The following is a 72,089-nucleotide window of genomic DNA, read 5'->3' on the forward strand; positions in this document are numbered from 1 at the left end:
TCGGATAACTTTTTTATGTGTCATGTTTTGGCGAGCAAAAAAGAGAGCGAGGATTTCTTCATATGAAGTGCGTCCACCTAAACAATAAAGTGGTATAGCAATGTTTATATTATTATTTAATGATATGTACTTCTGATTCTCCAGAAAATTGTCTAACAATAGTTTACACTAAGGCATGCTAATGCTTTAAAATCTTTTAAGCTATTATTAGTTTTAATAACATTAACACTGGTCTCCCTTTTATTGTGCTCAGAATATTTCAAAAGCAACACTGGTGGTACCTTAAAGTGTTACAGAACATCCTGCCAACTTTACAAGAAATGCATAACATAATCCTGATTATTTTTATATTTCTTTTCACAAATCATAGGTCACCAAGGGAATGCATATCTAAACTTTTACTTTTAATAATGCATCCAGATCACGTTCCCTCATTATCCATGATGTGTAAATACAAATGTAAAAATCATCAACATTATGTTTAAAATATATACTGCCGTGATTTGGACAGCACAGTATGCAGCAAACGTAAAATTTCTTGTAGGCATTGCAGGGTGTTCTATAACACATTCTGTTGGTTCCAGCTTGATTCCAGCTAGACCAATGTATACCAATTTCAAAATGAAAATAAAAAATAACTAAAACTCTGGTGCCATATTTCTTATGCGTGAGTAAATCTAGATGTGATTTTTTTTTTACCCATATACATTAAGCATGTTTTTATTAAACATTTAGACACGTTTATCTAAAAGACTGTTCTTCGACATGCTCCTTCTAGATTTAAAAAAATGATGCATTAGTAGGTTTGAATAGAAATGTACCTGTTGCTTTGGGGTCTGTGCATGAAGTACACAGGTTGTCATGCCACCCAGTACCTTGGACGATCTGTATTAGGTTCAAGGACTCACATTCAGTGTGTTTAAGGCACATCTCATGTTTGGAACTCACAGAAGAAAACCATCCTGGAGGACATTTCTCACAGACTGTGTCTTTGTAGGGCGTGCCTAGATATAGAAAATAAGATGAAGTTAGTTTTCCTTTTAATTTTGTATACATTTAACGTCAAAGTTATTGATGTATATGAGACAATATAGGCTCTACACGTTTTTTGACACAAAAAACACCAATGGACACATTTTACTGCCTGCTGAATACTGAACACTGATGTTTAAATAACGAGGCTGTCTGAACAAACAGCAGTGTTATGCTCAAACTCAAAGCAGAATGTGTTCTTTGAAAACAGGCGTTTGGCAAAATGAAACCGAAAAACTAAATAATTAAGTAATATCCAGCTAATCAGCTGACTGCTTCACAAATATTGGCTTCAAGGGTGCACCATCTATTAGTGAGGTAGTTGACCCTAATAAGAAACCTCTGTTAATGGCTTTGTGGAGGCCAAATTTGTGGGTAAAGTTCATAGATTTACAGAGAAAGTAAATTGTAAAGGTTAATGCTAAATGATGTGATATAAATTAATACATACATTGTTGAGGCTTGAAAAGAATAAGTCAAGTGCATACATTATGACAATGTATTCCACTCACTGTAATATAGACATGCCTTTGAACCACTTAAAATACCCAAATCCAGCGGACAGATACATTAATTTAATCCCTGAAAACTCAGTAATTCTGGTAAATTCCGACTGCTGATTGAAAGAAAGGTAATACTAACAAAAGAAATACATATTACAGAATGTGTCTATATATTTCAGTATGACCAAAAAATGTGAAGTATGTTATTGGGCTTAAATTATAGCTACTATTTAAAATTAAGTCCAGTAAAAAGGCAATTAAATACATGTTCTAATCCCCAACTTCAAGCAGTTGCTGGAATTTTCAGATGCTGTGAAAAACAGTTTCACCATTATTATTATTATTATTATTTTATTATTATTATTATTATTATTATTATTATTATTATTATTATCCAACATTGCACTTGGGAGGTTCTTTCCATTTCCAATGTTATATAAGTAACTACCAAATGGGGGAGCTCTCTCTCTCTCTCTTGTTTTTGGAAATAAGACTGCATGAAATTCTGTTGCACTCTAGACGGCTGAGTTGTGCTGGTCATACTGATACTTTTATTATGCTTGCCTGCTAATACAACTTTTGGGTTCAGCTGATTATGTCTTGCCTTTATTATAAATTCCTGTCCAAGAAGAATTACGCCTGCATACATCATTGTGGTACGTACCTCTTTACAGTAGCCCACATATCCAGCTTTTTGGTTTAATTTCAGTGAGCTTTCAGTGTTTGTAATGTTATTATTTGGGGGGGGGGGGGGGGGGGGGGGGGGGGGGGAGTACAGGATTGCATTTACATGATAGTCTTTAACATGTACAGCCAACCTTGAAGTACAGCCAGGGTAAGAAGTGAAGTAAGAACTGTTGCAGTTAAAGTAGTATTACAAAAAAAAAATCAAATTACCTTCCACTTTGACACCATATGCAGGTGGGCACTCAGTGTGCTTAATGCAGAACTCAAAGTGCCAGTAATAGCCTTTTTTGCACTCACAAACTCGGTTGTGAAAAGGACTGCACTCTGCCTTGACAAACTGATTTTCCTTGCAGAAATTGTTGCAGTACTGGCATTTTTCAATGTAATTCCAGTACTGGGTATAGTGGTTTTCTGAGCAGGGAGCACATATGGTCTGATGGGTGGCTGTACAGTGGTTTTGTAGGTGCTGTCCAGGGGGGCAGCGTTTACAGGTAAGTGTCTGTCCTGTTACTGGATCCTGGTGAAGGTAAGTTTCTGCTTTAATCTCAAAAGGCTGCTCTGCATTGTTGGCCTCAAGTAATAAGGCCAGTGTGATCAGCAACTGTGAAGAAGTACAAACGGTGATAACGCTTTAGTTAAATGAATGCATGATTCCCTTCGCACTGTAATAACTTGTGATTAGTTCTACATTTTCTTTTAAGGCATGATTATGAAAACAAGGTCTGTGTTAAAAAACAAACTTCAAGTAGTACTCTATTACATGAGATCTAAATCTATTTTGTACTGTCAGAAAAATTTCATATTTTTCAAATATGCATTGGGAGTTGTCCCAAAGAATTGCACTTAAATACCTGTACTGAAAAACCTGTAGTTGTGAGAATTGTACTTCCATTTCTACTTCACATCTGTATTTACAAAAAAAAAAAAAAAAAAAGACCAAAAAAAATCATAAAACTATACTGTGTCTTGGCCCAAAAAAATACAGTGGTTTTCTTTAAAATCAGAAAATCGGGATTTTCTATTCACTTGTTTAAGGACCCTCTACAATCAAAAGCCTAATGCATCACAAAATGATACATGCATCTTTAAGTGCATCACAAAACAGTTCAGAACTTCTTAGATACAGTGTGAAAAACAATAAAAAAAACACTTTATAAAGACATGAATCTCAGCCACAGTTTAAAATTCAAAATTAGAACTATCATTATCAATTAAAAGTATACCACCATAACCAACATCTATGTGAACTGTTTGTCTTATAGACAGATTCCGCCACTGTCGTCCTCAAATTGTGAAAATAAATATTATTCTTAATAAAGATTATCCTTACCAATTTTCGTCACAATAAATACATAAATTCTGTCTGGTACAACTGTCCAGCATTGGATAAAAAAAGTGTTCTTTCATCTGGCTAAATATAACAAAGATCTTGCTCCTTATTCTTAATTTCTCTACTCACAAAGCATTTATCCACTACAGTTCTCAATACTTTCACAAAATTTTATCATACTGTATACCAAAGGTACATTCAGAGTATTTGAAAGTGAGTAATGAAAGTGTTTTAGTGAAGTACCTGCTGTCCTCTAGTGATATTCTCTGATTTTTCTGTGCATTCACCTTACAACATACTTCATATAAAGTTACCAATGTTATTAATAAAGTATTTCCATTTTACCTAGATCTACAAGCTATTGCATTGTAAGAAATATTCATTGGAACATTGAGTATTTATCAATGAAATACTGAAAGAGGTTAAACATAATTTATGCAACAATCAAACCATACCATTTATGTAAAATATATAGTTTAATTAATACTGGAAACTGAAAAAAATACTGAGGATACATCTGTTGTCATAAAGATCAGGAAAATGTAACAATAAAAACCAACATTTAACAGTAATGCTGCATTTGAACTCACCTTTGTGTTGAACATAGTTTCCAGTCTCTTCTCTTGAAGTTGTCTGGCACTCTGAAGCTAACCAGCATCAGACTGAATACAGAAGGCAGGGCTCATCGGTGTATAAATACACAAGCAATAGGTTTTTGTCACTAAAGGTCATGACCACATATCACATGTACAATTTTTTTTTTTTTTTTTTTTTTTTAGCAATACAGTTTAGAAAATGTTTTACTTTCATCATCCTAGATAGAAAGAAAGAAAAAGTATACTCATCTTAACCCCAGTGATGGAAATAGACAATTTGTTTGCTTGAATGACACCATTGCTGTGGGAGCAGGGGCGAATGGTGATCAAACTTGATATTAACATTATTTAGCATGTTATTGTGAGCATTAGATTCTGGGTATATAGGGATGTGTCTGTCTGTACATTTGTCCATCGCTCACTTTGAGAACACAATACGTTTTTCCACATTCTGTAAGTCAATCATTGCTTACCTGAAGACAACTAGGTGTTAAATACCACTTATGCAATATTCATTGCCATTTTTATATTCTATATTCTGTACTATTCTTTATAGTCACAGACATCAACTTTTATAATTGAACCGCTCTAATTTAGAATTTTACAAACTGTGCATAGCGGACGAGATACATTAAAAGTTCAAAGCTCTGCATCATTGATATATCCAGATGTTAAAACTATGTGACAGTACAATGGTTTGTTTCTAATGGCCACAACTTGTAATGGAACTTTATTAAGAGAACCATAGAATACATTCATCAGTGGCCATGTTACCATCTCCACTTTTGTTATGTTGCTTATTTGTTTTTTAAACAAGTGCACAGGTGTCTGTGATAAATATACATTTATAGTCACAACTAAATCAGTATGGGCTTGATATATATGAAGGAAGAGAATTCACTGCTAATGGTGGGAAATCTAACATTTTGGGGGGGTTTGGATGACCCCTCTGAGATTGACAAACTCTCCCTCAACCATGAGTTTTTGCTTGTCGAAATGTTTTTTGGATTGATTTTTGACACGGTTTGGAGCTATTACTTTAAAAACTAGGGACAAAATTTCCCATAGTTGTCCAAGTTTGAAAGAAGAACAGGGAAATGTGGTTTTGTGTCGATTCTCAGCAGCTAAAGGAAGTCACTGTTCACTGGACATCTAGAGGGTTAGAGGGAAATACCACCACAACGTAGAGATCACCTAACCATGAAGATCTGTCAGGGGACCTTGGAACAATTATCCATAATTGATGAATGCTGGTAAGGTTCAGAGTATCCCACTGAATTTATTACGTCTATAAATCTTTAAGGGCTCTGCATAATTAGTTAAAGGAAAAAGTTAAAGGAAAAAGTTAGGACTAGGTTCTGCAGCCCAGGGTGAGCTAGATAAAGAAAGCTGTGTGGTACAGTATATGATGTGTGAGGTGTGTGCTTAATATAAGTGTACAGACCCTGAACTCTGAATCCCGAGGCCCCTCCCTTGCTATGTGTTGTAGACCTGCCTATGGATATTGTAGTGGTCAGAGGCTTCTAGGATGGAGCAGGCCAGTGCCATTTTAAATTAAATAAACAAACATGTATACATTTTTGATAAATTGTATAAAAAATGCACCAATTTCCTGACTTGCCAGAATAGCTTTGCAAATACTGTGTTAATAAATGCTTATCGCAAGCTGTGAACAGGCTGGCACAGCACATCGAGAATTATTTTTGTGTAGGGAACGTTTAGCTTACATTCAGTTTTTTTCAGAGATAGAAAAAAGCAAGGATCATATGTAGATTTCTAAAATTACATTTGTTGAAAACCCAGAGAGAAAATATTCATAGTATGATTCTTATTATGTGTGATATTCCAAATATTACCACAGGTTCACATGAGTATCATATAAAAGGACACCTACTGGCAAGACACTTTGAAGTAATTCTATGTCATGGTAAAAAAGGGGCATGTGGAATTGTTTTCAGGAATAATAACACTACTATGGAAGTGTGCTACCTCTATTTTGGTGTGACTAGTGACTTGATTTTTGTTTCTTTTTAGGTAGCTGTCAGGCACTCATCCTTTTACACTATGCCTGGTTGAATTTTCCAAATTGTTTTAGGTTTGGGGCCTGACCTTGTGTGTGTGAGTATCTCAGGCATACAGAATTAGAACTTTCCAATGATGCATCATATGTCCATATGCAAACCGAAACTAAGATATGCAGAAAATTGTACGTGTGTTAAGTGCATGCAAACGGAAACGTAAAGCGCTAGGAATGCCATCAGTAAATCAAATGAAAGAGGAGGCTTGGGGCTTTCCAATGATACCTCACATGCCTGTGACATGTTCCTATAATAAACTACAGCGACCAGAATACAGTGGTGCCTTCACTTGCTAAAAGAAGCCTGTTTCTTTAACCACTGGACCACACAGCCTCCTTATGAGGGTTAAGGGCATGTATTCAATTGTTAGAAACTTGGTTTGGACATTCTTCAGTACAAAGAATTAAGAGAACCTGAATATTGAGAGTAGATTATATAGAGGCATGTGCATCAGTCTGTCTGTGCTTACAGTGGATGTAGGTAATGTTGAGTTGATTTTTCACCTTACTGATGGCTTAATCATTACATAAACTTTAGCATACCATATTTATTGTCCTGGTATAAGGAAGATACACTTTGTGTCTATACGTAATTGAATCTGGCATAACACATATCATTGCATGCAATTTAACTCTAGATTTATACCCTATAGTTTAAAGTTTTACTTCCGCTTACTGTAATATTGCTGAATTATGTGCAATTAAGTTCCTGAAAACAACAGTAAATCAGAAACCTTCCAAATAATTGTGACCTGTGCCACAACCATAGTTACTCCCAGAGGAAGTCTCTGGAAACAATTACTGAATACAGTCATGACATTTACAGTACTTTTCTATGAGGGAGAAAAAAGAAAAACAAGAAATTACAACAAGAAAGTGTCTAACTCACCTTTCAGCCAATTTGGCATTTTAATGCATTTTTGTAATAGGACAGCTGATGCTCAGGCAATTTTATTATATGCCCACACAAAGTAAACAGAGGTTGCTGCCCTGGGGCTCTAAACGGGAAGTCAAAGCTATAGACAGACTCAGACAAATTCTCTAGCTGCAGTATTTTAAGTCATCTGCACTGGTAGTACTTGTCTCTGTACTGTACTTCGCAAATTGTTCCACTAGCCTTCCACCCTGGCCTTCTACATTTATACCTTGAGGAAAATTGAGCATTAAGACTTAAGGATGTTCCTGAAACTTCCACTACACCATTAATTCTCTTTTACCAATCAATTTCATTCATACATACACCCCTCCCACTTTTATAGGGAACGAGTGAATCTAAAGTCAAACATTTTGCTTACATTCAATTTTTTCAGAGATAGAAAAAAGCAAGGATCATACGTAGATTTCTAAAATGACATCTGTTGAAAACCCAGAGTGCCACCATTACAGTCAAATGGTACCAAAAAAATATTCAGCTTGCAATTGCAAAACTGTGTATATACGAAAAACATAAGAACATAAGAACATAAGAAAGTTTACAAACGAGAGGAGGCCATTCGGCCCATCTTGCTCGTTTGGTTGTTAGTAGCTTATTGATCCCAAAATCTCATCAAGCAGCTTCTTGAAGGATCCCAGGGTGTCAGCTTCAACAACATTACTGGGGAGTTGATTCCAGACCCTCACAATTCTCTGTGTAAAAAAGTGTCTCCTATTTTCTGTTCTGAATGCCCCTTTTTCTAAACTCCATTTGTGACCCCTGGTCCTTGTTTCTTTTTTCAGGCTGAAAAAGTCCCTTGCGTCGACACTGTCAATACCTTTTAGAATTTTGAATGCTTGAATTAGGTCGCCACGTAGTCTTCTTTGTTCAAGACTGAACAGATTCAATTCTTTTAGCCTGTCTGCATATGACATGCCTTTTAAGCCCGGAATAATTCTGGTCGCTCTTCTTTGCACTCTTTCTAGAGCAGCAATATCTTTTTTATAGCGAGGTGACCAGAACTGCACACAATATTCAAGATGAGGTCTTACAAGTGCATTGTACAGTTTTAACATTACTTCCCTTGATTTAAATTCAACACTTTTCACAATGTATCCGAGTATCTTGTTAGCCTTTTTTATAGCTTCCCCACATTGCCTAGATGAAGACATTTCTGAGTCAACAAAAACTCCTAGGTCTTTTTCATAGATTCCTTCTCCAATTTCAATATCTCCCATATGATATTTATAATGTACATTTTTATTTCCTGCGTGCAGTACCTTACACTTTTCTCTATTAAATGTCATTTGCCATGTGTCTGCCCAGTTCTGAATCTTGTCTAGATCATTTTGAATGACCTTTGCTGCTGCAACAGTGTTTGCCACTCCTCCTACTTTTGTGTCGTCTGCAAATTTAACAAGTTTGCTTACTATACCAGAATCTAAATCATTAATGTAGATTAGGAATAGCAGAGGACCTAATACTGATCCCTGTGGTACACCGCTGGTTACCACACTCCATTCTGAGGTTTTTCCTCTAATCAGTACTTTCTGTTTTCTACATGTTAACCACTCTCTAATCCATGTACATGTGTTTCCTTGAATCCCAACTGCGTTCAGTTTGAGAATTAATCTTTTGTGCGGGACTTTGTCAAAAGCTTTCTGGAAATCTAAATAAACCATGTCATATGCTTTGCAATTATCCATTATCAATGTTGCATCCTCAAAAAAATCAAGCAAGTTAGTTAGGCACGATCTCCCTTTCCTAAAACCATGTTGACTGTCTCCCAGTACCCTGTTACCATATAGGTAATTTTCCATTTTGGATCTTATTATAGTTTCCATAAGTTTGCATATAATAGAAGTCAGGCTTACTGGTCTGTAGTTACCTGGTTCAGTTTTGTTTCCCTTTTTGTGGATCGGTATTACGTTTGCAATTTTCCAGTCTGTCGGTACCACCCCTGTGTCAAGAGACTGCTGCATGATCTTGGTTAGCGGTTTGTAAATTACTTCTTTCATTTCTTTGAGTACTACTGGGAGGATCTCATCCGGCCCAGGGGATTTGTTTATTTTAAGAGCTCCTAGTCCCTTTAACACTTCTGCCTCAGTTATGCTAAAGTTATTTAAAACTGGATAGGAACTGGATGACATGTGGGGCATGTTGTCAGTATCTTCCTTTGTAAAAACTTGTGAAAAATAATCATTTAATATATTTGCTATTTTTTTTTCTTCCTCTATGATTTTGCCATTTGTATCTCTTAAACATTTAATCTCCTCTTTGAATGTTCTCTTGCTGTTGTAATATTGGAAAAACATTTTGGAATTGGTTTTAGCTCCCTTAGCAATGTTCATTTCTATTTCTCTCTTGGCCTTTCTAACTTCCTTTTTGACTTGCATTTGCAGTTCTGTGTACTCTTTCTGTGTACTTTCTTTTTGGTCCTTTTTTAATGCTCTGTAAAGTGCCTTTTTTCGCTGAATATTTTTTTTAATTGATCTATTAAACCATTTTGGCAATTTAGTTTTACATTTAGATTTGTCTACTTTAGGGATATAATTGTTTTGCGCCTCTAGTACTACATTTTTGAAGAACAACCATCCTTCTTCTGTGGGTGTTTTCTCTATTTTACTCCAATCTACTTCTGTTAGTCTCTGTTTCATACCTTCATAGTTTGCTTTTCTAAAATTGTAAACCTTAGCTTTAGTCTTTACTTTTGAGGATTTAAAAAACACTTCAAATGAGACCATGTTGTGGTCTGAGTTTGCCAGTGGTTCTCTGACCTCTGTTTTAGTTATTCTATCTTCGTTATTTGAAAAGACTAAATCAAGGCATGCCTCCCCTCTAGTCGGTGCCTTGACAAATTGTGTTAGGAAGCAGTCATTTGTCATTTCCACCATTTCTATTTCATCCTTCGCGCTACCCACCGGGTTTTCCCATTTTATTTGGGGGAAGTTGAAATCCCCCATTAGTATGGCTTCTCCTTTGCTACACACATTTCTAATGTCATTGTATAACAGATTATTGTGCTCACCGTCTGAATCTGGCGGTCTATAGCATGCTCCTATTATTATGCCTTTTGAATTTTTGTCTGTTATTCTGACCCATATTGATTCGGTTTTATTTTCTTTGTCCAGGTTTAACACCTGGGCTTCAAGACTGTTTCTTATGTATAGCGCTACCCCTCCTCCTCTTCTGTCCTGCCTGTCTTTCCTATACAGTGTATACCCACAAATATTATATTCGTCCCCATCACTCTCAGATAACCACGTTTCTGTAACACCTATCACATCATAGTTACCTGTTAGTGCAGTAGCTTCAAGTTCTAGAATTTTGTTTCTGATACTTCTAGCATTTAGATAAATACATTTAATGGTTGTCTTACCTGAGTTGTTGTTCTTGTTTTGATGCGGTCTCCCTTCTGTTTTTTTGTTGATTTCTCCCCCCTTCCTTTCTAGTTTAAATGCTTCCGAACCTGCTCGAGGATCTTTTCTCCAAGTAGACTAGTTCCCTTGTTATTTAAATGCAGTCCATCCCGTCTATACAGATAGTCCTCGTTGTAGAAAGTGGTCCAATGATCAAGATAGGTGAAGCCTTCCCGTGTGCACCACGTCTTCAACCATTCGTTTTGATTTATTATTTCCAGCTGTCCATATGGTCCTTTGCAAGGTGCGGGTAGTATACCAGAAAATACCACAGTTTTGGTTTTCTCTTTTAATTTCCTTCCTAGCTCTCTGAATTTGTTTTGCAGGGATTTTGGTCTGTCTCTTCCAATGTTGTTTGTACCGATGTGGACGACTACTACCGGGTCGTCTCCTGTTCGTTCTAGGAGCCTGTCCACGTTCTCAGTGATGTGCTTGACCGAGGCTCCCGGAAGGCAGCACACTGTTGTAGTAAGGGGGTCCAAACTGCGAACTGAACTTGCTGTGTTTCTCAATATGGAGTCCCCAACAATCATGACCTCCCTTCTTTTTACTGTCTTGTCACCACTGTCAATAGGGTCCTGGATGTTGTTCCTTTCATTCTCTTGTTGTTGGTTCTGCTCATCACCATTCTGAAGTGACTCAAATCTGTTGGTTGTTTTGATTTCTGGTGGTGTTTGACGAAGTTTCTTTTTTTGCCTGCTTCTGCCTACCTGAACCCAGCTGTTCTGACCTTCTATCTCCCTGGTGGCTTTCAGTCTGTTAGGGGTGATGCAGACTTCCATGAATTGTGGGTGTGCCAGTTCCTCAAGATCCTGTTGCTGTCTCACTTCCTCCAGCTCCATTTCTAGCATGCTTACTAGTTTATGCAAATCCTGGATCGTGCGGCACTTTACGCACACTTGGTTTAGCTCCGCTGGGTTTTCTCGGATTTCCCACATCAAGCAGGTGTCACAGATTACTGGCTTGAAGACCATGTTGAGGGTTTTTTTTTTTGAAGTTTAGTTTCTTCTGCAGCCGTCAACCTGCTTTCAAACTGCTTCGAAAGTGCTCTGTACTTTTCCACGCTGTACTTCTCCCACTCGCTGTCGCTGGTCTGTGATATTAACAATTTACTAACATAAGAGTCATTTTCACATGTGTCTGCCTCATTTAGGGCTACGCCTGTGACTGCAATTTAATTTAGATGTCAGTTAGAAAAAAATACAACCATTTTATTTCTGTTTATTAAAATATATGAAAATTTCATTGGTGAAAGTATTGATTAATTGTTATCAGATGTCAGCATTGGAATGCAATAATTCCCAAAAAGAAAAAAAAATAAATCTAGTAGACATGACAGACAATTGAAGGTAACCAATGTCTCACCAAATCATTTTTATTTTAAGTAACATGCAATAAATTATGTGATTATCTGGTTTATAGCAGGACAACTTCTTTAATTGTACTTATCATGTTGTTTACTAAAATCTTCAATATGGTAAACCGCCATCAATTAGTTTTTTTTTCTTGGTTAACATTTGCCTACAGTACCCCATACAATGAAAAACTTTCCTGACCAAATTAAAAGAAATACACACAGAGGCTATTGAAAAAAATAAAATTTGCCCTTGGACCAGATCACAAAAATATGTTACATTTGGCTTACCAGTATCAGTAGAATACCAGAGATTAAAACAACATGGCTTTTATTCAACTTCCTCCTTCTAAATGGTGTCCATTCATGTTTTGTTTATATAACACCAAGATAAAAAAAAAAAAAATCCCTACTGCTAAATCTAACTCTGCAATCTTGATTGTACTGTTTTTACTCCAATAGCATAGAAATAATGCAAAATCACATTGTTTGATTGATTCAAATTTTCTAAATTCTAAAAGACATGTTGATTCAAGGGACTTTTTCAACCTGAAAAAAGAAACAAGGTCCAGGGATCACAAGTGGAGATTAGATAAACAGGTTTTCAGAATAGAAAATAGGAGGCACTTTTTTTACACATCTAATTGTGGGAGTCTGTTGTTGAAGCTGCTTGATGAATGTCTGGCATCAATAAGCTACTAACAACCAAACAAGCAAGACGGGCCAAATAGCCTCCTCTTGTTTGCAACCTTCGTGTTCTTATTTCTGAAGACCTGATAATTAAAAATCTATATTTGCAATTCAATGGGCACATACATGTTCTTTAAACAGGGGTAATGGTGTCAGAATAGTATTAGTGTGCTCCTGTAGCAAGACCTGAAAGAGATTTTTTTGTAAGTACCCATCATGCCCTTCATTCGTCAGGGTCTCGGTCAGAAATCAAATTCAGGTGCCAATTTTGTTTGTTTTGTTCTATGCTTTAACAACCATTGATGCAAGTGTGTGGTTCACCCTTTTTAAATCTTACCCCTGTGTCATCTGAAAATACAAGATTCTCTTTGGGTTTGTTACTCAGTTACTGCACAATTTAAAACAAATTTCAGTTTTTTTCAGAGGAATAATATTTGTATCAACTATATTTCACAACCCATTTAAGAATTTGATGTCAAATTCCTTATTTCACTGTAGTTTTTTAGTCCTTGCACAGTAGTTTCCATAACCATTTATTTACAGCAGAATCTGCAAGATTTTATGGGCCACTGAGATGCGAATGATCGACAGCTGCAGGTTGAATGATGTGTTTTGATAATAGCTAAGAAATCGTTCCGATAAATATTTTCTCATTACTTTTCTGTGAGGTCACATATAACTTTCCAGTTGTTTGGTTATATGTAAATATTAATACATTTAAGTGAATAGAAATTGAGATACAAATCACATACAATCTCACAAACACAACCCATTTATTTTTCTTAAAGGGTCACAATACAAAACAACTTGTAAAACATCTGCCGATCAAGAATGATGCTAATATACAATGTATGACTTTGTAAACAGAAATCTAATTAATAAATAACATAACCAACATTGGAGCAGCACGGTGGTAGCGCTGCTGCCTCACAGCTTCTGGGTCCTTGGTTCAATTCTGATCTCAGGGGTCTGTCTGTGTGGAGTTTGCATGTTCTCCAGATAGTCCGGTTCCCTCCCACACTCCAAAGGCATGCTGGCTAGGTGGATTGGCCTCTCTGTATTGCACCTTAGTTGCCCTGCAATGGACTGGCCAGGGTGTAGTTCTGCCTTGCGCCCTATGTCTGCAGGGTTAGGCACTGGCTCACCGCAACCCTCTATAGGATTAAGCAGTTACAGATAGATGGACAATCAACATTTACTGATAACAAACATGGTTAAAAGAATTGTCTGGCATTTCAGGTATTATGACATCATTTTCAATTATTCGTGTCCAAATCTTACAGAACTTACAGAAACTGATTTATGATCCACTATACCCCAAATGCAGCCGTTTTAAATCTTGAGCAATACAAAAATGCAGGTTATTCAAAGATTGTCGCTTAGTACTTTAAAAACATATGAAAATCAAGTTAGTCATTTTTAGTTTTCAAAGAATAAGGGACTACAGCTTTTAATAACTACCAATACAGTATTTAATTAGCCTTATGCATAGCAGATAACCCTATGATTCTAATAAACACCCTACTTTGAGGAAGTATCTAAAATTAAAAACCAGAAGCTAAACAAATAATGCAAATACATGTTTTGTATATCTCTTCCAATATATTTCATAAAACACACAGCTAAATTATAATTTTACACTTTAATGGTCAGGTCTGTACTAATTAATTTATGGCAAATCATAGAAATATACCTTCCATAAAACAAGTAATAATAAGCAAAGTAACATCTGCAAAGTACTCATTGTTTTTGGCAAGAAAGACCTTATGCCTTATCCCATAAGAAACCTGACCCAAAAAAGGGAAAATCTCCATTTAAAAAAAAAAAAAAAAAAAAAAAACATTTGATGCTACACAATAGCATAAGACACTCTACATTTTACTTTGAACGAACACCAGAAGTCTTGAATGTGGGTTTTTGGCGTAGGTTGGCAATTTTTTTTTTTGTGTGTGTGTGTGTAGTTCTATGGTACTTTCTTCAAAACACTCAAAATATACCAGTGTAAAGGACACAGGTGTACATCGAGTGGATTCTGACTTAATAGCTGCCAAAGCCAATAAAATAAAAAAATAAATAAAAAAAAAAAAATGCTTGTAAACAGGGCGATGCAATAATCCTGTAGAAACATAATGGAAGCAACTGCATGTTTCTAAGACATCAGTGATCATAACCTTGTGTTTGGATCTGGTAATAAGATTTTATGATCACTTTCAAAAATAAAAGTTTAGAGTTAAAAAATAACCTTACATGGATTAGAAGCAGGCACAGTAGTGGTCCATTTACACTAAACTCTCCCAGAAGCTAACACATTTGGTATCAAATCTACTTGGTAGGGTTCAATGTAAAAAGGGCTCTTCTATAAAAAGGAATCACACAGGAAAAATCATTACCATGGACGTGGAGGGAGCTGACTAGTGGCTATAAAAAACACTAATAAGAAATAAGTGAAAAGTTAAGAAAAATAAATCTTTGTCTATTCATTAAGGGATTTGGCTTTTAAACACTTACTCCCCTGAATAATTTCCAAAAACGTTTTCTGGTAAATTCTGTGTATTGGAGAACTGTTGAAAATGTTTGCGATTCTCCTAAGGCTTTGCAGAGGCTTTCTTGGCAATTTCTGTAATCCGAGTTTCTTAACGCTTTGAGAAAGTGCATTTGCAGTATCTTGGTCTGCATTCTGTGCCTTCCACAAACTCAGGAGCTGGGGAATATGCTGCTTGGGATCACAGGTTTTCACAATCCATCTGATATGCTCTTCCTTCACCTTGTTCCCTGGCAAACTTTCCTTCACCACATTAACATTGTCCAATGTCAAGTTCTTAAAGCCCGGGCACCTGGAAACAGCTCTTTCACATTGATTCATGTCTATATGGAAGAAAGATATAATAAATATGGTTTAACTAGGGAATTTGCAGGATTTATGACAAGATAGCAAATTGAAATATAATTTGAAGTCTTAAAACAACTCACTAAGCCACCTACAGTACACCAACTTCAGTAGTTTGTTAACAATACCTTGGTGGTTCAGATACATATGACAACTAAAACCTTAATATACAGTATAACATTTACAACACATACAACTTTAGTTTTTCTTAACTACTGCATCAAGACAGAATGTTGATAAAAAGACTAGGTAAACACTATGGCAAGAAAGTATTCTAAGCAATTACAAATGATGAACAGGATGTCAGGTGTACTTTATTTGTAATTATGTATGTACACACACATACCTTTGAAATGCCACTATAGGCCATGTACTGGTCTTCAATTCTCACCACCAAGCCAATCCCTACTGAACAATGGCAGAATACAGCCTGGAAATTTCTATCTGCCACCTGACTAGTAAAGGCCACTAGTTACAAAAATTAATAACTGTGGCAGTTATGCCTTAGCAACTGTTTGCAATGTCACCTTCCTATGCCCTACCATTTGAGATATGGTGCGTTGATGTGATAAGCTTATTTTTTAATCACCCAGTGTGTGATTATTATATATATTTCTGGCAGGTGTGTTCAGCTCAGACACACCTTACATAGTATACCTCCTGGATTTCTGTGCTTTCAAACCTCAGTTAGATAAGATTTTATAAGAGCCAAGTCAAATTTGTTTTTCTTGGACGAGTTTAAATAACTAAAAAATGTGAGCTGGTCTAGGCTGGTTGTTAAACAGGACAAGGTGTTCAGTTTGTGAGACTAAGTGCAATACAACATTTTTTTTAGTAAGGGCCGCAGTGTAAATAAAGCTACTATCTATATAAACATACTTTCTAATCATCCTGTATATATAATATTATGTGAAATGGAGACTCAACACAAAGGCTCACATGGCTTTTTTTCCCTTCAAAAGTCATGACCCAACACACAGGATTAAAAGGAACAGCACTGACGCACACTTAATAAACAAAATGAAATAAACAAAACAAACACCTAGCTCCTATTTGGAGCACTAACTAAACATTCATCAGGAACCTACTCTAATGAAACCAGACAGCTAAGCTGTTTACCAGCTGAAACAAAAACTTATTAAACTCCAAAAAATACTTTTACACGGTACCTGCCACATAACGGTTGAAAACACCATCAACCAGGCCCTCCACACAGCAGCAGCCCTGAGCAGACTGACTGCTTCCCATTTATATCCTGCACCTGGCTATAATTTTTAATAATTGCCAGGTGCAGGTGATAATTAAACAATTAAATTAAACAATTAGCTTGGCAGGGAGGCTTTTTAACCCCATCCCTGCCATAAAACAAACATCCTTACGATTTGCAGGCCCCCTGTCCTGCTACATCTGTTACAATATATATCACAATAAGATTAGCTATACTATTGCATGAGTTTTGTTTGACTATACCGTTTAAAAAAAAAGGCTCTAATATAAAGGTACAAGTTGGTTGATAATACTCACTTTGAATAAGGCTGTAGATTTTGTCCTGGTCTTTGTTTTGGTGCATCCACAGTTTTAACAGACGAATAGTCTGTTGCTTGGGGTTGCATATCTTTTTGACCATTTCTATATTTCTGCCATCCACTTTCTGGCCTGGCAAACTGTCCATTAACATATCCAGCTGATACGCAGGTAAACCTTGAGATGCTATAAACTGGAACATGACCTCCTCACAGAGTGTAATATCTAAATACAAAACAAAGATATCTTCAATGAACAAAAATGATTTTTCCCAAACTTGGCACAACCTTTCTGTATAAGGATTTTCCCTCAGACCACTACCACTATAGGACTAAAAACATGTACTGTGTTTTTGCTACCAACTATACAGGTACTGGAGGTACTTAACATACTGTTGTAAGACCAATGGCATCTGGCATGTTTTTTTGGTGGCCTCAATACACTTCAATCAGTACCACTTTCAATTAGCATACACATGAACCGCCACTCACAACTGACCAATAACATGCTTGCTGTCTGCCAAAGCGCGCATTTCAAATTTCTGTTTGTCATTGGGCTATTTACTGTCATTCGTGAGAGGTTCAACCTTGAACTCTTCTGATTGGACAATGCACACAGCTTTACACTTTACAGTCCAAAAGGACACGCAACGTGACGGAACACTGAGTGAAGTATGGCCTGACAGTGGTAGGGGAAAGGAAAACATAATTTAAAAAATAGCTATTTGTTTTGGTCACCCTAATTTGTCTAAACAGTAGAAAACTGTTGATGAACCATCTGAAGACAATAAGGTAGCAGCTACCACCGGCAGTCCTGCGCCAGTCAAACGGTAATTAAATTAGTCAGGATTTGTGAGAGTAATTAAAATGGTTTGCTTTGCTTCGAACACAGAATGTTAGCTAACAAAAATGAGCAACCATAAGTACGAATTAAAATATATATATACAGTTATTTTTATTTATTATCATAATGTGAAATTGATATCTGATGCCCATGTTAAAAGTTCAAGTTCTTTGGTTTGTATTTCCTTTTTTCATTACTTAAATTTTGCACCATACAAAAATATAACTCAAGCTTGTAGAGGCGAGGACCTTGACCGTAAATTGTTACAGTGAATCCAAATGGATTTTCTATCTTGGATTGGTACAACCTGAGGAGTTAATGGAGAACTTGGATTGTCGTGGTTTCTATTATAACTAACGTGATATGTGTCCTAATATACGCATCTCCATTGACTTGCTGATATTAGTTCAGTTATCTCAATGAGAATATATGTACGAAAGCCCTACAATGTAAAGAGTGTGTGTGGGAATGAAAGGTTGGCAGGCATGGGGTTAAATCTGTCCCTGCCAACTGCTGTTAAAGTGCTGTTGCACTTTATTTAACTGGAACGAAATCAACAAGGCTCAAGGGCCAAAATAAAGAGTTTATACACAAAGCACAACAATCAACTATAGATCAACAATGTACACAAGCCCCTGAACAAAGGACTTACTCTCCTTTTTATACATGTGGCCACTCCCCAATTAGTACTCAGTTACCTAAATGGGGAATGGCCACACCTGTGATTACTGGCAAAGACAGATTTAACCCCATCCTTGCCAACCTTACATTTCCACACACGCTCTTTACATTTTAGGGTTTTGCCCTGCCACAATATGTATGTATTATATTGGTCGTAGTACAATTAGCTTCTCATTAATTGAACAGTGACATCCACCCTCCTTTTGCACATGTTTAACATTATCCTAATTCAGTGGAAGGTTTAAAATTCATGGGTGTTCTTCACCTGTAAGCACTGAGGATGACCTTGAATTGACCGAATCATTTGCACTTTTTCACTTCTACACTGTATGTTAGTACTTTTGGCCTGTGCTTCAGTATAAAATAAATGACTATATATTTGCATAAACTTGGCTTTTTTGCTGTCATATTTAATAGTATTCAGTGTGTGGCTCTAGTATATGTCTAAGATTTATTAACTGTTGGTGATCTACGCACCTACACTATGCTACCTGTTGGCTGTCATTGTCTAAGGTGCAATAAATTGCTATTTGACTTTCCTTTGAAATACATCAACTCTGCAGTGAAATGTAGGACCGTAGTCCTGTGCATGAGATAATTATTAAACTTGACAAAGAAACCTAGCTACAGAGGTAGGTTTAAGGAACAATCACGTTTACATGACGAATCATTTGCATTTGCAAATTTTGCAACATATTTTCATTGCGAGTTTACAGCCTTGGTAAGACAGTATGGCAGTAAAAACTTTAGCGCCCAGGATGAGAGGAAAATTCGACTCCAATCGGCTTTTAAAACTCAATGCAGAAGTTAACTGTGATTGATTGGTACTCAACTGCAAAGCTGATGCAAGGTCAGTTTTTTTTTGTTTTGAAATCAAAATGGATTTATTGAATACCTGCTGATAAATACTTCTTAAAGGTAATTACTTGGGCCATTTGAGTATCGGCACACCCCTATAAATACCTAATTGTACTGCTTTTCATTGTTACAATGCTGTCTAAATACATTTTGTTCTGAACTGGACTGAGTTAAGTTAAGGTAAATTCCAGCCAGTGTTTGGAATACTTTTAAAATAGTTAGTCTAGGGTACTCCCCCCCCCCCCCCCCCCCCCCCCCCCCCCATTTTGAAAACAACATGAACATGATTGGTAATGGTTTACCTGTGTAGCATACAAGCTGATTATGAAAGCATTGAAATGATGAGTCTTTCTCATTCGTGTCACACACCGCGTCACATGTTGCAGTTCCTGGATAAGATGTTCTCAACCCTAGTTCAGCACAGTTTGTGTGTTTAATGCAGGGTTTTGTAGCTGAAAGTTCATTTGAGTAGTAGCCCTCGGGGCACCTCTCACAAACAGTGTCATCTTCTGATGTACCTGAAGCAAATTTCAAACAAAAAAATTACTACTTTTCTATGTTCTTTTTTTCTGAATTTAGTGGTATGAGGGCTTAGCTGATCCCATCAACAATATTTCACATGCAACTTGATCTGGATTTAAACCGAGCTCTCCAAAGGTGAAGAGTGCTACATTCTTACCTCTTATTAGCTTTACTAATATTTACTGGTCTCCCTTTTATGTGCTATGAATATTTTGGTTTTATAATAGACATACGTTTCAAATACAAACTATAATTTCTGGTACCTTTGCTGTAGGTCACATGGTCTGATTGCAGCTAGACCACTGGAGTGAGATTGAACTACAACTTTACATGTCATGGCGAGACTCACAGAAGACTAAAGGTCATTAGCGATGTTTTACCGTACATTTGGTTTGCAGTTTTTGACAAAAGAAACGTTGTTTTTGCACCTTTAACAAACTCGAGGACTTTTTGTGGACTTAGTCTGTGTTCGTTAAACTACAAAAGACAAGACCACACAACGAAGTGGTAAGACGCGTTTTCTGTTAAAGGTTGAAAAACATTTTGCCTTGTCGTTACGCAAAACTGCAAACAAGTTTATGGTAAAACATCGCTACTCCACGTGAGCACCCTTTGGTCTTATGTTTATTCCGTTACTATATTACCGCCAAGACCTTTCTAACTTTATTTGGTTAGTCACACGGAATCCAATGAGAGCACTATTTTTCGTGTAAACTTTTCTAAAAACTTATTTGTTAAACTTAAAATTAAGTCTCAATGAAGGAATCTAATTCCGAACAGGTCAGTAAGTCGTAACCTAAACTTACTTACGAATGAAGTACATCGTCTCAGCTTATACTTTTTGTAATGAAGAGTTCTACATGATGACGTACGATCTCTAGAACAGTCTGAAGATTACCTTTGATCCCTGTAACAAAGTCGTGAATTTTACAATTGTTATTTTATTAATTATAGAATACTTTTCTACTTGAACCTCATATATATTGCATATATATATATATATATATATATACCACTGGAGTGATATTGACCACTGTCAAATGCCAGAATGAACTACAACTTTACATGTCATGGCGAGCGACTAGTTCAGCTGTGACTAGTTTCAACTAGACATTAGCTACTCTTTTATAAACAGGATATATAAACTTTGAGAAGCTGATCAAATAAAATGGTCCCACGCAGTAACAGTTGGCCTGATGAATTCATTTGTGTATGATCATGTGTTTGCAGTGGTTGAATGACAGTACTTAGAGCACACCCTTGTCTTTTACATACTTTTATCCAAAACATTCTATATTTTTAATATAAATACAAATTTTAATACAAAACATGAATGTACAGTATATATAATTTTCCATAACAAGCATTTTACGGATCTGTATAACAGTATATTGATTTGCTATCTAGTCCATTGGAACTGAAATTGAGTACATGATGTTAAATAAAATATCTATATTATGGTCATACATTTTTGGTTTTTTTTTTTAGCTGGCTGTAGCTGTTCTCAAAAGCACTTTGTTCGGTTCTAACTTTATTGCCAAATGTTTTTCTCATTACAGTGTCATCACATGAAGCTGGTAATGTTACCAGACAGATCTTTTGCTGTCTTTTCAGACTAGCTATCATAGCTCATGTCTTGGGAAACGATGGCTGGGAAACGGTTTGTGATACGAACCAGTTACTGAACCGGACCCGCTTTTCCAAAACTAAACTCAGTTTAAATGAAAGTCTTAGAATTTTTAATTTACTTATAGAATCTTCAAAAGTGTCCTTTTAGAGTTCTTTGTATCATATTTTATAAAAGAATAAGTTATTATTTTTTAAGAATTAAGATTCTAAATTCTAAATATATATATATATATATATATATATATATATATATATATATATATATATATATATATATATATATATAATAGATAGATTTAACAGCAAGTAGGATGTTGTAGGAGACAAACATTTTTTTGTTGAGATGCTTTGTTAGTAGATGTGTGAAAGACTACATTTGGGTGCATGGTAAACAGCAGCTTTTCTAATGTTTTCAGGGGATTTACTCCTCAAAAATCCATCTAAAAACATATTTTCTTTCTTTGTGTAAACATTTGATTCACAGATTTGTAAGGATGATTAAATACACACCTGGCTTCTTTACACCATATCCAGAGCGACAGGAACTGTGTTTTATACAGAATTCAATTTCAAGATGATAGCCCTCAATGCATTTGCACAACCGGTTGTGTGTGCTGTTGCACTCATGTTGAAAGTTCTGCTTCTCCTTGCACACCACAGTGCAGTACTGGCACTCTTCATCCCAATGCCAGTTCTCTGAATAGTGATGCGCTGGACAGGGCGAGCACACTGTCTTTCTATTTGCATTGCAGTGATGTTGAACAAAAGTACCAGGAGGGCATTTGTCACAGGTAAAAGAGTGAGATGTTACCGGATCCCAGTGCTGATATGTTGGGGCAGGTATCTCATGGACAGCCCATGTAAACGTAACAGCAAACAACTATAAAAAGAAAGAAAAGGGAAAACAAAGGAAAGGCTTTTAAATACATATGAACTATTGTATTCAATTAGACCGACATGATTTTCTAATATCCAAAGCTTTAATATTTACTGTAAGTTAGAATTTGTGATTAACACTGTGGAAACGCAGAGAGGTTAAAGACCAATAATAATAATAATACACTTTTAGAGCTTCTGTGCAAAAATAAAACAAACAAATGTTACCTTGCAGAGCTAGGCTTCCCAATACTAACTTTAAATATATACTTTTGTATGATGTTGTCTAAGACCACAATACCTTCCAGTTCTGCACCTTTCATCAACCTTAGGACCACACCAGCTTATTTGATTATTCATATGCAAGCAGTTTTATAAAGAAGGTTCTTGGAATGTTTTATTTTCAACTGAAAAAGCAAAGCATATTCAATTGATAGACAAAATTCTAAGGGAACGCAAAGAAAGGTTGTTTGAACTGAAGGACAAACAGCCTACATATACCCAAATATTATATTTTTATGTAAAGATGGTCCTTAGCAAGATTTGTGACAACTGGACAATCAGTTCTCTAGAGATAAGCAAAACTGTAAAGTGTGATAACCAATGGTCCAGAAAAGCTGTGTACTGAAATAATTAAAATTAAATACATAAAAATTTGCATAGCAATTTTGCTGCGCAGCTTGTTCGCCTCCTCTCCCACCTTCCCTAAAACTTCCACAAACAACTATATTCCCAGAATACAATGTCTTCAGTTACTAGGAAACTACATGAAAAAACAACCCAACAAACATTATCCAGTCTTTGGCTAGCCCAATTGTCTTTGCAGCCAATCACAGTAAGAATAAGAAAAATTTGAAGCTACACAGATTGAAGTGTAAACACCCCAGTCCAGCTACAAATACAACTGGCATTATTGTCACAGATAACCACTGAAAAAAAGGTGCCTATAACATTAAACTAACTGTTTTATAATGTATTCATGCATTTCCTCATTTTATGTATCTGTATGGCTTTATATTGCAGTTAACATGTTCACTGAGTTTAAGAATTTAATATTAAAATATAAGTAACAATTAATTTGCATAGTCAGTGTGATACCCTGAAAAAAGAATGCGCAAAGCCAATGAAGAACCTTGTTGAACACATGCATGGTTGTAAAGTTCAAAGTGGAAGGCTCTTTTTTAATGCTTACCCCACTGCCATTAAAGATTGTACAGTATTTATCAAGATTACTCCTGACTTCAAGGTAATGTTGCATTTTACACTCTGTGCTAAAATTAGAGGGTAAGTTACTCCCAGACCCAAAACCTTATCTGGACCACTGAGCTTAACTATTTAGTTAAAGCTTACCAATAGAATAATCCATGTGGTGAAATCAAGGAAAATTTATTCAAATTTTCAAACTTTTAACCTTAATGTTGCTTAATGTTGTGATGATGCTATGTAGCAACCAAAAAGGACAGCTTTTGGCAGTACACTTTATGAATCAACTGTAATTACAGCTTTTGAAATCTCTAAAAAGGGCTCTTCAACTATTTTTTTGTACTGTGTAGACATAACAACTACCAGAAATACTGCCTCTGTGGAAGTATCCATTTCTAAAATTGCGCCCATGGCAAGCTAACCACAGTGTTTGGGCTTCCCTACCCAGTTGTAATCCCCACTTCCCGAGTGACTGTACCCTTTAGATCTCAGGACCCTTGGGAAAGGCATTATCTCCCTTAACCAAGCTTTCTTCTGCTTGGGAGGGCTGGCATTCTAATGGATTATGGCTCTTTCTGTGTTAGAAACTACATAACCAACAAAGTTTTAAACTGATTTCAGATCCATGTGGTATTTGTTTGATATACCTCATTTCAAAGGCAGAATTACACATGTAAAACAGGCCTCCTGCAAGCAAATCTTCTAATATACTGTACAATAAGCAGATTAAACAATCATTTGGGTCATGCCTAGCATCAGAAAAGAGATGATGCACAAGCAGAAGGTAGTGAAGCAACCAAGCAGCTAATCTTTAAATCATAGCGACCTCATAATGTTTGATGAAATGTACATATTGTATTGGTTTGTCATAATCAGTGTGTTCTTTTAAAAAACATATTACAGGGTGGCACAATTTCTCTGAACCTCTAATAACTTTTATATATTTATATATAATTTTATATACCCGATAAATGAGAAGCACACCACATTGTATATTTGGAGTAATTGCAAACATGCCACAATGGGTTAAAATAACTGTGAAATTATTTCCTAATAGCTTTAAATGTACAGTGACAAGAGTTAAGGCCTCTACGCACTGGAAGTAATGCAAACTGTGCAGTGATGTAACAAAATGAATAGAACCTATACTTCTGATAATTATCTTTTACACCATAGAAGACATGACAGGCGACACTGGAGTTACACAAAATAAATACATATTATTTGCAATTTGTCGTGCGACAACTAGGGAATTAACCAATCAGAGAACAGCTTAAATGCACATTGTCCAGAAGGGTGCAGGTCTCCAGAATAATGGAGAAAAAAAAAATACTTGCCGTTGAAAAAATACCCAGAGCTTTATGACAAAGGTCATCACAATTATAAATATACAGATTTGAAGGACCTGGATAAGCCTGTTATGTATGATGTATTGCCATATATGTTGAAATACCGTCAGAGAAGACATTCATAATTTCCACATCATGTTGACAAATGTGTACCAGTCCTTTATGGCAAGCCAAATTATCATTTTGAGATATTTTCAAATATTTAATTAAATCTCTAAATCATTTTAAGATATCTAAAATACATTTAGTCATATCTCAAAATGAGTTCCAGCTTATCTGGACCTTTAAATGAAATATCTAAAATGCATTACTCAGTCCTTCAGGTGGTCATAAAATGGATTAAATGGCTATGGATAACCCTCCGTAGAAATGCAAGTTAATTGAAATAAGATTTCTTGGTCTGCGGACCAGTGACTTGAATAAAAGTCACACAAAAGCACAATTTAGGTCATTACATTGGGAGAAGACCTGCACATTTAGACCTTTAATAAAGAATGGTCTGCATTACCACCTTAGAGAACCATGTTCTATCAAAACCATGAACAGTCTTTACCACAATACTGAGAGATGTCTCCATGCCTGGCTTCAACTGCCAGGGCCAACTACACATTGAAGGTAATGCACACTATCTATCCAATATCACTATATAACAAATATAACTTTAAATGTGTTCTAATGTTATTAGGGGAAGTGTTTGTATAATTCACATTTTTCAAAGGGTTTACTCTTCAACAGCCTTTAACTACTGTACTGTACTGCACATATTATATTAAATGGTTGTATTGTTAGCATCAATGTGAGTTGCATGTTTGGCATTTGGGGATCTAACAACAAATAATGAAGACTGGTAGTATTTTTTAGTTATCATTAAATGAAGAAGTTGCCATGTTATAGTTCCCTTTAGAACACATTTTGTTCCTTTTTGAACTGAAGTACAGCATACACTCTGTTTAACAAAACATTACAATTCCAGTTATTTCTTGGAAAACATAAGCCATACTTCTTGTTTGTTTTATTTTAAACAAGAACCATATTATTTAGCAATACTCAATGGCACGAATTTGAAACTGCTTGCAACTGCCTTCTCTACAAATGGGAACTGCAACAGTGTACCTGTTTGTGTGAATGAAAGCATGTGTGAATTGCAATATCACAACCCCAGAGCCTGAAAGCTCACATAGACATATAGTACAAAAGCACCAACAGGTACTCTAAATTTCAATTGTGTAAAAAGTTATCTGGATAGCAAATCACTCTTAGCAGGTGAAATTCCAAGTGTGCCATACCAAGTTCATTTGTAAGCAAACTTTAGTAGGGAGGGGCATCTTTTTTTTTCATACACTGATAAGAAAAATAATCACATTTAATTTAGATGGATCACTACCAGTTTTTTTTTCTTTTTTTTTTTTTTTTTTTTTTTTTGCTGAAACATGAGCAGTTCTGATGATTATTTCAAGACACATGGAATCCCATGTGTCTTTTTGTCACATAACCAAAACAACTTTCTGAAAGTCCATGTATTTCAATGAGAAGGCACTTTATCTCTATTTAAATATATGGCATTTCCAATCTGCAGAACACTGACCTACAGTAAAAACAAAAAGTTATGTGCTGTGTTTCACCAATGTGCAGTATACATACAAATACATAAATACATAAAGACTTTATTTTGTCTAACTGAACCAACTGCATAAGGGGCAGAATCGTTGTACTGTAATATCAACTTAATTTCTCCAGTACGGTTAATTGGGTTCAGAGTTTCGATATGATGCAAAGAAAGTGCGGGGGTCATGTGCAGTACTTATAGGTACGTACGTGTCTATATCTACGTGATATGTGTCGCAGGAATTTTATATGTGTGCTTCTAGTGTGTTTCTAGCCAAGGTCACAAAGTACTACATCTGATGTACGGCGTGTCTATGTGATCTGCTTCACCAAACCAACAACATTGGCGTCTTTTAGATGACGGTTCATTCGTAATAGCTAATAAGGAACAGTGGCTCAAAATGAAGTTGCTGTCAAGGTATTTATTACAAATGTGCAAGTCTTGAAAGTATTTGTTCATAAAACTCACGGCATTAATCACAATCATTCAGTTTACACGTCAGTTAAATTGGCATAAGCACTTTCATACAATGTCACTCAGGGAAAAAAAGAGTTTTGAACTAACCCGTATACCGTACTTAATACTCGCCACAAAAATGTAACATTTTAATGGGATAAATGATATACGACCTGTATCATGTTGAAAAGCATTGACAAACAGCATAGCCCATTTAAGAATGTATTTAGAATATCTTCATCAGATTCACCTTTAAGTTTTCAGAACATTACAATGTGTATCAGCTTTATTAACAGGCAACTCGAAGTGATGCCGTTGCTATAGCAGCATTATTGAATCACGTCAAATATACGCATGCCTAACATTCGATTCACAGAGATCTAAACAGCAAATAGTTGTGACATCTGTTAAATACCAACCTCACCCAACGTTGAGTCATTTTCATTATACAGAGAGAAGCATAATTCTCGTAGTTGATAAAACAGATAGTAAAATGTCAAACACTACTCACCAGGGCATGTGTACAGTACCAGTTTGTAAATTTCATTGTGGCAGGCAGAGCCTGATGTGATCTGTAGCTAACTACACCCATCACTTTCTGGATGTAGAGTAAGTTGTAAATGAAATGCTCTCGTAGCGGTATCAGTATTTATACAGTAAAAAGGGGGAAGAAAAGCCCAACCCACCTGTGTGTTTTTTGCTGTTTTATTTATTTATTTATTTATTTATTTATTTATTTATTTATTTATTTATACATTTATACCTGTCAAAATTCTGATGGCTGTTTGCTGTTTAAATAGGATTGAGTTCGCTAAAGGAATTGTTTTCGGTTTTGTTTTGTTGTCTGCCCTATAATGTATTTTTTTTTTTTTTTTTTTTTTTTTTTTTCGCATAAATAACTCGGCTTGCCTGATAATGTAATAATTGCCATGCCACCATAGAAACCTGACCCGATGAGTCATCCGTGATCTCCAATGATCTGTCCATGTAAATCTGATGATCTGTGACTGCTATATCTGCCTTCCTTATGTAAGCATGTGGGCAAAACTGCAAAAAGGTACAAATCCTCTGATGGTTTACCGTTACATCCCCACCAATCATAAAAATCTAAAAATGGGAGTTTACTTCTTCCTCATTACAATACCTGTTTACACAAATGACTGTTGAATGGTTAACTTATTTTTTATTTGATTAATTTGGTAGCTACTGACAGTGTGTCTTACCTTCTGTGATAATGAAAGGAATTTACCCTGTCATCTGATGAGATTTAAGGTCTAATTGATCTGTCATTGAAGGCACACATAATATTACAGCTCCCCTAGTGGTTGCTCTTGCCTTATTCATGAAATACTTCAATAGATTACCAGGCAAGAGCAACAAGAAGTTATTGACAACCATTTGCAAAGTATGAAAAATGATATCCCTTTCATGTGGCATTTCCTCATTTGCCAATATATACTAAGAAACTTCACCCATCCCTGTGAATTAATGCTATTATTGATAGTTAATGCTATTTTTTTTTCTTCAGCTGTATTGTAAACCAACATTTTGCATGATGGTTTATTATATAGGCTATAATAATGCTGTTTAAAAAAAAAAAAAAAAAAAAAAAAAAAAAAAAAAACAGTTGTGTTGGACCAGTATTTATTAGCTGTTAAGTATATCAAAGGGGTGAAATGGATGGCGATAGATGCAGACAACTGAAACTGAGGAGAACAGCTTTGGTCTTTTTCATTTATAAACCTTCAACACGTGTTTCATGAAAACAGCAAATATTTAAGAACAATCCCCAAAAATGATAACAGATATCATGATGTACATAACTAATTTCTTTAAAATGGACAGAAAAGTATCTCTGACCATCTGACGCCAATAAGACCAAAAAGCCATTTTCAATAGATAAAGCATTGATAATGCTGTCTGTTATAAGTGCTGCAAGAAACTGCAGCCAAAAGGACGAGTTGTGTACCTCTTTCAAACAACACAGTGGCTAGAAAAATTGAAGACATTTCTCAAGACATGGAAGATTAACTCGTTGATGGGCTAAAGAAGGCAAAATATTTTTCACTACATCTCAACGAATCCCCAGACATTCCCTGTTTAGAAATTTTGTTGGCATATGTACGTTTTGAACATGAGGGAGATTTGAATGAAGAATTACGGTGTGCTCTCGAACTCCCCAAGCAAACTGCAAGTGGTGAAGTGTTTAAGGCTCTCAGTGAATATGTGACTGGACATGAATTGGAAATTTTGTGTTGGAATCTGCACAGATGGTGCCACTGCAATGACAGGGCGTCATTCTGATGTTGTTTGTGTAAGTGAAAGCAGTTGCCTCAGAATGTGAGTCAACGCATTGTTTTATTCATTGGGAAATTCTGGCAATAAAAAATGTGTCAGCAGAACTGCATGATGTTCTCAGTACACTTGTGAAAGTAGTTAACTAAGTGAGAGCCTGTGCTTTGAATTCCAGAAAGCTTGTGTATTTGTATGATATAATGGGTGTTCAGCGTAACCAGCTGCTATTTCACACAGAAATATGTTGGCTATTCTGGGGGAAAGTAATATTGAGAGTTTTTGAGCTAAGAAATGAACTTGCCAGATACCTCATAGAAAAGAAGTCTGATTGGACAGACAGTTTCAAGGATTTTGACTGGCTTGCAAAATTGGCATGTTTGGCTGACATTTTTTCATCTCTGTGATCTGAACCTTACAAGGCATGATGACAAGTGTATTTCAGATGGCAGATAAAATTACTGCATTTAAAAACAAACTTCAAATGTGGTTAATCATGTTTCCAAATAGTGTTTTGATATGTTTCCAGTACTAATAGAAGTAATCAGTGATGTTAATGAGCAGGTAGACATGAAATCATTTGGTAGACCCAATTGGTCAGCATTTGAAATGGCTGAGTGAAAAATTCAAAGATTATTTTCCTTCAAAGATGGATCCCAGAAATGTAAAGGAATGGATTTCAGTTGCCTTCATTTTAAAGACAGGAACATCATTATCCATAATGCAGAAAGACCAACTGACAGAGTTATCAAGAAGCTGCAGTTTTAAGCATGTGAAGCTCTGGCTGCATTTTGGATAAAGATAAGGCCAGAATATCCTCAGCGAAGTAAAATCGCATTGCTGTCATTGCTTTCTTTCTCCTCTACATATCTGTGCAAGACTACATTTTCAGCCATGACCACCTGTGGCAGGCGGGCGAGTGGATAGAGGCCCAGAGACAGACTGCAGTTCAAAAAAATAACTATTTTATTATAAATAAACACAAAATGAAAGGGCACAAGGGCCAAAACAAAACAATTTAAAACACAAAGAAAGACAAAAAGCAAAATTTACAAAAATAACAGTTTCCAGGCTGGGCAATGCCTTCACTGGATTCAAGTTTTCCAAACAACCAAAAAAAAAAACAACCTGCTTCCTCAGCTCCCTCTCCCCAAATGAGAAGCAGAGGCCTCCTTTTATATCAGGTGGCTGGGCGCTGATTGATCGTTAATCAACCTAATCAACTAATCAACCCCAGCCACCTGAACATAATAAACCCAGGCAGGCAGGGGAAGTTATTTTTAAAGGGCAGAGCTTTGCTCTGCCACACACCTCCCCCCATGTACAACGTACACCGGCCGCAATCGGCCAACTCCCCCCTTCCCCCCACCCTCCCCACCCCCCCTCTGGCTCTGGGAGCGACGGCGGCTCCTCACTCCTCTCTGGCTCTGGGAGCGACGGAGGCTCCTTCCTCCTCCCTCTCTGGCTCTGGGAGCGACGGCGGCTCCTCCTCCCTCTCTGGCTCTGGGAGCGACGGCAGCTCCTCCTCCCTCTCTGGCTCTGGGAGCGACGGCGGCTCCTCCTCCCTCTCTGGCTCTGGGAGCGACGGCGGCTCCTCACCCCTCTCTGGCTCTGGGGACGACGGCAGCTCCTCCTCCCTCTCTGGCTCTGGGAGCGACGGCGGCTCCTCCTCCCTCTCTGGCTCTGGGAGCGACGGCAGCTCCTCCTCCCTCTCTGGCTCTGGGAGCGACGGCAGATCCTCTTCCCTCTCTGGCTCTGGGAGCGACGGCAGATCCTCCTCCCTCTCTGGCTCTGGGAGCGACGGCAGATCCTCCTCCCTCTCTGGCTCTGGGAGCGACGGGCTCTGCTCTGGGACGACGGCGGCTCCTCACCCCTCTCTGGCTCTGGGAGCGACGGCGGCTCCTCCTCCCTCTCTGGCTCTGGGGCGACGGCGGCTCCTCACCCCTCTCTGGCTCTGGGAGCGACGGCAGCTCCTCCTCCCTCTCTGGCTCTGGGAGCGACGGCAGCTCCTCCTCCCTCTCTGGCTCTGGGAGCGACGGCAGATCCTCCTCCCTCTCTGGCTCTGGGAGCGACGGCACCCCTCTCTGGCTCCTCCTCCCTCTCTGGCTCTGGGAGCGACGGAGGCTCCTCCTCCCTCTCTGGCTCTGGGAGCGACGGCAGGCTCCTCCTCCCTCTCTGGCTCTGGGAGCGACGGCGGCTCCTCCTCCCTCTCTGGCTCTGGGGGAGGGCGGCTCCTCCTCCCGACGGCTCTGGGAGCGACGGCGGCTCCTCCTCCCTCCCTCTCTGGCTCCTCTCCCTCTCTGGCTCTGGGAGCGACTCCTCCTCTGGCTCTGGGAGCACGGCCCTCCTCCTCCCTCTCTGGCTCTGGGAGCTCTGGGAGCGCGGGCTCCTCCTCCCTCTCTGGCTCTGGGAGCGACGGCAGCTCCTCACCCCTCTCTGGCTCTGGGAGCGACGGCAGCTCCTCACCCCTCTCTGGCTCTGGGAGCGACGGCAGATCCTCCTCCCTCTCTGGCTCTGGGAGCGACGGCAGATCCTCCTCCCTCTCTGGCTCTGGGAGCGACGGCGGCTCCTCACCCCTCTCTGGCTCTGGGAGCGACGGCGGCTCCTCACCCCTCTCTGGCTCTGGGAGCGACGGCTCTGGGAGCGATCGGCTCCTCACTCCTCTCTGGCTCTGGGAGCGACGGCGGCTCCTCACTCCCTCTCTGGCTCTGGGAGCGACGGCGGCTCCTCACTCCTCTCTGGCTCTGGGAGCGACGGCAGATCCTCCTCACCCCTCTCTGGCTCTGGGAGCGACGGAGGCTCCTCACCCCTCTCTGGCTCTGGGAGCGACGGCAGCTCCTCACCCCTCTCTGGCTCTGGGAGCGACGGCAGCTCCTCCTCCCTCTCTGGCTCTGGGAGCGACGGCAGCTCCTCCACCCCTCTCTGGCTCTGGGAGCGACGGCAGGCTCCTCACCCCTCTCTGGCTCTGGGAGCGACGGCAGCTCCTCACCCCTCTCTGGCTCTGGGAGCGACGGCAGCTCCCCCCCTCACCCCTCTCTGGCTCTGGGAGCGACGGCGGATCCTCCTCCCTCTCTGGCTCTGGGAGCGACGGCAGATCCTCCTCCCTCTCTGGCTCTGGGAGCGACGTCGGATCCTCCTCCCTCTCTGGCTCTGGGAAGGCGGCTCACCCCTCTTTATTGGAGTGACCGGGGCATCTCCCATGTCTACAGCCAGGTAATTAACCACCATGAGGGCAACCTCTGGGAAGGAGGCCGGGTGGTGTTGTTCCTCCCACTGTTCCCACCTCTCCCCATCTCGACGCCACAGCGTGTTGATAACTATGGGGAGATCGTGGACGAGGTCTGCCTCAGGGTGCATCAACCAGTCCCAGATCTCCTGTGAAGGTGGTGAAGGTGGTGGTGCTGGAGGTAGTGGGGTGGCCCCTGATGCCCGGGGTGAACACTGCACCTCTTCCTGGGCCTGGTTGTAGGGGCATCCTGCCCAGTTGTGGCCGTCCTCCTCACACCGGCCACACCAGTTTGCCGGCGGCACGTCTGGGCAGGACCGCCAACGATGGTCCTCCTTCCCACACCAGGAACACCAGGGGAAGAGGCTGGCCGGGTCCTCCAGCGGTGGCTGCAGCAGCTTACATTTCTTCAGCTGCTGCTTTTCCTGCCTTTGCCGCTGTCTGCTCTTCTTTCCCATTTTTTTTTTTTTTTTTTTTTTCAAAAAAAAAAAAAAAAATTATCCCAAAAATTCCACAAAACAAAACAAAAATACTGCTCTGAGCCTCTAGGTGGCGCTATCCCACTTCTGACACCAAATGTGGCAGGCTGGCGAGTGGATAGAGGCCCAGAGACAGACTGCAGTTCAAAAAAATAACTATTTTATTATAAATAAACACAAAATGAAAGGGCACAAGGGCCAAAACAAAACAATTTAAACACAAAGAAAGACAAAAAACAAAATTTACAAAAATAACAGTTTCCAGGCTGGGCAATGCCTTCACTGGATTCAAGTTTTCCAAACAACCAAAAAAAAAAACCAACCTGCTTCCTCAGCTCCCTCTCCCCAAATGAGAAGCAGAGGCCTCCTTTTATATCAGGTGGCTGGGCGCTGATTGATCGTTAATCAACCTAATCAACTAATCAACCCCAGCCACCTGAACATAATAAACCCAGGCAGGCAGGGGAAGTTAACCCCATCCCTGCCAATTTAAAGGGCAGAGCTTTGCTCTGCCACACCACCATAAAAACAAAGCACCGGAATAAATATGATGTTCGCGCATAGCTATGAGTAGCATCTCAAACACAGAAACCAGACTGGATTTACTTGTGGCTCAGAAGCAAGCACAAATATCTCATTAGAAGCATCACTACCCCAAGCAAACAGTCATATTGGTTAGTTTTTGTTCTGTTGGCTATGTGTGTGTATATGTGTGTGTGTGTGTGTGTATATATATATATATATATATATATATATACACACACACACACACACACACACACACACACACATTTTAGTAGCACAAATAATAAAGTAAAATAACTTTAAACAAGTACATTGTTTGTTTGTAAATTTTATGTAATTTTAAGTAATTACGCTTTCTTTAAATTAATATTGTCATTCGGTTATTTACTTTTCAGCATTTTTTCTGTTACTAAGGTTTTAAAATATAACTGCAGAAATATATTATTTTACAATGTGATTTAAATGCACTTAATACTTAATACTTAAGTTAATACTGTAGGAAGTTGTCCTGTGAAATTTTAGGATTGGAACTAGCCAGTCCTCAGTGGGGAAAAAGGTTATTTTGTTGTTGTTTTTTTTGTTTTTTTTTCCAAAAGCACACTTGTTGAGAATGTAATAATCTGTCTGTCTATCTGAGTTTTTTTTACTCCTCTAGAATCCCAACTATTGGAGGGACAGCTACACATACTGTACTTGTGTCATATATTAGGATTTATTGGAAAACAGTCTGAGATACTGGAGCAATAGATAGGAACCTGTACATAAATATGGCAGTTATATCTTTACATGCACATACTGTAGATATAAGTAATGGTGTGGCGCAAGGTAAATTGCTGTAGGAAGATAAACATGAGCTAAATCCAGGGTCCTTGGTTACACAGATGGTAGTACTAGTATGATACAAGGCTAAATTGAAAGTAGACAAGCCAAATCTTCATGGTAACACACTATAATTAGCAGAAATAGTAACATGTAACTAGGAAAGTGACTCATTTTATAAAGATTCAGGTGTAAACAAGCAATATCCTGCAAATCAAATAACCATAATCTAGGCATACTTGTCTGGGGCACAACATTGCTTCTGTCCCTTTTAAAATGTGGAGTATTTTGTGCAGCCTGGGATTTATCAGAACTTACCAGCCAACCACATGCCATCAGTTGTCCATCAAAGTCTGTCTGCCCATCATGACTGAAAATGACATGCAACAAGGAGATGCATCTTTTATATATCAGAGTATAAAAGTCAGAGATGATGTTCCTGATGAGAAATTCAGCAACTCCTGGAACTCAATTTCTCTTATAAGCATAGGCTATGCTTTCTCCTGCAATACTTTGCATTTTCAGCTCCCACAACATGCCATTCATTTCACAATGTGCATTGTGGGGGAGGTAGAATGAAACGCTCCCAAGCAAAATTGGAGAAATGTATTGCCATCTTATTTATGATCCATAACATTTGATATCAAAACTATGAAGATTAGGTTTCAAAATTGCTGTGGTATGGACAATGTGGGATATAAACAAAGGTGAAGTAGTGGGTTTTAATCATAATTCTTAAGGTGATTGAAAATTAGTAGTATCAGAGAATTTAGTTTCATTTTCAATCATGAAAATGGCGATCTGTGTGGCAATTTCATGTATCATGACAATAGTGCAAGGAACTTGTAAATGCAGGAAGCATGTACAGTACCTTTGTTCGAATGAATTGCAGCTCAAACATAGGGAACTTTCTGTGATTATCTGTTTGTATCTTTGTCTTTCTCCCGGTGTCAGTTTTGTCTTTTATTCAAGGATTCTTTGCAATTTTAGAAATTTCAATTTGTAACTCTAAGTCAAGTCATTAGTGGAGTTAAATATTAGGGCTACGAGTTTGGTTTGATGAAGTAAGCAAGCATCCTCCAATATCCAAGTGTAAAATTCCAGTAGACAGCTGAGGGCATAAGCTGACATGTGTGTGTGTGTGTATATATATATATATATATATATATATATATATATATATATATATATATATATATACACACACACATACAGTGCTCCCTCGCTATAACACAGGTCTTGGGAGACATAAACAGCCTTTTAACCAAACAGCATTATAAATGGGGGGAGAGGGAGGGGGCGCTGCTGGACACATAACAACTAAAATACAAAATATAATAACTCCCTCTTATAATGCACATATAGTGAAGCCAAAATATGATTTGCCAGGAATTAACCATGCATAAAGCATCATGTAATCGACGCTATATTTTTTACAAAAAAAAAAAAAAAAAAAGTGACATTCCCACTCATGGATCATTTTAATTAACAGTTTTTAAATTATAAATAGCCTGGCTAAACAGCGGTCAGGAGTTCAGTTCGAAGTGACAGACAAGCAAACTAAGTGCTGAATGAATGCTGAATAAGATGTCTGTTATAAAATGCCAGTGCAGCTTTTCTCCAGTTCAGATACTATATCAAAAGGGAGAGACGGAAATGGAGGTTAGTTATTTACAGTTTGAACAACACTGTTACTGTATTTGATGTAGAAATATTGCATGAATCACTTGTATAGGGAATTGGGGGACATACTGTAGGAGCGTAATATCCGAGGCGTGTTACAACCGAGAGCCTTATACGGGGGAGCACTGTATATATAAAGTCCAATTAGTTTTTTCTCCTTACCGCAGGATGTCCCCACACAGCACAGATGTTCTGAGGGCATGTGAGCATCCTCTGATCTCACAAGCCAGAATCGCTTTTAGGCTGAGCAATCCAGAGCAGAGTTGGCAGAGCAGATTTTAATCTTGAATACCACTGTCCATTGTATAAAATATTATTATTATGTTGACCACAATATAAAATCAATATAGAATAAGTTGCTGAATACAATAGGTCATATCAATTTGTGACTGGGTTGACAGAAAGCCCACTCTTGGTATTTACAGCACCATATCATATCCTATATTGTTTATTAAAAGGTTATACAAGAATATTGTTCATTGGGACTAGGAAGTCATGTTTTTAGGGGCAAGTGAAAATAAAAAACAAACAAATGAAAATAAAATATTTAATCAGGAACTAGTAGTTCTAAAACTAGATTAAAAACAAAACAAAACAGTGGTTGTAATAATTAAACAACTGTATGATATTAAACAAAACCTAATTCTGGTTTTAGATAGAGATTGCACCAGTGGTTTTGCTTTTATAACAAGATTAAACATGTAATACAGAGCTGATTGGGTGATGGGGTAATTATGGTAACCCTTGTAGAATTTGTTTTTTACATGGAACTGCCTGCAGAGAATGAGTGATAGCAGTATGACAGTATGATTTACCATGAAATAAGATGGGTAGGTATGATTTATTGCCTTATGATATGAAATACTTTTTTTCCAGAGCTTTCTGAAAGTATGGTAAGAATTGGTATTGGTTAGCAGATATAGTTAGTCTTTAATGGAACTAAAACTAATACACACAAATTACGTAAATCTTACCTTGAAATGCTGACTCATACACTATGAACCAGACATCACTGGAAATCTCTTATGATATGAGATTTATACCCAATGTTAAATACCTTATTTGTATACCTCACCTCTGCAACCCACCTGACGATCAGAAATTGAAGACCTCCAGTCACGTGACATTTTTCACCTGCCAAAGCTACAATGAATAAGCAACAGTTGTTGCCAAGCAACTGAACCGCATTCTGTCCAAGCAATCTGTCCGCCCTACTGCTTCTCCTAGATCTGACAATGCTGTTGACTCCGTTCACAATCTCCTCACATCTTCACAAGATTACCAGGTTGCTCCCCTCGCTCCATATACTCGCCCCTCCTACGCAACCGACTGGTCTGTCTTTACAACCTTCCCCAAGCAAAACTGAATCTCCCCTGTACCCTTCCAGGATTTAGTTTGGTCTTTCCTCATTCTCACAATAGATAATTCACACAAATCAGTGATCTGATTTTCAACTAAATTCATCCCTTCGCAATCCCCCTTGTTTGCTCAAGATTACATGGCCACGTCTTTGCTCCTTCTACTACCTCCTCTCCATCTAACTGCTCATAAGCAACAAGCTTGTCTGTCTTCAGAATCTTCTGCAAGCAAAATCGGACCTCCCATGCACCCTTCAACCAGCATTTCATTCTGTCTTTCCTCATTCATGCAGAAGATAACACTTCTTGGGAACTCTCAAAATGTACCTAGCTGGCACTCAACAGACTTCTAAAGTCTAAATTCATCCTTCTCTCCCTGTATCTATTCGGCTCTACTGAGTGGTGAGATTATCATTTACTTTCTCACCAGATTAAAAAATAAATACATAAATATGAATTAACTTCTCTTTCCTTCCGTTACATTGGTGAGCCGGGGGTCCTCTTTTGGGGGCAAGTGAAGCTCACTTCCCGACCTCAGAGGACCAGCCTTGCTGGCCTCGTCGTCCGTGAGAAAGGATCTTGTACAGTTCTTAAATTTAATTTTTTCAAATATTTTTTGACAGTGCACTGTATGTTTTCATGTCCCATTGTTGCTGTGATCAGATGCATGCTCAAATGCATTCTTGTTGAGGTTTAAGGTTATTGACCCTATGATGATTTTTTTGTTTTTAACACTGCGTGCCCCCTCAATCTGTCATGAGAATGCTTTACTAACCAGTGTTGCTGAGACATGAATGAACCTATTTGGAGAGGGAGGAGAGGACAATTATCCATTTGTAAAATCAAATATATATTAAATATATTTAGGAATGATGATTAGACTATTTACAATAGTAAGGTTTATTTGGTTTATAAGGTTTTAGTGGAATTAGTTAAACATTAAAAAATATTTAAGGCAGGCACATAAAGGTATACATACTGTACATGTTTTGTCTGTATAAATCATTACATACTGTAAGTATACAACCCCTAACACAGAAATTAGGTCTATACACTTGAAACTAACATTATTATGTTTATCCAGCATTAAATCTGCACAAAGCAGGGAATAGGGTTAGATTTGGTTGAGAAATTTCAAGCAGCACTATAAGTCCATAGATTTGGTACCAAGACAAATATGGAAACTATTGTGCCCCTATTAAGTTAGTGAAAAAGTTAGATTTACTACACCCATAGGTTGAGTCTAAACTGACATGTCTTTTGAATTCTCCAAGACCCTATTCATGACTGAGCAACAAGATCAGCCACAGAAACACATACAGTGCTAAGCATCAGCAGCCACATTAGTAAAACCAATTGCTAAAATTGAATGACTGTTTAAACAGTAGCAGCTGTATACAGCAGTTTAAAAAGGTCAAAACCAGAAAAACACATTTTATTAACTTTTTCTTTTTTGATTGTATTTCTTTCGGGCATGTTAATTCTGACTTATTCAAGCACTAGTATGCACATATTAACCTAGTAAACTTTCTTATCATTTACAAATGTTAAATATTTCTTTAGAAATAATGAATCATGTTTGTTTGTTTCCTGGGCAATTTAAGGAATTTCATTTTCATCTTGAGACTTGTTTTTGAACAATTCAAACCACAAGGGATACAATATATTGACATCGCAGCTAATGACAGGAAAGACTGATTCATTAGAGATAAGAACATGGGAAGAGGACTTTCTATTTTCCTTTAAGTTTCAGACCAAATTTAAAAGAAGCCCAGTCTTGGTTTATGTCAAACAGTATTAGGCAAATGGAATAACAAAAAAACACATAATGCTGCACATTGACTGAATAGGGTCAGTATTTTTCCAATGGAACAAAATGTGCAACTAAGAAGTTTAGAACATAGGCACCAGCAACATAAAGTCTTTTGCAGTCCACTATATTGCCAGTTTCAAGGACCACATGTCTATAGAAAAGAACTGACATTTTACAGTACATGTTAGAACTACCATTGTTTGGAATCTCTTGCAAAAAACAAATAGGAAATAGTACATAAAAAAATCATTCATATTGTATTAACTCCAGATCACCATTAAAAACACTGCCAAGTCAGCACTGGGGTAGCAATAAACAATTATTGGGCTTACCAAATTGGGGAGAACATAAGAAAATAATTGTCAATTCCAAATTTAAGTCCATTGTGTTTTTTTATTCAGGAACAAACATTTGCAAATAGATAAAAAATACTATCCTTCATTATCCCAATCCCATTTAAATCATACAGTATATTCTAAGCTTATGATTCACAACGAATATCAATTGTGAGAAGAAATACAATTTGTCGGTACTACTGACCAGTGGCGGCTCCTTGGGGTAGGCAAGGGAGGCACTGCCGGCTTGAAAATTTAAGCAAAAAATAAATTAATGCCCTGGTGTTATTTATGACAAGTAAGCTTGTTGGTCGGCAGTGACTTAGACTGATTAGACATAATCGTCCTCTTAGGGATTTTTTTAATATTAGGCATAGTTCTGTCTTTTTCTTTTTCTTCTTCTTCTTCTTCTTCTTCTTCTTTCACCTTCTTCTTCTTCTTCTGTGGTGTTGATATTATTGTCTGGTTTCATGATTGCATATTCATTTATTTGCGCTTTGGTTTGTTTGTGTTTAGTATAGTATAGTAAACAAAAATAAGTGTTTAGGTAAATTGCAGCATTTGTATTGAATAGCATCTTTTCAAATGTAATACCGAAAAAGTCAGACCCGCTGCCAGTATTTTATGCCTTCCCAATTTTTGGAATTACCAGCCTCTACTGCTACTGACTGATACCATTTGGTTTATTACTTTTGTATCTCCAGTGCATGTTCCCTTAAATTAATTACAAATCAATAGCCTCCAGTAAACAAGGATGATACTAATTAACAAGTTAAAAAAAAAACATGTACCTACAGCATTTTCATAACAGCACAGGAGGTACCAAGAGTCCCTAAGCAAATTAAAAAAGGAACATTTGTATGCAAACATGTTGAAGACTTTAACGGATGGGAAGAAAAGACAGAAGAAAAATTATTTTGGCCATATGAAAACAAAAAAGCTAATACTAGTCTTCATTGTATCTGTATTCCTATCGTTCTTTCTTAAATATTTATATTTTGTTCTCAGCATGAAAACAATGGGGGAGTGTGACAAAGAAAGAATGAACTCTTGTTTTAGATCTCCCTCCCGACCGGTGAGGACGTTAGGGAGAAGGAGCAGTCATCCCAGGGGTGGTGGAAGTCGGCCACCTGGAAAGGGGACGGAGCCGCGGTGTGGAGCGTCATCGACCCAGTCAGAAAGCGTGGTGGCAATCGCGTATTGGTTGATGGCGGTTGAACGGGATGGAGCGTACAAAAGGGGGTGTGGCACAGGGTTCTGCTCCTGCCAGCAAGGTACTGTGTGTGAGAGAGAGAGAGAGAGAGAAAACGAAAAACGAAAACGAAACCACAACGAACAAAGAAACAAAGAAAGGGAGCTAAACGACGGGTTGTCTGTGTTCTTGGCTGACCTGTTAATCCCTTTTCCCTTTTGTATTTTATAGAGCACTAACGGGACGCTCCGGGAGTACGTCGGAGGAGCGACAACCCGGAAGCGCTGGGTTTATTATTCCCCGTGTTTTTCCCGTTTCCAGACGCACGGAAGGAAAACGGATTGTCTTTTCTGTTTATTATTTGGGTCTGCAAACCCCCATTTCTCTTTGCCTTGTCGGGTTACACATTGTTGTGTATCCCGGCGGCTCTACTTATTATTATTATTGTTATTATTATTATTATTATTATTATTATTAGTTTAAATGCGTATTTGGTGACCAGGGTTTTTGGGAAATAAAACCAAGCGGACTAATTGGCAAACTGGACTGGAGTCTGTTGTCTTACACCACACGTTCAGCCTGTCACAGGGAGGGATTGTGCTCTGTAATAAAACAATGGTTATTTAAGAAGACCTCCTCCTTTTGTACTGGAGATGGCAGAGACTCCTCCCCTTCCAGCTCTAAAGATGGCAACGGCCCCTCCCCCTTTTGTACTGGAGACGGCAGCTGCCCCTCCCCTTTTTGAACCAGAGACTGCAGTGGCTCCTCCCTCTCTGGTACTTAGGCAGGCAGTACTTCCCTCTCTGGCACTCAGGCAGGCAGCACCTCCCTCTCTGGCACTCGGACAGGCAGCACCTCTTTTGCTCACCTCTGGGAACGGCTGCTCCTCTCTTCACCCTGAAGGGGGCAGCACACCACGGGGTGCCCGACCTCTCCACAAGCAAGACCAATCCTTGGTCCTCCAAACCTGCAAGGAAGGCGCCAAACCACCGCTCCAGATGGCTTACGAGGCAAAGGGGCCCGTCTCTGTTTTTCAGGTAAGCAGCTGGTCTTGAGCTTTAAGCTGAGCAACTCATCCAGGGACTCCACCTCACCCTTCACGCCATCATAAAGCAGGGGTCTTCATATGGACATTCCTCTTGGTGGTGCCCAAACTCCAAGCAAGCCATGCAAATGAAAGCTCTTTCAGCTTGGAGATGCATCTGCTCCTGCTCCTACTCCTCTGCCAGTTTGTCGTCCATTTAAAAAAAAAGTTGCAGTTCTGCTCTGAGTAATCTAAGGGGCGCTATCCCACCGCTAATACAAATTGTAACAGGGAAAGCCACGGCCCAAGATGTTAGCGGCAGGATTTAGAGACTCAGAGAAAGACGCTGGAGTGAAGCGTTGTTTGCACAGGAACAAATGGATAGGCTGATTAAAACATTGTTGTCATTGGAACAGTAAACAAGAACGTTAACTACTTTGGAGAATTTTTTTGTAAATGTTATTTCTTTTTTTTTTTTGCCTAAGTGCAATGCACACAGGACAGCAAAGCAATAAAACAAAGGCTATCTACAGCAGGAAGATACGTAGTTTGCATCTCTTTCGTTGTGCAGTAGTTCATTAAACAAGGTTTCTTTTTTTCTCTCTGTACTTCTCCGTTATGCATTGGCCCCTAAAAGAGGTGAATTTTGCAGTGACCCTTCAATTTCATGATTTCTGCGAAATCGTGATTTAGGTAGTCCCCTCACTATAAAGTTTCAAAACAATATGAAAAAATCACAGCACAAACACTCACCCCAAAATATTTACACCAGACAAAGGATTTCTGGCTCCTTTTATACATGTGGCCTCCCCAATTACCACAAATTACCTAATTGTGTAATGGCCACACCTGTGACTGCTGACAGGGATAGATTTAATCCCATCCCTGCCAACTTTATATTCCCACACACACATACTATTTACAGCAGCAGGGCTTCTGCCCTGCCACAAAGATATAATTGCATTTTTTTGTCAGGCAACATTTGCACTGTAATGGAATGGAATACTTTTAATAGATTCTTGGCTTTGATTACAATGTGCAATATCAGGCTTTAACTGCTGGCTGTTGCATAAGAACGTTCATCTTCAATTATCTTTATTAACTATAGCAAGAATATATTTTAAGTATTATTAAAAGAATAATAATAATATATCCCTGCAAACTTTGTTGATAAAATTAATTGAAACGGAGTTCCTTGGTACTTTTTTGCTTTCAGCCCGTGAAAGAAAAACAAATCACTGTGCTAAGCTGGTTCCCAACTCCTGCCACAGCTACAGCTAGCACACATAACGAAAACTACAAATGGCACACAATAAAGAGCACGAGAACAACTGAATACACTTCCTGCTCATCCACTTCAGTCGCATTTGTGTTCTGACATCTTTACTACACCCAGATATCCACTGGGTATATAAAAAGTATTGGCAACATCGAATTTGCTAACAAGGGGCAGCAAAGTATAGTCATGGGAGGAGTCAGGTGATTACATGACCCATAATTCCAACAACCAGGAAATCCATTGCAGAGCGTGAACACAGTTCTTTGTAGGAAGCTGTTTATAGGATTTATAATAGGCGTGAAACTTTCTAGAAGTGTATTTAACTTGGCCTTGTGTGGTATTCATCAAACAGGAGCAATTTAATGGCGAGCATTCTTAAACATCAGTCATTGATACAAGTGGAAAAGTATAGCAGAAGCAAGGCCACCAAGTTGGGAGAATTGGTTAATGTTTCATTATGCAAGTACATTTCCACAACTGTAGTATCAAACAACAGTTTTTACACAATTAAGTCAGTAGATGATTCATGAAAATAATCTATTTCAGACACAAGCTACAAAAGAGCTATGCATTTACTCTATTAGAGCTGCCAACATTGGACAACTAAATATGTGCTCTGAATTCACTACCAGTAAAAGGGCGTTTATAGTTAAATGTGGGGAACTGCAAACCAAACGATTCTGTGGTCTGCGAAAGAATGAATAAAACAAACTTTCATCTTCCGTCAGTAGCTAGAAACTATTTGGAGCACACTCTGGAAATAAGTTGATCATTCCAATGGATATTTATAACAGTATATCATACATTTTGAAGTAGAAAGTGCAAGGGCTTTTCATTTTGTATAGATAGTGTTTTTCCAATCAATTTGTTCCATAAAGTAGATTTTAAACCACACAAATGTATTTTGATGGTCATCCTGCGGATTCCTCTTTTTAGCAATGAAAATAAACCACAAAATATATAGAGGTCCCCAGAATTTTGCAATACATATAAAATAGCTCCTAGAGACACATGGAATACAGCTGCGTAGGTTTTTTAGTGTTCAACCCATGAACAGGGCCAAGTCTTAATCTCAAAAGCTTGATGCCATTCACAGACAGGCTTCTTTCAAATGGTGTCTATGAGGATTCCAGCTTGAGTTAAAAAACAGACAAAGAACATCTACACCCATCTTTTACACTGCAGCTTTTTAAACTATCTGGCTCTGTGGCAAAGTCGTTAACAGTGTACAGGTGCAGGAATGCAGCAGTGATTAAAGAACAGACAGACAACGATAATCCTGGTGCAATTATATTTTATTTGTAAATCCAAAGTGATGTCAAAACGTCTGTAAACAATAGCAATGAGAACAGGCAATACAGCGGTGTGTATTGCTCTGTTGATAATCCCTGGGTTGGTCCCATAATAATAGTCCCGTTCCTAAAGACCCACACGTAACACAAAGTCCACAGTTTGTGCTAAAGAACTCATGGTGTAAATACAGTTATTCATGAAAGAATGTGCAGTGATGTCCAGGTAAGCGCTGGCCTTTGGCGATCGCTCCGGATCGTTTTCAGTCAACTAATAATAACAAATAATATTTAGGACATGACAAAAACAAACAAAACACTCACGATAACAACACAGGTCCTCCTTCCAGTTCAGCATAACCATATAAAACGAACAGGTCACTTTGCTACTTCCGCTTTTGTACCGTCAATCATGACCCCTTGGTTAACTAGTGCAACCGCTCCTCCAATCCGTGGCTGCCATGTCATTTCTTCTGGGTCGATGATTTAGTGTATCGTAGCTCTGCCCCCTTTCTAGATGACTGAATTCCTTCTAATCCTGGTAATGAATTGTTTGCCCATCCAGTCCAGCGCCCTCACAGGTCTGGAGAGAGATTTACCCCTGGAATTAATCATGTTGCTCTCCTCTGTACTCTCTCCAATGCTTCAACATCTTTCTTTTCATATGGGGACTAGAGCTGGACACAATATTCTAGGTGTGGTCGTACCAGTGCATTATATAATTTTAATATAACTTCTCTTGATTTGAATTCAACTGCTTGACTATATAACTTAACATTCTATTTGCCTTTTTTATAGCCTCTCGGCACTGTCTAGTTGGCTTAAGAGATTCATCCACTACTACCCCCAAGTCCTTTTCGGATGTAGCCTCCTATTTCATTACTATTCATTCTGTACTTGCCTCTAATGTTTTTTGCGCCCTATGTGCAAGACTTTGCATTTATTCACATTAAATGTCATCTGCCATGTGTCAGCCCAAGCTTGAATCTTGCCTAAATTTCTTTGTATTTTTTAAGTTTCTGATTGGACATTGGCCACCCCTCCCAGTTTTGAGTCATCTGCAAATCTGCCTATTTTACTGACTGTCTTGGTCCAAGTCATTCATATAGATTAAGAACCTCAATGGTCTCAATACTGATCCCTGTGGTATTCCACTTACCTTAATTCAGTTTGATGTTTGGTCTCTAATTATAATTCTCTGATTTCTATCTTGTAACCAGTTATGAATCATTGCTGCTACTTTACTATTTATTCCTGATTTACTCTTTAGATATAGTCTTTCATTTGGTACTTTGTCAAATCCTTTTTGAAAATAGATTATGTCATATGCACTATCCTTGTCCACTATAATAGTCACCTCCTGAAAGAGATCTAGTAAATTAAACAAGAATAACCTTCCTAAAGCCATGCTGGCTGTTTCCTATAATGTTGTTAGTATATATTCCTCCATTTTGGTCCTTATTATAGTTTCCGTGATTTTACATATCGTTGATGTTACACTTATAGGTCTGTAGTTCAAGGTCAAATTTATCTTTTTTCTAAAATACAGGAAAAACATCAGTGGGATGGCTCCTTTATTTTTAGATTTGTTTAATATTTGTTTAGATTTGTGATGACCTCCCCAACCAGAAAGCTGATAGTGAGACAACAGGTAAATAAAGGATTTCTCTCCCCTTATATCCCATGTGACTGGAGCCTAATTAATCATATATTATTCAATAAGGCTCCAGCCACATTCTCACGTGTTCTTGGCAGGGATAGGAATTAACCCCATCCCTGCCAACCATCACCAACACCCAAACAAAACATACATTTAAATACAACAAATCTTCCCCACTGTTGTGCGCTGGACGCTCGGCCTCCCCACTCTTGGGTGCTGGGCACTTGGTCTCCCCGCCCTTTTGGGCACTGGACTCTCTGGCTCCTCCCATGGGTGCAGTCGAGTACAACATGTCTGATCTTGCCAATGGTAAGACACCACTCCTCCCCCTTTTAGGCAGATCTCCACAAAAAAAAAAAAAAAAAAAAAAAATCTTAAAATATTTTTCTGGCCTGGCTCCTTGGTAAGGTGTGTATGTGGGGTGGGGGAGATCGTTTGGGGATCATAGTCAGGTGTGTCAGTGTGTGTGAGCGTCTGCCGGTGTGTTTGGGGATAAATGGGGAAACAAGTGTGGGTGGGGTAGTAATTGAGGCTCCCTGTGACCTCCCCCCCATCTTCAGGGCCTGTGGTAGTTCCTGGTGTCGGAGGTTAGTCCGATACAGGAACAGCAGGGGAGGGGATCATGTGAGGTGGAGCTATAAATAGTGGCCTCAGGGTCCTCCATGTTAAGATGGAAAAACATTATACAAAGAGGAGCTGTATAGTGCCGTTTATGGGGAAAAACACTATACGGCTTATTGCAGCGTGGCTGTATGATAGGAAAGAGCGAGTGGTTAGATATAGGTTTTTGTTATTTATTTTGGCCGTGGGCTTGACCAACAGAGTCCTTAATCTGTTAGTGTGAGGAAATAAACCTAACCTCAGCGATACACTACAATCCCGGCGTCTGCAAAGTTTTTATTATTTTTAGGGAGCAACCGATATATATATATATATAAATATATATACACACACACATATACACATATACATACACACACACACACAGCACCGTGAAAGTATTTGCCTCCTGTCTGATTTTCTGCATTTTTGATCATTTCACATTAAGTTTGGTCAGATCTTTTTGGGGGTTGGAGTAGTATATAGAGGGAGTCAGATTAAAAATGACACAAAAGTTTGGTGCTTCTTTCATTTGTTTGGTGTGCAAGGTAATCAAACATGCAATCTTCAGGTGTAAAAAGTTATTGCACCCCTAATTAACTCAACCCAATTAAAGGGATAATTAGGGTCAGCTGTTTGAATAGTGTGGTTAGAAGCAGGCTTGATTTGGCCCAGCTTGCCCAATATAAATCTGACTAACTTTGGCCCTTACCATCAGAGTGAAGTTGTAAGCACACAAGTTCTAGAGGCACATCATCCCACACTCAAAAGAAATTCCTGAAGACCTCTGGAAAAAAAGCTGTTGCTGCCTATCAGTCTGGAAATGGTTACCATGCCATTTCTAAGGCTCTGGGGCTCCACCAAACCACAGTCAGAGCCATATTGTCCAAAAGGAGAAAGCTTGGGACAATAGCGAATCTTCCCAGGAGTGGCCGTCCTGTCAGAATCTCAAGAGCAAGGCGTAAAATCATCCACCCTATGGAACCCTAGAACAACATCCAGAGATCTTCAGATTTCAAAACCTACTTAATATTGTATTATACAGGTCTACTTTCCCCTGATTGGTTCCTGGTAGTTTACAGCACAGCGCAGTGCGGCGAAAGTTGAAAATATTTTATCTTCTGTGCACCGCTCTGCGGTGCCGCTTGAGTGCCACTTCCCGTGACCACCTTCTTTGAAAACAACTGCTTTTGCTGTGTGGTGATGCCGTGCCACGTCCGGTGTGAACGACCCTTTAACATGATCCCTACCTAGGTAGTTAATTAAGTCAATCATCCTGGAGGCTCACCCAGTCTGCCATTTACCACAGTGCTTTTACATGATGCTTTATAACAATATTTTCAATTAGCACACATTTCAAAATGTACAAGCCTTCACTAGTTACCTTAAAATTAGTTCTAATGCATATACATTTTTACATAAACGAAATAACCAAATGTAGTTTAATGCCATCACTAACAAGTTTTATTTAGCAGGCATTGTTTACTTTTTAAAAACATTTACGCTACCACACAGCTGTGTTATCTAGAGCATTTGACCTTTAATAGATTGATAGTTTGTGTGATAAGATGAGGTAAACATGGCAAACATAGGTAGTGTCTGTTATAATGCAAGTTCCTCATACGCTAATTTTAGCCTCAGTTTAAATATACAGTTAAAGAAACAACATTGATTTGTTTAGAAATGGAGAACTAACACAAATTTGCATTCACCTTTTTTTCTGGAATTTAAATGTACAAAACATAAAAACAATGAATGGAATATAAGGCTGGATTATTCTATCCTTTATGTGGGAAAGTAGATGCTATACTAACCTACTAGCATGTGCAGTTACCAACAATTCATAGAAATAAAAGTACGAATCACCCACTTCTATTTAACTTTCAATTCTCAACTCTGAGCGGAGTTTAAAAAGTTAAAGTTAATAAAATCTTACCATTGTGAGAAATCAGCCCACTTGATTCTTTTGAAATAAAAATTGTAAGCACTACTGTCCCACATAAATGGGATGACAATATTGGATAACCTTCCAATGAATGGGCTGAAAAGCATCCCATTGATGTTAATTCAATTTGCAGTAACTGGAAATTATGTTATTGTACATCTTTCAAAATAGGTACATATATAATGACAGTTACAAACAATACAATGAAGAGACCTGTGAAGAATAGATAGGGCATCTATTGTTTTAAGATCCTAATAATTTGCAGTGAATTTGGGATTGTGCACTGTATGCTACCCGTTACAGTTACTAACATTATTTTACTGCCAACGCCACTATGCTGAAATTAAGATACCAGTAACCTCTCAAGCATGCCAGTAACAACACCTATCGCCTTGGAAAACCAGTTGGTACATTTTATGCATAACCCTTTGTTTTGCATACAAATACTAATTGCTATAAACGTGTGCTAGGGTTTATATACTATTGTATTTCCAACGTACTGTATGCAGGCCACCAGCTCAGCTACAGTTGCCAGAATATTTAATAAGGCTTCCTCGACCTCAAATGAACTGGAGATAACATTAGTGATTCAGGTCATGAGTTCAGCATCTCTTGCTCAACAAAAGAGTAAACAGACCTACCTACATTTTCCAGAAATCACTTTAGTGGGAATTTCCACTTCTATCAAAATCAAATAAATGCAAACTAATTCATCAGTACTCATCAGTGATACAGTCACACTCGCACACACACACAGAGGTTATTACAATTTATAAAATATGACATGTCAAGTCATTTTAATAAGTAATAAACAGAATACAATCCAAGTGAATTTATGGTTTGGAGTGTAGGTCACATTGCTTTAACAAAGTAGTAAAAGAATCGCTAAAAAAAAAGTAATGAGATTAATCTACAAAATTTGAGGCACTTTGTCTAGTTTCGTGACCAAAGGTTTCTTAAATTATTTAGGCACTAGACTAAACTAGCACTTAGCAAGAAATGTGACCATTGATACGGGCTAGCAATCAGTATGTAAGAAAAGAGCCTGCTTTGTATAGGAAATAGAGATAGATTACACACACATTAGGAGTTCAAAAATGGCTGTAAAGGGGCTCCCGAGTGGTGCATCCAGTAAAAGCGCTCCGCAGGGAGGAGAGGAATTATGAGAATATGAAACCAAGTATGTTTTAAATAACTGTTTTGATAAGTATTTCAGAAGCAGGGTTTTCTGATATTGACTATTTGATTTTACAAGGACATTGCCGCACCTTCTTTGGACGCTGTACATGGTCTTTGATGAGCTTGCAAAAGGCGCTTGCTGAAGTGGATTGCCTCCGGGTAAAACTGCACATTCCAGCGGGGTTTGACAGACGCTGCGACTTGTTGGATCTACAAAGCATTGCATTAGCAGGACAGTGTGGTGATTCCGATTCAAAACAGACCAAGAGACGGGAAAGTTCTAGCTATATAGCTATCCAGCTAAGCTATTTAAAACTCATGCCGTTTTGTTTTGCTTTAAACTGGTTTCATAACTTAGTGCGGCGCCGCTATATTCCTCCGGAATGCTTGTTTGCAACTGGGGATTTTATAATCAATGGACTGGGTTTTAGGAGGGTCTTTTTACTGTGCGATTGTTAGTATTTTATAATGCAATTGTACTTTAACCGGGGTCTACATTAGTGCGTGCTTGTGCAGCTAGCTGCTCGTAGGGGGAGAAGGCTGTCAGTCGTGCACGAGCGCACTCTGTAGTCAGAGTGAATGGGTGGTGTCTTTCCTGGCTGTTTAGAGTCAGTGCACACCTGGTACATTAATTTCCCCCTGTGGCATCAACATTAAGATTTGCAGGTACTGTAGTGTATTGAATCGTTTTAAACATTTGTTTTATTCTGTATTAATTATAATAATAATAACGGCCACAGAGTGTTTTGGTGTTCTTTTAGGATGAAACACTCTGTGCAACCCCCCCCCCCAAAAAAAAAAAATTTCCAAATGTAAAAGAACCTGTGTGTGGGTTAAATTGACCTTCTATTTAGTTGTCCCAGCTTGACTGAGACTGCTATAGTCAGGCTATAATTGTATTTATATTCAGAAAGAATATCCTTTTCCTGCCTTTTGATCTAACATAACCCCTTACATGTTGCATATATTTAAATAAATGACATTGCTTTGAATAAATTCCTAGTAAATCATTCACTCTGCATAACATAATATATAAATGTGCTGCTGTTTTTAGAGTGTGATATTGAGAAGGGTTTATTTATACTGTATATTGTAATACAATAATTTGAATTCCAAAATACTCCAAGCAACAACCCAGACATTTGTTCCTTTCAATATTTCTTCCGCAGTACATTGAAAATCGATTTGGCCGCTGATCAAGAACTAATTATTTTTTAGTTATCTGAAAGGCCAGGAGAGAAATAGAAATGAACATTGCTAATGGGGCTAAAACAATACAAATGGCAAAATCAGTCAAAGAACAAAAAATTTAATATATTAAAGGACTACTTTTCACAAGTTTTTACAAAGGAGGATAAGGACAACATGCCCCACGTCAACCTGTTCCTATCCAGTTTTAAATAACTTTAGCATAACCGAGGCAGAAGTGTTAAGGGGACTAGGAGCTCTTAAAATAAACAAATCCCCTGGGCTGGATGAGATCCTCCCAGTAGTACTCAAAGAAATGAAAGAAGTAATTTACAAACCGCTAACCAAGATCATGCAGCAGTCTCTTGACACAGGGGTTGTACCGACAGACTGACTTCTATTATATGCAAATATATGGAAACTATAATAAGATCCAAAACGGAAAATTACCTATATGGTAACAGTATCCTGGGAGACAGTCAACATGGTTTTAGGAAAGGGAGGTCGTGTCTAACTAACTTGCTCGATTTTTTTGAGGATGCAACATCGATAATGGATAATTGCAAAGCATATGACATGGTTTATTTAGATTTCCAGAAAGCTTTTGACAAAGTCCTGCATAAAAGATTAATTCTCAAACTGAACACAGTTGGGATTCAAGGAAACACATGTACATGGATTAGGGAGTGGTTAACATGTAGAAAACAAAGTGCTGATTAGAGGAGAAACCTCAGAATGGAGTGTAGTAACCAGTGGAGTACCACAGGGATCAGTATTAGGTCCTCTGCTATTCCTAATCTACAGGAATGATTTAGATTCTGGTATAGTAAGCAAACTTGTTAAATTTGCAGATGACACAAAAATAGGACGAGTGGCAAACACTGTTGCAGCAGCAAAGGTCATTCAAAATGATCTAGACAAGATTCAGAACTGGGCAGACACATGGCAAATGACATTTAATAGAGAAAAGTATAAGGTATTGCACACAGGAAATAAAAATGTACATTATAAATATCATATGGGAGATATTGAAATTGGAGAAGGAATCTATGAAAAAGACCTAGGAGTTTTTGTTGACTCAAATGTCTTCATCTAGACAATGTGGGGAAGCTATAAAAAAAAGGCCAACAAGATGCTCGGATATACTGTGAAAAGTGTTGAATTTAGATCGAGGGAAGTAATGCTAAAACTGTACAATACATTAGTAAGACCTCATCTTGAATATTGTGTTCAGTTCTGATCACCTCGCTACAAAAAGGATATTGCTGCTATAGAAAGAGTGCAAAGAAGAGTGACTAGAATTATTCTGGGCTTAAAAGGCATGTCATATGCAGACAGGCTAAAAGAATTGAATCTGTTCAGTCTTGAACAAAGAAGACTACGCGGCAACCTAATTCAAGCATTCAAAATTCTAAAAGGTATTGACAGTGTCGACCCAAGGGACTTTTTCAGCCTGAAAAAAGAAACAAGGACCAGGGGTCACAAATGAAGATTAGACAAAAGGGGCATCCAGAACAGAAAATAGGAGGCACTTTTTTTTTTTTTTTTTTTTTTTTCACAGAATCGCGAGGGTCTGGAACCAACTCCCCAGTAATGTTGTTGAAGCTGACACCCTGGGATCCTTCAAGAAGCTGCTTGATGAGATTCTGGGATCAATAAGCTACTAATAACCAAACGAGCAAGATGGGCTGAATGGCCTCCTCTCGTTTGTAAACTTTGTTCTTCTTATGATGAAGAAATGCAAAATCTGCTTAAATATATCAATTATACTGTTTATCTATGGGCCAGGAATGGGTATCTTCGATCCCAGAGGGCCAGTTACAAGGTTAAAACATACATCGATAGGTAATTAATTCCTTTTGGACCCGGATGGAGGTTTAATTAAAAGCACGGCTGGAACAATTAGTTCGTTGAATGGGTTGCTCTTCCGAGTTTTGAGGTTATGCTTTACAAGGTCCTGGATTCACAATAACCACGGTCCAATAACCACAGCTAAAGACAAACAAGTCAGGTTCACTGAATGACTGGAATGTCAATATGAAAACGAGCCTGTACAACACCAAATCATCAGCTGTAACACATAGGCACCTGTTTGATCTATTTGACCTAACCATCATTTACCATTCTATGTGGGGAATTATTTGCTTTCCCTTGCTTTACTATACTTTGCATCATTTTTATAAACATTTAAAAGTATATTTTTTAAGCACAGTATATATGAAGTCTGGACTTGGTCTTTACTGGTATATCTTTCAGGAAAAAATTGTTTTACCTTTTTTTTCCCCCCAACTTCTAAAGATTAAACAAAGCTACATAAAAAAAAAAAAAGCGCATCAGGTTTTTTTTTTTTGGTTAAATTTCTCCTCTTATCTTCTAGCCTCTCTATATATGTTTTCTATTAAACTTTTGTACCATCATATCCTTGTGCCAATGATCTGTTTTGCTTTTCGACAATTGATAGAAAAGTCATTGTTACTAAATCAAAAACCATAAAAATATGATGTTTAGTTATGTGATGATGGTTTATAAAAGTGATACAAATTCTTATTTTACTTGTAAAAGCATACAGTAATTTTGTAATTTGTTTTGCAAGTTTGGGCATATGACTTGACTATCACAACTTACCATGCTTGCTGTGTATTTAGCTTGTGGTAGAGCAGTAGCAAGCACAGTTGCCATGAAGATACCAAATCAGCTTTGCAAGAGGTAGCCACTTGCTGCAGTGTTGTTTTGCAACACAGCACTGGACAAGATCGGAGATAAACTCACACTAACCACACATAGAAAAGCCAGACTGGGTATACTTAATCCATGCAAGGTTCCTGAAAGTTGTGTATTAACTGTTATGTACTGTATTAACTAAAAGTTGCGCATTAACTAAACGTTACCATATGTGACAGTGCCCAAACCACCACCTGTCATCCATTCTGGTTATAACAGTATTTTTGTTCTTTCACTGTTTTCTCCTTGATGTGAGAAACCTTTTTTTTTTTATAATAAGAAAAAAAAAACTTGTTAAAGTTAGAAAATATAAGACAGTAGGTACATTTAATAAAGATGTGCAAGTAATAAGTTAAGTTGTTTATTTCTCATTTGGTAAGTTTTTGAATAAATCTAGATTTAGAAAGTCGGTCCCAATGTCTTTGCTAGCTTTTGAAAACCCGCTTCGATAAACTATGTGATGCTTATGAACAGAAGTGAATGAATCAACTAACTCATGATTACGTGATGTTTTTCGTGTTTTTAAATGTAAAAACATGGTTTTACAAGTTGATATCACATTATTATGCGAAGTTAATTTCATGACATTGCAGGATACTGTATATTTCATGTTTTTACAAGTTAGTAGCATGATTTATTTATTTTTTTACTTGGCATAAATGTGTAGTGTTGTTCTTGAATGAACCATTAAGTCATTAGAAGTATGCCAAATAGAGGTTAGAACTTTTATCACAGTTTCTAAAAGAAAAATGTTGTGGCTATTTACTGTTGTCATGGATCATTTATCTGGCTTAATATAATTAGCCAACATATAAAAATAGTAGGTGTATGTTTTTTGTGGCTCAGACTGAGAAATAGATGTAATCCAATCCCAGGGAAGATACAAAGCAATAACACAATCACGGGATGTGAATGACTTTGCAAACCTCAAGGCCGAATGTTGAATTGTGTGTAGACTTCCTCCAAAACCAGAATTTCAATAAATGCCTGGCATTAGTAGTGTGTGGCAAAGTGGTTTGTAGTGCACAGGGGCAGTGGTTAGGCGGTGCTCAGGAATGAGAGACACCTCAAGACAGTTCATGGTGAAAAAGCAGCTCTATTTGCTGACAAATAATACCTGGCTCTACACAACGATGTGTGTCGCTCAGGCAAAGCACGGGGTTCAGTGCAGAAATAATAATACACTAAAGATACACACAAACACAACAAGGTCACAAGAGTGCAGAGTGAGTGCTCTCAGTGAAAGTGGTGATTTACAGGTTTATTTGTATACAATGGTGAAGTGTAGTGCGGTTTTAATTGTTGGCTGTTTAGCTACAGCTCCTGGAGGTTAGCCTTCAATAATGACAAGCAGAGACAGTTGCAACAAACTAAACACTTTACACTCACAGGCATTAATTACTTCTGTTTCCCAAACGGGTCCTTTCAGTAACCATAACGAAGGACCAGATTACATCATCACATCCCCCATTTTTATTTCAGTCACGCCCCCTGCGATAGCTAGTTCAGTCACGTCTTTTAATCCATGACTGACACATCGCGTACAGCATTAGGGCGATGACTTCTGGCATTGTGACTTCGCCCTTTCCTGGATGGCTGGTACGAGTCACGCTTTTCCTAGTTTGTGTGTGGTGTTTGGACTGTTATCTACAGGACTGCATCCCTCCATATTCCTAAGCAATACACATCGCTGTGTATTGCCATTCCTCTTGTTTGTTTTCTGTTTGGTCATCAGACCTTTGGAATTAAAATAAACAGAACCCATTTTCACCCGTACTTGGTTGTTTGTCTCTACATTACTGGATTACCACACTGCATCTGCACGTACCACTTGTCACTTTTGCCATAAGTTTATATCAATATTTTCTACAGTTAAGACCCCTTTTGCTTCTAGTTTGGTCCTTAATTTTATAGATTTGACAATAACAACGTTCAAAGTGGGCAGCAAGAAAACTAGTCTGTCACTAAATACAGAATCACTGAGAGACTACAGTTAAGGGAATGAGACGAAAATTTGATTAGTAGTTACATGTAATCCTGTACAACCTTGTAACATCTGCAAGTAACTTTGGATAAAAGGTGCCTGCAAAATAAATTACATAATAACAACTAGAATGGAAGTTTCTGGGGAAACTTAGTCTGCGTTATAAAATGCAAGCATTGAGACTGTTTGCCTATTAAACTGGTCGCTACATTACAAGTGAATTCAAAGACCATAATGAAGTTCTTTTTTAAAGAATTAAGCTGTCAAAACAGTCAATTCTCCATTTGATCTTGAACCAGAGGTCAAAAGGTCAAAGTACAAGACATTTTTAGAAAGCTTGTAGTAGGTTTCCTATAAGCCTATCTGCAGCATTTATGGAGATAGAAGCTGTTAAGAATCTATTCTCTAGTTTGACCAGTAATGAAAGGTCAAAGACATTTTTAGAAAGCTCTTAGTTGGTTTCCTATACGTGTCCAATAGTAAATATGAGTATCTACAGTTTAAGGATATTTAAGCTATTATAACATTTAGTTGTGCAATTTGACCAGTAACGAAAGGTCAAATTTAAACAGAAATAACATTTTTATAGGAGCATACAATGGTTACTATACGTGTTTAATACAAATTATATGCCTATCTGCCCTCTTTCAGGCATTATGAGCTGTCAAGTTTTAGTGGTCATTTTTTAATTAGCCAAATGTCCATAATTTTGGTCTAGGAAGGTCATAGGTCAATGGAAAAAACATTGGTCTTACAGAGAACCAATGAGTTCCTATACATGTTCAAGAGTAACTATGACCATATCTTGTCCCCGTAAGGACTTCTAAGCTGTTTCATTTTTGGGGGTCTTGCCCTGGGACCCCCAAACCCATAAGCCCGATCAGCACCAAAAGTAACAGCAGCTCAAGGCAGACACAGTGCAACAGTTGTGCCAAGTGTCGAGTTGATCAGTTCAAAACTGTAGGAGTAGTTGAGTTGACAAAAAGTAGTCAGAAACGATGGTAAAATTCTATATCTGGCTCTACAAAGTCAAAGGTCATGAAGAAAAACATTTTTTATAGTACAGACAATGGTTCATATACATGTCCAATACAACTTTTTGGCCTATCCACCCTCTTTCAGGAGTTATTAGCTGTCCAGTATTAACGGTCATTTTCCAGTTAGCCAAATGTCCATTATCTTGGTCTAGGAAGGTCATAGGTCATCAGAAAAAACGTTGGTTTTAGAGAACCAATGGGTTCCTATACATGTTCAATAGTAATCATGACCCTGTCTTGTCACCGTAAGGACTTGTAAACCGTTTAATTTTGGGGGGTCCTAACCTAGGACCCCCAAAACCGTACATCCGATTGACACCAAAAGTAATAGCAACTCAAGTCAGAGTGCAATAGTGGTGCAGAGTTTCGTGTTGATCAGTTCAAAACTATAGGAGATGCGTTGACAAAATCGCCTCAGAAACGAGAAGTTGAATAAAAGAAACAGAGATAACAAAGCAGACAATAATAAACCGAGAAAGCAATGTCTGCATTTTACAACGCAGACAATAATCTCAGCTTGAAAACCTGTGCAAGCTTCCTTGCTGAATTTTTATTTTTATTTTCAGTACAGGGAGGCTTGCACAGGTGTTCAAGGTGAGACCGTCAATCAAATTAGTCTCTCTTACCTTTCGTCTCCCATTGATGATGCAGATATTTCTTGTGGGGAACTAATTAGAAGCAGGAGGATTGGTTGTCACATGCAGAGAAAAAATATTGCTATGAGCCATGTGAGCAAAGATGTTTAAAAAAAAGTTTCACGAAAGATAGGAAGATGTGGAGCAAAAATGCAATACTTTAACATGCGATTCATACAGCGATGTCACTATGTATAACATGAGCAGTATCTGTCTTTGGAAAATAATCTTTAAGATGGCTTTCCACCCTTACAAATGTATCAGGAGTAAAGTGAGAGTTTTATGGCCATCCTCAGACTTGTTAGAGTCCCAGAGGCTATTACAGTATGTGTAACCAATATGTGTCATCTGTGATATGCTGCCCAGCCTGATATCCAAATAATGTCCTCTTGGTAATCCGTATGTAATAACTGGCTGATTTTCATAGGATAGTCATGTAAAGTATTGTGGTCAAACAGCTATTGCTGGTGGCAAGAAACTGTCAAGTCCAGATTAAAATGCCAAAAAGTAAGCTTTTATTTAAGCCTCAGGTGAAAATTGGCACTACAAAACACTAATAACAAAAACAAATCCACAAGCCTGTATTTAACACATATTATACACTGAATACACAGCTACTTAGTCACACCAGCCTCACTGTAGTCTTAAATCTCAGATGAGCTCTACACAGGTACTTCTACCCACCCTTATCACTAGCCCCTCCCCAGGACTAATCCACTACACCTTCATAAAAGTATAGTTTCATAAATGTTACAGTATCCACATTAAATGATTCACACTTATTAAAATGTTAGGGTAACTTCCCTTGGTTTAAACATTATATACCCACTCACCAGTTAAGCATACAGTTAAACCCCAAACCAAAGGATATATAGTATGTCCCTGTCACAAAGACGGCTGTAGTGGGTGACATCAGACCAGAACCAGGAACCAACACAGAATAAACAGAGGTGGAGTTTGGTAAAGCTGAGCACTTCGTTGCACTCAGCATTTAATAAATGAACAACACAGAAAATAAAAGACGCAAGACAAACAAAACACAGGACATGGCACTGGCAGCCAAAACAGAGACGAACAAAAACAAACTACACAGACAAAACATGGCGAGCTGCTATTATAACATCCGTCTCCAATCCCGTTCTCCACTCAAACACACAACCCCGAGTGAAGGAAAACTTGCTGCTCTTATGCAGCTGTACTGAGACTATTTCTAATCGATCATTCAATTGGAGTCTCTGTACAACTGCACGTGAATTAATAAAAGTGCAATTCCCCGTGCTTACATATTACATTTTACCTGCACATGAAGTGCTGTGCAATCCTTGTGCCTAAATATAAAAATACATTTTAAACACTCGTGCTCGTAACCCATATTACATCTCGTGTACCAATGACTATACACCAACATGAACACACAACATACAACACAGAAACACACGGGGCGGGCAGCATTGCCGCATTAACTATTAAGAGTGCTCATGGGTATAATGAAGCCTGACGTCAATGCACTCAGAGCTATATCAGCTTGCTCTTATGTTCGCGTTTATTCAAAACATGAAAATGTATTTAAATAAACAAGAGTTTTCGCTTCTTTATATAAAAGAAAGTCTGAGCTTTAAAAAACTTTAGCAACTGGCTAACACATTGTGTCCTTGTAAATCATATAAACACCTATCTATTGCCAAACACATAATTAGAGCAGTGGTCTCAGAACTAGCTCTTACTGTATCTTTTCACAATGTTAATCACTGTGGCAAAGTGGCTGCTGATACACACCTGTTCACTAGCAGGTGCGGTGCTGGTGCAAGAATCCAAAGAAGCCAATTGACAACAAAGTGCAGGTGAAATGGTTTGTTTACGTGACTGACATGCAGTGTTAATCCTGTTTGTGCTGGCCCTTGGCGACAGCTCCGGATTTGTGTTTTGCCGTCTAGTGCTACAATCAGAAAACAAAGGCAGTTACTAAACATACACGGACAAACAAACAAAATACACTCACGAATATTTACAATACGCTTTCTCTGCGTCTCTCCCGATCCTTCCAATTTCTCACAAAAACCCAAACGAAGGAAAAGATTAGCATTTCTCTGGCCCCTTTAATGCCACCCCGCATGACCCCTTGGTAAACGATTCCAGCTGCATCTATTGCTTGCAGGTGCGACCTCATTTACCTGCCGGGTCAATATGTTCCTGCAACATAGTCTCGCTTCCAGTCAGGCTGACCGATTTCCCGACCACGGAAACGAACTGTCAGGACAGCCCGTCCAGATACTTCTGTTTGCCATTTAGCACCATGACACGTCGAGAGGGAGATTTACAATCAGAACTCATTGCATTTCTATCACATCACAAACAACCAGTATGAAAAAGAAAGTCTTGACAGCTGACCTAAAGAATAGAAGAAGGCGGGATCTACCTGACATAAGGTATAAAAGAGGTCAGTATGAGGAGCTCTGGGTGAGCTGGAGGTTAGTATGGCCTCTGGTAAGTGACTCTGCATATAATGCACAGTTCACAGCCTTCCTCTGTAAAGCACTTTGTGATGGTGGTCCACTATGAATGGCGCTATATAAAAAAAGATATTTTATATATATACTACCTGACCTCTGTGGTAGCCTAGGTATAGAAGGATTGTCTTATCTAACCAATATTTGTTTTCATCAAGGATCAGTGTAAATAGTTATTTGTTGAAAGAACAAGTTTACTTTTGTTCACAAATAAAGTATGTTTCTTTCAACTGAAGCTTTGGTTGTACGTCCTCCCCGTTTAATGTCAGCCACTTGGCACACCCTCACAAGTCTGTTTCACAATTATTAGGAACGGAGGAGGCATGGAAAAAAGGAGTGATGACTTATCTACATCACCTAGGCGGATACAGTTTAAATGGATGGTTCCAACAATAACACAGCTCCACAAAAGTGCTGTTCAAAGAAAACATTGTCTCTCTCTTCTCCACCACAGCCATTATCACTCTTTCAGACTGTCTTAGCATCTGATTCCACAAGTTTTTGACTGCAGGCCTTCATATTCACCTCCTTCATCTCAACATGAGACATCAGTGCCAGTAATCAGACCAGAAGCACCCAACACCAGCAGCTACAACCAATCCCTGCTACAAGCAAGCTGGAACCACATAATCTATGCATGTTAAACCGCTGAATACAAGTATGAGTTACTAAACTAATTACTGCTTTAAATCCATTTCCCAAATCTGGTGGTCCTCAAAATCATTTGATGGAAATCAAGCACTAAATATTGAATTCAGCCAATAATATTCACTATTACTTTGTGTCTCAATCAATGATTTATTCACAGCAGGCAACCCTTTCTTTGCATATGAATGGTTGTGTATATTTGGTTTACAAAGTACATAAAAGTCGACTTGCCATTAAGCATAATTAACATAGTTCCGATATCTTTGACACCAGTCTGGGCTCTGAGCAATAATATTTGTTACAAGACCTTGCATATTGGAGGCATATTCTGAAAAATCATATCCTTCAATATAGTTTGACAGTGAAATAATTGTTTCATTTTGTAGACCATGTTTATTGTACTGCATTTTATTTATTACACATGAAAAGGCTGGACACACTTTTACAAGATTCCCCTTTACCCCAACTCAACCAAAACTGAATAGAGTAGGAGACAATGCAATCTGAAAATGGTTTGTCAATTTTATTTGTAGGTAGGAGGCACTTTATCCAGACAGAGAACAGGAAATGAACAGGGAGTAGTTGTGGGATGATTAAGAGTGAAAACAACTGCAGATAAACTACCAGGGGAACCACATAGTTGGATAATTATTCTTATATGGATTGTCAAAAGACGTAGGTAGCATGAAATCAGATTGGATTATAGCCAGTCTGAAAGAGGAACTGTGTTACTGTATGACTAAACCAAATCCTCAAATCCTTTAATCACAATTGGAACAGTTTACTTGGTTTTATTTGGTAAGAATATAATACATTAGTACCTGACTATCTGGATAAATCAGGTTCCATTTGAATGTGCAAAATAACTTTTTTTTAAATCAGATTTAATTTAACCTGTATTTTCAACTTAAACAGTGAAATAAAACCTGAAAACCAGAAAAGTGAGATTCACCGAGAAAGGTTTAAAGATCAGGAAATAGTATTGTCAGTGAGCATCTATGATGATGTGCTCAAGAAAATACATTTGGGCAACACAGTTTAGCATGACCAAAAATGAATTTGTACTTTTGGAATGGAAAATGGACAGGTGATTGACAAGTGCAATTATGTTGGAATTTGTAAATATTTAGGTCTTTGCACAAAATATGTATGTAGGTTTTATTGTCTTGTCCCATTTACATTTAAACATTTTGATTACTATATACAGAATTAAACAGTATCCTAAGATTGTTTTAAGTACTAAAGTGGAAGTTTATTCAGCAATCTAGAATATATATTTTAACGGTGGGTCAATTCGAGACTGCTTGGCCCATATGTAACATTTATTATATAAGAAATGTACGATACTTATTTTCCCCCCCAATATCATTCTTGAATTAAATATAAAGATTTTATACATTTAAACACAAAATTCGCCCCTTTTCTAGATAGGAAAAAATGATATTAAAGGTTTCATGTATTTAAAATGAGTATGTATATATGTTAAATATGTCTTTAAAATAGAGAAATATAAAATCATAAGAAATGCATATGCATTATGTATACATTTGAAATACCGTAATCTTTTGGACAGTTGACACTTTTTGTAGTCTTTTTTATAAATAATTTTTAAAGCCGACAACCACTTTAAACCTTCCTCATTTCAACACTGGACACCCGAGTTTTTTTTTAAGAAATAAAATTGTGGAGTAGAGAAAAAAAAAAGTGCTTTTTGGCAAAAAAAAATCTATTTTTTTTTGTGCAGGCAGAACTTTACTGAACTACTTTTTTTTTTGCTTTCATTACTCAAAGCTGTAGAGTAACAATAAACTAATTTAACCTACAAAACATTTGGGTCCACTTAAGTTTCACTGAACATCGAGTCCATCAACAGGCCGCCTTCAAACTGGACAGCACCTCTTCAGCTACTTCCGTATAATCATGGTAGCTTTGAGCTACAAGTTGTCTTTTATACGTTTGAACCTTTTCTACAGTCTCTGCAATCTAATGCCCTTCATCTGAGGATTTCCTAGTCTGAAATTCTTATCACAAGATTTAATGTTAACACCCCCACGCGATGAAAATCACAGGCTATGCGGTAAAGTAGTATGCAATATGTACTAATGGTACCATACATCAAGGATAATAATTTTATATTATCCTTGGTACACATGCAGAATTATTTCTATCCAGAGTTACCCCAAAGAAGTTGCATTACACTGGACAAGTCATTTTCTTGGCCATGTAAAGGGCTACAGATTACAAACAATGTCCCCAAATCACTGATTTGTGCAGAGTCTGACAATAGAGCAGATCTGCCTGCAAGCTTCAGGCTAGGTAGTACAGATAACGGTTTGACCATGTCGTCTGGATAGCACTATGCAACACAATGTTTGTTCCTGGGTAGTAAGTGTTATTTCCTAATTGCTTATGCCTCGTATAGAAAATGGCTATTATTCCCCACAAACTTTGCTTTTGTGACCAGGACAGTGATTTTGAAATTTATTTACAATGAGAAAAAGGTCTTTTCGTTCAGTCAGAAAAAAAACATATGAATCCAAACTAACATGTATTTGTATTTAATAATAAAATGACTAAAAGATTTAGAAGAGAGTAGTTCGGGATTTACGATTATACTGTAAATCACTTTCACGACTCAGCCCCCAAATGTAGTCTCCCATCATGTTCTCGTTATACTGTCCTTGGTAGCGGCGTTCAAAGTCCAGTATATCCTGGTGGAAGCGCTCGCTTTGCTCCTCCGAGTACGCTCCCATGTTCTCCTTGAATTTATCAAAATGAGCATCAAGGATATGGACTTTGAGGGACATCCTACAGCCCATTGTGCCGTAGTTCTTCACCAGAGTCTCAACCAGCTCCACATAGTTTTTGGCCTTGTGATTGCCCAGGAAGCCCCGAACCACTGCAACAAAGCTGTTCCAAGCTGCTTTCTCCTTACTAGTGAGCTTCTTGGGGAATTCATTGCACTCCAGGATCTTCTTTATCTGTGGTCCGAAGACGACACCGGCTTTGACCTTTGCCTCAGACAGCTTAGGGAAGAAGCCTTCAAGTACCTTCAAGACTGCTGACTCCTTATCTAGAGCTCTGACAAATTGTTTCATAATGCCCAATTTGATGTGCAGTGGTAGCATCAGCACCTTCCAGGGGTCCACCAGTGGACCTCACTTGACGTTGTTCCTCCCCACAGAGAACCCGGTCCGCTGTGGCCAGTCCCGCTTGTGGTAGTGTGCCTTGGTGTCCCTGCTGTCCCAAAGGCAAAGATAGCAGGGAAACTTGGTAAAACCGCCTTGGAGACCCATCAGGAATGCCACCATTCAGCCTCCTGATGCCATCTCAGAAAAATGCAGATATGTATCCACTTAGGCAGCTGGAACTAAACTGAGCTGGTGGGCTTAAGGCCCCTTTATTTATACTACTATTTATATTACTGGAAAGTTCTAGAAGTTACTCCAAGTTTACTCAGCACTGACTATCTGGAATGTTCTGGAAAATAGGTAAATTTCAAAATAACTGTCCTGGTCACAAAAGCCAAGTTTGTGAGGAATAATAGCCATTTTCTATACTTGAGGCATAAGCAATTAGGAAATAACACTTACAGGGTACAGTCATCTACAAAAAGTTACAGGGTATAGTCATTTTCACTCCTCACACAAAAAAAAAAAGTAGATAAACCCAAGAATAGAATAAAACTAAAAATGCTCATTAGAAAGCTAAGAACCTGTGCCTTTAAATGGTGTATAGTTTGTTTATTCAAAAAGTAACTTTAAATATCTGTCCAGTGTTCAACTAGGTCCAAAATATGCCCAGATTAGGTATGGCATTTAATATACAGTATGTACATGTGTATGGCTGTCATCAGGTGCCAGTGAATGAAAGCGATGTCCACACAGTATTTCTCCAAAAAGAGGAGAGTGAGTTTTAACAAAGAATCCACCCCTTTACCAGCAATGGTATTGGTGAGTACACAGCAGGCTTACAGACCCAAAAATAATAATGTTCCGTCAAGACAGTTCTAGGTGCCAGCGTATCACCGTCTTTACACAACGCTCTTTCTGATCGGGAGGGAGGTTTACAGCATCTATCCTTTCTATCACAATGGCACATAGACAGTATTGTAGACAAGCCTGGCATTTAATTATTTCTATGGATTAATAAAAGGAAGCAACTGAAGTGTTTTCGTAACACCAGAGATTGCTAACACCAGTAACTCACCACTCACTAACAAACACACGCACACAGACTCACACACGGGGATTTTCGCCAATTAATAACAAGTCACAGAAATACTCCCAAATGAGTCATAAACATGTAAAACAATAACTTGAACAATTAATCACAAAAATTATAATTGTAAAACGATCGCCACTCACATCGGTTCATTGCCCCTTTACGACAGTACCCAGGACACGCAAATGGAAGGTTAAGCGCTTAAGCACAAATAAATAAACAAAACAGAAATAAAACCTACCTCCGTTTTGGCGCTCTGACTATACACTAACTGGTCCCTGACTAACACGGGATAGCTAAGTTGTTTTCCTGTCCACAAACTACAACACACAGTTACACAACAATACCTTTTAACTGTTTCACATGCTCACAACTAAGCTCTTCACACTACAACGTTGATCAGACTGGCTGCTCTCTTTAAATACCCTGCCCCTGGCTCTAATGTGTAATACACACCAGGTGCAGGGGATAACTAATAATTAAACAATTAAACAAAAATGTGAATTCGCCTGAATTTTTGGGCAGGGAAAACTTAACCACTTCCCTGCCTTATTACCATACCATATATATATATATATATATATATATATATATATATATATATATATATATATATATATATATGCATTTTCATACGTTTGATAGTATTACAGATGTACTGAGGACATGTTCATTGAATATTTCCATTGCATTTGTTTTAAATGTATTTCAACATAGTCGGATAGAATATGATTCAGCCTAAAGGTTTGCGCAGCCCACACATGCCTGATGTTACAGGACTCAGCAGCATTCCATGGTAACATGTTTCTAATTTACTATATTTAATATAATCTTCAAATGTTGACATATATCTATTGTCAAGGAAATCTCCTGATATCTGAAGCACATTAGTAAGTACTAGGTACACCTTGACTATATGACCTTGATTATATGAATAAGGTAGCTTCTGCCAGTCATTATTTTAAGGTTTGGGTTACAAGAACTTAATTGCAAAATAATGTTACTGGAATCTAAAATACATAATTATGTGGGAAACATAACACTCATTCTAGGATACTCCCAAAAAAGGAAAACACAACATCAATGTTGACTTCCTTAATGCTGACACATTTACTAGGAAAGGGCAGGATGAAAAATAATATCTGCTCGAAGCTGTATTTAAAAGGAGTGGCCTAGACACAATACAGGGTGGGGATCTGTACACTAGCACCATATGGCTTATTGGTTACATTTGCCTAGTTGCCTAGTACTTGATTGATGGAGCCATTTCATCACTTAAATGGGTACAAACGTGACTTTTTTTGTCCTTGGTAGATACTCATGATATATGGTACTAAAGGCTAACGTACATTGTATTGCATCTTATAGCTAAGGGACAAAAACATCTAGGCTTAAAGCAATCCACTCACCAAACACAGAGATAACAAAGGTGTAAAAAATTGGAAAAAAATATCTGTGCTTTTGTCACAAGTGACGTTTCTTGTTATAATTTGGCACTAGAATATTTTTTTTTTGTTTGTTTACCTGTGCTATTGTCACTGTGTTTGTGTTTGTGTATCACTGTGGAATCGATTGATTTGAAACACTGTTTTTCTTTCTGTGCAATGTCATTTTGTGTTTGGTATGAGCACTTTCCTCACTTGGAGAAGCTCCCACCCCCATCAATTAGTGGTGGCGAATGGGAACACACAGGGGTAGGATAAAAAGGATAGGCAGGAAGCAGGAAGGGTGGAGTGCAGCAGTGGAGGAGACAGGAGACAGGAGACAGGAGACAGGAGACAGGAGACAGGAGACAGGAGACAGGAGACAGGAGACAGGAGACAGGAGACAGGAGACAGGAGACAGGAGACACTCTTGTTGCAGGGGTAACCTATTGATCGAGAGTGTTTACAATTTGCCATTGTTTATTTTCCTGTTTTCTTTTTGTTATTTCTTTGCTGGATTACTTTTCCCTTTTTACTTGCTATGCTCTTCTTATGCACCCTTTATTTTTGTGGACACTTATTGTTTTGTGCTGTTTTTAGAGAGTACTTTTAAAACCATGTGAGATGCATTGGAGGATTTAACAATGTTTTTTGTTTTTTTTTTTTTTTTTTTTTTTAAACTTTGAATTGTGCTATGAGTTAACTGCTACATTAAATTAGATCATCATATACAGTTGGTGTTAAGTGGACCAGAATGTTTTGGAGAGATTGTTTCAGGGTTGAGAGGTGGCGCTAGGAGTCCTACAACCTGTGGAGAGAGAGCGTTTATCCTCATAGGTTCCATCGTAGAGGGTCTGGGTTCCAGGGTGTCCAGGGCCTTAATCCATGATTGTTTCCAGTGGTCCAGAAAGTTGCACATATGGAAAGAGATACAAGAGACAGATAGGCTAAAGGGAAGTAACCAGCTGCAACACCAAAGTATAGGTATCATCTTACTTACTGTTGTATGTGGTCCTGATAACCTCCTTTTTGTCTTTTCTCTTTCTCCTAGACATCTTCGGGATCCTCATTAGTTGGTGGCCAATCGCAGGCTTTTCTTGGCAAGGAGGATTAGCAGCGTTTCCGCAGGTGGGACGGTTAGTGGCAGGACGGGTTTGGTCGCTTACCCTGGGACAGTACTTGCCTCCAGAGTACGTACTCTTTATTTTTGGACTTGCCTGTTCAGATAAGAACGAACATTTTTTTTTGTATTACTTTTTGCTTTTTAGAGAATTTTACCCACGGGAGGGGAATTCCCTGGTTTTAATTTTTGCAGTGTTGAGTGCTTGTTTGCTTTTTTTTTTAAATACGTTACCCTGTGAAGAAACAATAAAACTTATTTTAACCTATTTGGTTCTCCTGAGTGTTGGATCCCTAGGAATGAAGAACCTGTCTAGGGAAGGTTATCATTCGGTCACAAAGGTCCTTGCCCTTTTCAAACACAAGGTGGTGGTCAGTGCTTACTAATTGTATATTTACTTGCGGTTACCCCTGGTCATCCCACCTGTGACAATTTGCAAAGGGCTTCACTATATATTTGATTTATGTATTAAAGGGCTTTTAAAATTTTATATAGGTCACTCATTCAGATGCACAAATACAAGTTTGCCAGCCGTATACTCCTCACCAAGGCTTCCCTCATTGTTGGGTTGAAGTGCGCGGGCCTTCACCTCGGGTATAGGTCACTCAATCAATACAGTGTGCTCTCCCCCATCTGTCCTTAATATTTTGTATTTTATTTTGTAATGTATTTATCAACAGATGACAAAGTTCACGATCCAAACAATTCTTTATTGGTTTGTAATCCAGGTCATTGTGACCATACATAACAATCCCAGGAATGTGTATTGCACTGTTTGAAGCCATGGGTTACAGGCCCAAAATAATAAACACACCAAAAGACAAACACAATCACAAGTTCAGAGTGCGTGCTAACTTGGAAGTGGTGAAATACAATTTATTAGTGCACAGTGGTGAAGGGTTGTGCAGGTTGGTGCTGGCCTTGAGCGACAGGTCCCGGTATATGTTAGCCATCTAATAAGAACAAACGAGTACAATTAGAAATGGCAAAACAAACCCTAAACATGCACGATTTTGTTATTACTCTCCTTCTTGGGTTCTCTCGCAACCATAACAAAGGAACAGATCACTTAGCCATGTCCCCTTTTGTACTGGCAATCACGGCCCCTTGGTTAGCGAGTGCAACCGTTTCTCCTCCAAGCCATGGCTGCCACATTGCTTCCCTTTTATGGCAATGACTTGGTGCACTGTAGCTCCACCCCCTTTTTAGATGGCCGACTTCCATCTTTACCTAGAATGAATTGTCAGACCATGCAGTTCAGGGCACTCTGTTCTCTTTGCACAGAGCCCTCACAGATCAAGAGGGAGATTTATCACCAGGATTCATGTTTTCTCTGTCACATGCTGTGACTCACTGTAAGGTCAGAGGAAAAACCATTGGTTATGCCAAAGGATATGGAAACAAACTGATTGCTGGGCTCACCCGTGTATTCATTGGGTTACACGACACTGATAAGAAGGGCCAGTTCAATGTACACAGACAACACCCCACTCCAAAACTACAGCAGTTGAAGACCAGGGAAGCTGTGACATCACTGAGAGGGGCATTTATTGTTTAAAAGGGTGGAGAAAGTTTTGGCAGCGTGGAGAGTTAAGACATCACAGACTGCTTCATATATTAGAAGCAAGAAAGTCATAGCAAAATGCTCTAAATCCAATGTGTGTGACTTATAATGATATTAGAACACTTACTCTGTCTCATTTGTTTTATATATATATATATATATATATGCATTTATAAATATCAGCTAAAAATAAGTAAACAAAAATCAGGCAAAACAATGTATTTTCTACTAAATATAGGATTTAAAGATTTATATATAATTTCCTAATTCTAGGAGGCTGTGTGATATAATTTGTTTTCATGCAGATGCACAAATACAAAAGTTTGCCAGTATGAAGGCAAGCTCCAGAAGCAGCTCTGTTTAGAGGACTTATTTGTTCCAGTCACTGTAATTGGCCACACAGGATGTAGTTTATAGGGCATTCCAAGAAGGAGCCATGAACAAGCAACAGTTTAAGAGATGCCTGCTGTGTTTCTGCTTTTTCAGATACAAAACATCCTTCTTAGTGCAGAGGTTTGCTCATTTCATACTGTGTGGCAGGCTGAAGTTGTGCGGGTGAATGACATCACACAAACAAGGAAATGCAATTTAATTGCCACAGTACACAACAATGCAAAATGTAGCTTTTATTAAGCAATTGATAGAGCAACACAGTTCAATGGCAGCTGGCACGCCACTCCCTCTCCCCTCTTCTCTGGGTTGCTGCTGTCCTTTCATGCACAGTGCTCATGGTAAAGGTGCTCGTAATGCAGTAGTACTCTGTGTCCGTGGAGTCCTGGATTACTCAGTAGTTACTCTGCTCCGGTTTCAGTCCACGTCCTCGGCTGGAAAACAAAGCACACACCCGTACAACACCTCTCTCCATTCTGGCAAACTGCGTTTTAGCAAAAAGCCCCATGCTCCCAGAAAAGCAATCCCTTTATACTGCCTAGCTCCTTCCATGATCAGCACTGCACCATTTCTTAACCAATCGGTGCCCGCCACATTGCTGACCACCTGGGATTTTCTGTGCAGTACCGCATTTCTACCCCACACCAAGATGGCCGACTTCCATCCCGTCAGCAGCCCCTGGCGCGATTACATAGTAAACATTTCTCAGTGTCTCCTCTAGTTGGGAGAGCGATTTACAGCTCCGATCACCTCTCACTTTGTCACATACTGCCAGGACCAAAAGGTAACAACAGGCAGTCATTGACAGTTGCTATTCTGCTTTGCTTTGTTGATAGTTTTTTGTTTATTTGTTTTGTTGCTGACCTGATTTCACTGACCTTTATGCATAGATACTGTGGGAGATGCTGGTACTTTATGAGTTACTTAACCCTATGTGAAAATAGTATACATACACTTAATTCTACTTAAATTCTATTTGTATATCTTGTCAGTGTTTCATTGGATGAATATAGATATGTTGGCTATTTAATAAACGTATGTATTTGACTATGTTTGATCTATTATACAAAGAGGGAGCAAGATTTGAATTAAATTAAATTAAACTATTTAAAAAAAAATCTAAAATCAAATACATGTTTAACATAATGCATGCTGCAAGGTTTGTCTTCTTTACAATAAAACAGTCTGGACAAAGATTGTCAGCAGAGAAACACGATCAGCAGAGCAGAGAAACAAATAGTTTTGAATATGAAATAAAGTGTTACAACCACATTTCAAGCCTACCTGCAGATAATTGATGCAACTGTAAGTGTCGCAGTTGCCAGCAGCTTTAGTACATCTTATTATAATATATAAGAACCCTCAAATATTTTTTTTGTGAATTTATGCAGGAACACCCATAATTACATATTGATCTAAGATTGAACCGCAAAGAAAAAACTGCTGCCACAAAGCATTCCCTAAAAAATCACTAAGAGCACTGTGCTTGTTTAGTACATTTCACCCTAGACTTCCAACTGGTTTGCAACTGGTTTGCTATTGCTACAGGTGCAACGCTTAATACATTCACCGGAGTGTCATTGTCACAAAGACGGCTGTAGTGGGTGACGTCATACCAGAAACAGGAACCAACACAAAATAAACAGATTGAGGTGGAATTTGGTGAAGCTGAGCACTTGGTAGGTATACATTTTAAACACTTGTGTAACACAGACCCAATTATATTCCGTGTACCAATGACACTACATCAACAGTAACACGCTACATGTAGCATACAACACAAATAAATAGCCCAGGGGCGGGGTACTTTGCCACAGTCATATAATTCAATCAGCCCTCTACCTCCTCCTTCACACAAGATCCAATTGTATGACCAGTGACCAGGTCATGTGTTGAATTCATGCTGATTAGAACTAGCTGTATGCAAACCTTGTCTGAGAGTTTAATAAACTTTTAATTTAAAGCTTACAATACCTCTTTCATACTGGAAAATAGAAGATCTATGGAGTCATTTAATACATACAACATTTATTGGAATTATTGGTTTGCTCTCTATACTTTAAACAATGCATGATTATGTTATCATTTGGATTTGATTCCTCAGTACATATTGGTATAATGTTTTGGCTGGATTACAATATCAGAATTGAAAAAAAAAAAAAACACTATATCTTTGTCCCTGGGCCTAAAATGAGTGTGTGCATTGATTCCCAAATATATTATTCCAGTAGCCTGAAAATGATCCACTCCATCCAGTCTGTGTTACTGCACACATGACCTCAATTCTGACAATGACTCAGACCCTGTCAAGTTAGTAAACTAAAACAACTGAAAATGTGTAACAGTTGTGATGAAGTAGTGATGACTTAAAACAACCCACAGTACTACTTTCAAAAAATATGTTTGGTTAAATGGTTTGCGTAGAATTGATTACACAAACATTATTGGATTGAGATGAAAGAAAAAACTGACTAGTTAGGCCTTTAACCCCTTTTATCTTTACAACAATTTTGGAACAGTCATATGTGCTTATCAGTAGTAGTATTTGTGGCCCAGATTGGAGAATAAGACCTATCATTTATGTTTCTTTCGTTCCCAGCGTATGTGGCGTTGCTGTGCTTAAAGAGACAGACCCATATCCCAGGACTATGGGTGTGCAGAGAACTCACTAGTACGTTCCTGGGAGTGCAGTAAAATGTAACAATGATTTTAAAGTCCTAATGTGTCATTTAAATAGTTTAATGTGAAATTTTTTCTGTGACAGACACAGATCTGCTATTTGAATCACTAGAAGCTTCTCATATAAATGCAAATTAACATTGGTCATGACTGTTGGTCAAGAAAGATATGATGGGTTTTAATCAGAGGGGGAAAAACTGCCTGTAGGCGGTATGTACAGGGTTTAATATACATA

At 38.2% G+C, this 72,089-nt stretch overlaps 2 protein-coding genes across 2 annotated transcripts in view; both read right to left on the reverse strand.

Annotated features, from left to right (window-relative positions):
• The window catches only part of LOC121308517 (tumor necrosis factor receptor superfamily member 6B-like), a 4,788-nt gene extending 554 nt beyond the window's left edge, over positions 1-4,234 (reverse strand). Inside the window, exons 1-4 of the mRNA XM_041240961.1 lie at positions 4,143-4,234; positions 2,433-2,823; positions 822-1,004; positions 1-77 (exon numbers count right to left, since the gene is read on the reverse strand). The exon at positions 1-77 is cut by the window's left edge and continues 554 nt beyond it. Of these exons, the coding sequence (XP_041096895.1) occupies positions 1-77; positions 822-1,004; positions 2,433-2,823; positions 4,143-4,157 (666 nt within the window). The 5' untranslated portion in view covers positions 4,158-4,234. The remainder of the gene's footprint in view (positions 78-821; positions 1,005-2,432; positions 2,824-4,142) is intronic.
• Positions 4,235-13,200: 8,966 nt separating this feature from the next.
• LOC121313283 (tumor necrosis factor receptor superfamily member 11B-like) lies at positions 13,201-27,656 on the reverse strand. The gene is made up of 5 exons (XM_041245656.1): positions 27,547-27,656; positions 22,056-22,425; positions 19,697-19,912; positions 17,013-17,237; positions 13,201-15,466 (listed from the first exon to the last, which is right to left on the reverse strand). Exons 1-5 carry the CDS (start codon positions 27,625-27,627, stop codon positions 15,075-15,077), a joined length of 1,284 nt encoding a protein of 427 aa, XP_041101590.1. The 5' UTR covers positions 27,628-27,656; the 3' UTR covers positions 13,201-15,074.
• Positions 27,657-72,089: the final 44,433 nt, after the last annotated feature.

This window comes from Polyodon spathula, chromosome 3, assembly GCF_017654505.1.
Source record: "Polyodon spathula isolate WHYD16114869_AA chromosome 3, ASM1765450v1, whole genome shotgun sequence".
In the NCBI taxonomy this organism is placed as follows: domain Eukaryota; kingdom Metazoa; phylum Chordata; class Actinopteri; order Acipenseriformes; family Polyodontidae; genus Polyodon; species Polyodon spathula.

What these genes read in the sequence shown, in the direction of transcription:
- LOC121313283 (XM_041245656.1), bottom strand. Translation starts at nt 27,627, where the DNA reads ATGGGTGTAGTTAGCTACAGATCACATCAGGCTCTGCCTGCCACAATG. An exon ending in GGTACTGTACACATGCCCTG is followed by an intron (nt 22,426 to 27,546) that starts GTGAGTAGTGTT and finishes TTCTTTTTATAG; the next exon opens with TTGTTTGCTGTTACGTTTAC. An exon ending in AATCTACAGCCTTATTCAAA is followed by an intron (nt 15,467 to 17,012) that starts GTGAGTATTATC and finishes TCTTCCATATAG; the next exon opens with ACATGAATCAATGTGAAAGA.